The sequence below is a fragment of the Melospiza georgiana genome, chromosome 29 (assembly GCF_028018845.1).
Source record: "Melospiza georgiana isolate bMelGeo1 chromosome 29, bMelGeo1.pri, whole genome shotgun sequence".
NCBI classification, from domain to species: domain Eukaryota; kingdom Metazoa; phylum Chordata; class Aves; order Passeriformes; family Passerellidae; genus Melospiza; species Melospiza georgiana.
This window is the reverse complement of record NC_080458.1, coordinates 5928361-5991647: the sequence shown is the minus strand read 5'-3', so window position 1 is coordinate 5991647 and position 63287 is coordinate 5928361. Positions and strand designations below refer to the sequence as shown.

The window sequence follows — 63287 nt, the reverse complement described above, 5'->3', positions numbered from 1 at the left end:
ATTCTGGAAAACATTCCCAAGAAACAATTCCAGAAAACATCTCGAAAAAAAAAAAAAACAAAACAACAAAAGCAATTCCAGAAAACATTACGGGAAAATGATTCTGGAAAGATTCCCAAGAAGGAATTCCGGAGCTCCCCAGGGGAATTTTGGGGGAATTCTTGGGGAATTCTGCCCTTCCCAAGGCCGGCCCAGCGCCGGGTCTGCGGCTGGAGAGAGGAAAATGAAAATAAAACGGAGCTGGGAAGGAGAAAATGAAAATAAACGGGCGATGGGAAGGGGAAAACGATCCCTGTGATCCCTGAGATCCCTCTAAATTTTTTAATGGGATTTTTTCTCCTTTTTTTCCACCCCTCTTTTCCATTCCCAGATGTTTTATCCCCCCCCTCAGGGAAAAACCTCCCCAAGCCCTGGCCCAGCCCCAAAATTCACCTTTAATCCTTCCCCAGGCCCAAAATCCACCTTTAATCCATGAAAGAAGGGAAAAAACCCAACCTCGACCCCACAGAACCCCCAAGGGCCCACAGAAGCCCCCGGTCCCATCCCAGTCCCGTCCCAGTGCCATCCCAGTGCCCCCAGTTCGGGTGGGCTGCCCAGGGCAGGGCAGGCAGCACCAAAATTCGGATTTTTAAGGGAAAAACCCTGAATTTCTGCCATTCTGGGGCTGCTTTGTGATGTGAAATGGAGGAATTTGAGGGGGAAAGGGGAAAGGGGGCTGGGATTGTGGCTGGGGGCTGGAATTGGGGCCGGGGGGTGTTTGGGGACCCCCGGGAGCGTTTCCCGTTGTGCAAACATCGGGACCCCGCCGGGCAGGGGGAGGAGAAAATTCCCCATTTTCTGTCCGGCCGTAATTCCTGTCAGCCTGTCAGCCAGGAGGGAGGGAGGGAGGGAAGGAGGGAAGGAGCCGCATTCCAGAGCCAAACGCCGGCCTGAAACCCCTCCAAAATCATCCCCCTCCCAAAATAACCCCTCTCCCAAAACAAATCCCTGCCCCAAAATCATTCATTTCCCAAAACCCCCTGCCAAAATAATCCCCCTCTCAAAATAATTCCCTGCCCAAAACCCCCTCTCAAAACCCCCTTCCCAAAATAATCCCCCTGCCAAAATAATTCGTTTCCCAAAATCTCCTGCCCACAACCCCCTTCCCAAAACCACCTCCGAAAATCATTCATTTCCCAAAACCCCCTACCCAAATTCCCCTCCCAAAATAATCCTCCTCCCAAAACAAATCCTCTTCCCAAAATCATTCTGTTCCCAAGTCCCCCTCCCAAAATCTCCTGCCCAAAATCATTCCCTGCGCAAATTCCCCCTCCCAAAACAATTCCCCCTCCAAAATCTCCTGCCCAAATCCCCCTCCCAAACCCATTAATTTCCCAAACTCATTCAATAATTCCCTTCCCAAATTTCCCTCCCCAGCACTTTGGGCTCTGGGCCTTCCCCCCGAGCAGCGGTGACCCAAATCCGCCAGGTTTTGCCCCATTTCCCTGCCAAGAGCAGCAAGCGCGGCCCCGTTCCAGCTGCGGCTTTGGAAACCAGGCCCCATTTCCTTTTTTCTTTTTTTTTTTTTCCCTTTTTTTCCCCTTTTTTTTTTTTTTTTTTTTTTGAGGAATTCTGGAAGAGCAGCAGGAGGGGAGGAAGGGTTTGGAACTTTTTCCTTTTTTTTCTTTTTTTTTTTTTTTTTTTTTTTTTTTAATGTTTTAAATTTATTTTTTAAGGGGAGGCTCTGCTGCCGTTTATTTTAAAAGGGGAAACAAAGGGGTGGAAAATGGGGGTTTTACACCATTTTTGTGGGGTTTTTTTTTGGTGGTTTCACCCCAAACCGTCCAAGCTGGAGGCCTGGGCTAAGAAATGCTGCCCAAACCTCCAACACTTCACGGAATTAGGGAGAAAAAGGAAAGGAAAAGGCCAAAAGGAGCCGGGGAGGTTTTCCCTGGCCCGATTCCCGCGGGATTAACCCCAAATCCGCCGCTGCGTCACCGGCGGCGGCGCCAATTAACGCTCACGCGCTGCCAATTAACGCTTGCGCAAGGGACGCGGTCCCGGCCCCAATACCCAATTACCGATGCGCTTAATTGGGCTGGGCCGGGCCGGGCGTTAATCCCGGCCTCTCCTGCCGTTTGGGGTTTTTGGGATTTTGGGTTTTCCCTTTTTTTGGGGTCTTTTTGGGCCCCCGCTCCGGTTCTGGCGGGTCAGGGATGGGAACGGTGAAAATTTAATTGTGGGTTATGGAAAAGGGCTCTGGAGCCGGGATTTAATTAATCAAGCGGGGTTGTGTTATCTCGGGCCAGCCCTTATCAGTGAGCCTTAAGGGGATCCTTATCAGCGATCCTTATCAGCGATCCTTGTTACTGATTCTTATCAGCGATCCTTGTTACTGATTCTTATCAGCGATCCTTGTCACTGAGCCTTATCGGTGGATGTTTCTGATCCTTGTCACTGATCCGTATCACTGAGCCTTATCAGGATCCTTATCAGTGATCCCAGGCCCGGTTTTAACCCCTTTAGGGCTCGGTTTTACCCCTTAGATCTCACTTTTACCCTTTAGGGCTCGGTTTTACCCCTTAGATCTCACTTTTACCCTTTAGGGCTCGGTTTTACCCTTTCAAGGCTCGGTTTTACCCTTTAGATCCCAGGTTTGTCCTTCAGGGCTCGGTTTTAGCCCCTAAACCCCCGTGCAATGCCCGGTTTGGGGAAAGTTGGGTTTGGGGCCGTCCCAAATCCCCCCTGAGACCCCAAATCCCTCTGTGAGACCCCAAATCCCCCCTTAGACCCCAAATCCCTCTGTGAGACCCCAAATCCCTCCTGAGACCCCTGACCCCCGCCCCATTCCCGGGGGCCTCTCCCGGTTCCTCCTCCAGCAGCCCCGTTCCCTTTTTATCTCCCCTTCCACCGCAACTCCCGCTGGCTCTGGCTGCGGCCGGGGGCGCCCGTTTTGGGGGATTTCGGGGGATTTTGGGCCATTTTGGGGCCATTTTGGGCCATTTTGGGCCGCTCCGCTGCAGCCGCGGCCGCCGCTCGGCGCTGCCATCTCCCCCCCTGGCGGCCGCTCCGCGCATTGCACCCAGCGCGGGCTCGGCCGGTCCCGAACCCTTCCGAACCCTTCCGAACCTTTCCGAACCTTTCCGAACCTTCCCGGACCCTTCCGAACCTCCCGAACCTTTCCGAACCGTCTCGAATCTCCCCGAACCCTGCCGAACCCACCCGAACCTGTTCCCCCTCAAACCCCTCCCAGGTGTTTGGGGTTTTTCCCCGTTCTTTTCCTCCATTTCATCCCCGATCGCCGGTTTCCCCATTAATTGATGGTTTGGCCCCAAAATTCAGCGACCTCCCCCGGCGGGATGGGGAGAAATCCCGCAGAGTTATCCCAAAATTCCCCCATTTTCCCCAAAATTCCCCCATTTTCCCCGAAATTCCCCATTTTCCGTGCTCGATCCGCCTGCGGCTCCCGGCCCTGTTTGCAGCCCGGGGATTTGAGAAACCGGGAAGGGGCAAAAATCCCACAAAAATCCCATAAAATCCCACAAAAATCCCATAAAATCCCACAAAAATCCCATAAAATCCCTCAAAATCCCATAAAATCCCACAGATATCCCTCACAGTCTGGGAGGCTTTTGGGGCTGCCGAGAGCGGAGCTGTGGCCACCAAATTCTCTATTCCTGCAGTGTCCCAGCCAAAATGGGCCAAATTTCCCTCAAAAGGGCCAATTTCCCCCCACCAAAAAGAATTTCCCTCCCCAAAAAGGCCAATTTCCCCACAAAAAATACTAAACTTCCCCAAAAAGAGCGAATTTCCCCCAAAAGGGCACCCCAGTGAGTGGAGGCCGAGCCCATACCATGAATGACCCCAAAAAGGGGCAGAAAATGGGGCAAAATCCCGGGATTTGGGCCAAAAGGACCCAGAGCAGTGCAGGGAGCCAGGGGGGATTTCAGAGAAGGGAAAAAGGGGGGAAATCGGATTTCCCCCCCATTTCTTTTGAATTTTATTGATTTTTTCCCCCCCTATTTCTGTTGAATTTTATTGATTTTTTCCCCCCAATTCTTTTTAATTTTATGGATTTTTTCCCCCCATATTTTTGAATTTTATTGATTCTTTCCCCATTTCTTTTGAACTTTATTTTTTTCCCCTGTTTCTTTTGAATTTTATGGATTTTTCCCTTTTTTTTTTTTTTTTTTAATTTTATTGATTGTTTTCCCTTTTCTTTTGAATTTTATGGATTTTTCCCCCCCCCAAAGCAGCGGATTTGCAGCGCCGGCTCCTCCCGGGAGGGATTAATAAATAAATTGGGCTGGAACCCGGGGGAATGAACATTTCCTGACCTTTTCCAAGACCATTCAAATCCCGCTGGAATTGGGCATTTTCAGCAGAAAAACCCAACCTCTGCACAAGGAAAACAGACGAAAAAATCAGATTTTTAAAGAAAATCACCATTTTTTCCTTTTTTAAGCGCTATTTTGGGGGAATTTAAGGGATTTTGGGGTCTCTGCACCTGCTGGGGGAGGCAGAATTTCCCCCCGGCGATTTTGAGGCAATAAAAGGGGATTTTGGGGCGGGGGAAATTCTGTTTATGGAGCCTCTCTGCGGTGCTCATTACCAGCGCCGAGCTGCTTTCGGGTTGTTTAGCGGGGATTTTTTATTTTATTATTGCCTTTTATGGCTTTTATTTTGGTTTTTTTTTTCTCTTTTCTTTCCGAGGTAGAAACGGGGGGGGGGGGGGAAGGGAAAAAAAGGGGAAAAAAAAGGAAAAAAAATCGCATCCGCAGCCCCCCCGTGCCTGGGTGTAAAATCGGGAGCAATTTGTCACTTGCAGCAGGAAATAAAAATGAAAAACGAGAGGGGTGGGAGGGCCGGGGCTCGGCGGAGGCTTCACCTCCTGAGCTGGGAGAAAAGGAGAGAGAAAAATTCCGGTTTTGGGGGAAAAACGGGATTTTGGGGGGTAAAATTGGGATTTTTGGGGGTAAAATTGGGATTTTGGGGGGTAAAATTGGGATTTTTGGGGGTAAAATTGGGATTTTGGGGGGTAAAATGGGACTTTGGGGGGAAAATTAGGACTTTGGGGGGAAAATTGGGATTCTGGGGGAGAAGGAAGGAAGGAAGGAAGGAAGGAAGGAAGGAAGGAAGGAAGGAAGGAAGGAAGGAAGGAAGGAAGGAAGGAAGGAAGGAAGGAAGGAAGGAAGGAAGGAAGGAAGGAAGGAAGGAAGGAAGGAAGGAAGGAAGGAAGGAAGGAAGGAAGGAAGGAAGGAAGGAAGGAAGGAAGGAAGGAAGGAAGGAAGGAAGGAGAGAAAAAATAAGGAAAAAACGAGAAAAAAAAACGAGAAAAAAAAACGAGAAAAAAAAACGAGAAAAAAAAACGAGAAAAAAAAAACGAGAAAAAAAAAACGAGAAAAAAAAAACGAGAAAAAAAAAGAGAAAAAAAAAGAGAAAAAAATGGAGGAAATAGAGGAAAAACAGGGAAAAAATGGGGGGTAAAGGGGAAAAAGAGGGAAAAACAGGGGGAAAAGGGATTTCTGCCTCTCGGTGTCCCCATCCCCCTGGTTCCCCTCCCCCGCCGTTGAATTTTCCGCAGTTTGGGTTTTTCTCGCTGCATACAAATGGCCCCCAGCCGCTCGCGCCGCCCCTGACGCCGTTTTCCGGATTTTTTTTTTTTTTTCCAATATTCCTGATTTTTTCTTTTTTTTTTTTTTTCCCGCCCGTTGCCATGGAAACCTTGCCGGGCTGCGCTGCCCCCTCCCGGGGGACAAACGGGGGGGATTGGAGAAGTTTGGGGGGATTTGGGGGAAATTTGGGGGGTTTGGGGGCACTGGGGGGAATTTGGGGCTGGGAATTGGGGACTGGGAGTTTGGGGATTCAGGGTTGGCAATTTTGGGGTTGGGAATTGGGAATTTTGGGGTTGGGAATTGGAAATTGGGGATTTAGGGTTGGGAATTCGGGGTTGGGAATTGGGAGTTGGGGATTCAGGGCTGGGAACTGAGAATTCTGGGGTTGGGAATTGGAAGTTGGGGATTTAGGGTTAGGAATTCGGGGTTGGGAATTGGGAATTGGGAGTTGGGGATTCAGGGCTGGGAACTGGGAATTCTGGGGTTGGGAATTGGAAGTTGGGGATTTAGGGTTAGGAATTCGGGGTTGGGAATTGGGGATTGGAGATTCGGGGTTGGGAATTGGGGATTTAGGACTGGGAACTGGGAATTTGGGGTTGGGAACTGGGAATTTAGGGTTGGGAATTTGGGGTTGGGAATTGGGAATTTAGGGTTGGGAATTTGGGGTTGGGAATTGGAAATTGGGGATTCGGGGTTGGGAATTTTTGGGTTGGGAATTGATGATTGGGAATTGGGGATTTGGGGATTCGGGGTGGGGAATTTGGGGTTGGGAATTGGGGATTTAGGGTTGGGGTTTGAGAGTTGGGAATTTGGGGTTGGGGATTTGGGAATTGAGAATTTGGGAATTGGGGATTCGGGGTTGGGAATCAGGAACTGGGAATCAGGAACTGGGAATCAAGCTCGGCGCTGCAGGTTGGTGGCAGTGCCACCAGGGCCCTGCCTGTCCCCAAGGCTCGGGGTGACCTTTCCCTTTCCCGCTGTCCCCGAGCCATTCCCGGGTTTTATTCTCCCAAATAATTCCCGCTGTCCCTGCCCCGCTATCGGCCCAGAATTCCCAAAATCCCAAAATCCTGAATTCCCAAATAATTCCCGCTGTCCCTGCCCCGCTCCCGGCACTGTCGGAGTCAATCTCCAGCCCCAATAAATTTCCCATTAAATTTCCCCATAAATTTCCCCATTTCCCGCCCTCCGTCCTGCAGGGAAGATCTGATCAGCCTTTAAATGTCAGGCGGAAAGGAAAGTTTGTCATAAAAGAGCGTGTAAAAAAAAAAAAAAAAATTTAAAAAATATAAAAAGGGGAAAAAAAAATCCCGGAAAAGCAAATCCCGAACTGGGGCAGGCAGAGCTGAGCGGGGCCAGTGAGCACAGCCCGCCCCAAAAGGGACCCCAGACCGAAATCCTGAGTGAGAAACCCCAATTTTGCGGGAGGAACCTCAAATCCTGGGTGAAAAATCCCAATTCTGAGGGATAAATCCCAAATCCTGGGTGAAAAATCCCAAATCCTGGGGGAGGAGCCCCAAATCCTGAGTGAGAAACCCCAATTCTGGGGGAGGAACCCAAATTTCTGCAGTGAAACCCCCATTCCCAGGATCAGAACCCCAATTCTGAGATCAGAACCCCCATTTTGGGATCAAAGCCCCCATTTTGGGATCAGAACACACATTATTGGATCAGAACCCCCATTATAGGATCAAAACCCTTTTTGGGATAAGAACCCCCATTATTTGGATCAGAACCCCCATTCTGGGATCAGAGCCCCCATTTTGGGATCAGAACCCCCATTTTGGGATCAGAACCCCAATTCTGAGATCAGAACCCCCATTTTGGGATCAAAGCCCCCATTTTGGGATCAGAACCCCCATTATTGGATCAGAGCCCCCATTTTGGGATCAGAACACCCATTATTTGGATCAGAACTCCCATTTTGGGATCAGAACGCCCATTATTGGATCAGAACCCCCATTTTGGGATCAGAACCCCAATTCTGAGATCAAAACCCCCATTTTGGGATCAGAGCCCCCATTTTGGGATCAGAACACCCATTTTGGGATAAGAACCCCCATTATTTGGATCAGAACCCCCATTTTGGGATCAGCGCCCCCATTTTGGGACCGGACTCCCCGTTCCCGGCAGTTCTGACTCCTTTTTGGGGCCGTTTCTGGCCGTTTCCACAGCCCGGCTCCGCTGCTCCTCCCCGAACCCAAAACCCCCGAAATGGCCCCAAAGCGCCGCGGCTCCCCCGGCCCCCGCCGATGTCCCCCCCGGTCCGGTGTCCCCCCGGAGCAGCGTTGGCTCCGATCGCTGCCCGCCGTGCCCGGGCCGGGTCGGGGTTCGGGGTGCCCCCCCGCCGGAGCCGGAGCCCCCCCAGCCGCGGCTCCTCCGCATCGATTTCCCGCTCGTGGCCGTTAATTATCGCCCGCCTTTAATTAACGGCCGTGACGGCAGCAGCGCCACAGAGAGCCGCGGACGGGGGGGGTGGCGGGGTCCCCAAGGAGGGGTGACACAGGACAGGGGGTGACAGTGTCCCCAAGGGGGGGTGAAAGTGTCCTCAAGGCGGAGGGAGGGGGTGCCAGGGTCCCCCAGAAGGGGGTGGCAGTGTCCCCAAGGGGGGGGTGACACAGCACAGGGGGGTGACAGTGTCCCCAAGGCGGGGGACACACCATCTGGGGGGGACATAGACCTGAGGGGGGACACTGCGCCCAGGAGGGGGACGCAGCACCTGGGGGTGACACTGTTCACCTGCCTGTGTCACCCCGGTGACACGGAGGGGACACGGTGTCACACACACACACACACACACACACACACACACAGGTGTCACACACAGCCCCCCACGCTCACGTGTCACGTGTCTCCCCAGGTGCGCACACCTGCGCTCCCCCGTTTTCCCGCCAGAGGGCGCGCGCGGCCTGGCCCCGCCCACCCCGCTCCAGGCCCCGCCTCCCCCGCGCCGCTCCGAGTCCTCCCGTCCGGCAGGGGGCGCCGCACCATACCCCCGGCCGCGCATGCGCACACGGAGAGGCCGCGACATGCCCAGCGGAGCCCGGTGAGAGCGGGGGCGACAGAGAGGGGCGGGGACAGACGGTGAGGGGACACCGAGAGCCCCCGGCACACCGAGAGCCCCCCAGGTGTGCCCGACACCCCCGGGGCCCCTCTCGGCCCGGGAGCTCCGCTGCCCCACCGCGGGTGACACCTTCAGCGGCACTTCCGTCCCTGTGCCCACGGTGCCACCACCGCGGTGCCACCGCCGTGAGGGGACACTTGGTTGACAGCGGCACGCCCTGGCCCTCCCGTGTGTGCCCCGCCCGAGCCGGGGGCACCCGTGCGGCCGCAGGCCCCGAGCCTCGGCCCCGTGGGTGAGGGCGGACGGGGGGTTATGAAGGGGACAAGGGCTCTGGGGGTGACAGGTCCCTGTGAGGTGACAGGGACCGAGGTGGCCGTGCCCCCCAGGAACCCCTCTCTGAAGCAGCAGCTCTTCTCCTGCGCCATCCTGGGCTTCGGCCTGTCCGAGGCCACGGGGCTCTTCTGCCTCACGGTGGCCTTCCTCATCCTCCTCGCCATGTGACAGCGGCACGGACGGCAATAAACACGGTTCGGTGACACTCGGAGCTGCTCGTGTCTCCTTGGTGGCCCTGGCAGTGTCACCTCTCTGCCAGCCCTGTCCTGCCTTTGGGGTGTCCCCGGTGCTGGGGGGACAGTGCCAGCCGGGCATTGGGGTGTGCCAGAGGCCCGGGCCCGGGATTCGGGGGGTGCCTGTGAGCCGGGGTGTCCCGGGCTATCCCGGGCCTGTACCGGGTCTGTCCCAGGCTGTATCCCGGGTCTGCCCCGGCTGTATCCCGGGTCTGTCCCAGGCTATCCCGGGTCTGTCCCAGGCTATCCCGGCTCTGTCCCGGGTCTATCCCGGTCTGTCCCAGGCTATCCCGGCTCTGTCCCGATCTGTCCCGGCTGTATCCCGGGTCTGTCCTGGGTCTATCCCGGTCTGTCCCAGGCTATCCCGGTTCTGTCCCGGGTCTGTCCCCTCTCCCCACGTGTCGCGGTCCCCGCGGGGCCTGCAGGGCGGGGCCTATCGCTGGCCACGCCCACCGTGTGTGAGAACCACGCCCCTTCCCCGCCGAGGCCCCGCCCCCGGCGCGTCCCATTGGCCGCCGCGCCGTTACCCCCGCGCGGGTCTCGCGAGAGCCTGGCGCGCGGGGCGGGGGGAGCCCCAGCGCGAGCGGCGCCAGCGCGAGGACCCGGCCCGGCTCCCTCAGGTAACGGCGGCGCCGGCCCGGCGGGAGCGGGGCCGTCCCGAGCGCTTCCGCGGCGGCGGCGGCGGCGCCGGGGCAGCTCCGGGGGCGGCGGGAGCCCCGGCCGGCCCCTCCCCCCACAACTCTCCCCGAGTTTTCGTGCGGCGGCGGCTCCGCCCGCCCCGCCCCCGCGCTGAGTGGCAGCGCGCCCCGGCCAATCGCAACGCGCGCCGCCCCTGAGCGGCGGGAGCGGCGGCCAATGGCGGGCGAGGGAGGCGCCGCTATGCGGCCAAGCCCCGCCTGTGGGGCGGGGCCGAGGAGCAGCGAGGGGCCCGGGCGGTGCCGGGGGGAGCCCCGGAATGGGGAGGGGGCACAGGGCTGAGAGAATGGGGCAGGGTCTGTGAGGGGCTGAGGGCAGCACCGGGGCTCCATCCTCCCGGGGAATGGGGAGGGGCTGGGCAGTGTTTGGGCAGCTGCGGTCGGTGCCTGCCCTGGCGCTGGGGAAGGGAGCAGCAGCAGCAGGGGCTGGGGGCTCTTCCTCCATATCAGCAATTGGGGGTTGAGGAGCTTGTTCTCCATCGGGGGGATTGAGGGCTGGGCTGGGGGCTCACCTGCACCCCAGTGAACTACAGGTGCAGGGTGGGCAGGGGGCTCAGGGCAGCGGGGTCCCATCCCGGAGGGGGGTCCCATCCCTGCTATCTGAAAAGGGGTCCCATCCCTGAGGAGTGGTCCCATCCCTGAGGAGTGGTCCCATCCCTGAGGAGTGGTCCCTTCCCTGAGGAGGGGTCCCACCCCTGCTATCTGAAGAGGGGGTCCCTTCCCTGAGGAGGGGTCCCTTCCCTGAGGAGGGGTCCCATCCCTGCTATCTGAAGAGGGGGTCCCATCCCTGCTCGTTTCAGCTCCTGGGCCCAGCCCTGCCCCAGCTCCATTCCCAGCGGGCTCAGCACCGCTCAGGGAAGGGTTTTGGTCCTGCTGCCCTGGGTTGGATGGGGTTTCACTGGGCAGGCGCTCTTCCACAGCCCTGCCTGCTTTGGGAACCCAAAACCACCCCTTTTCCTGTGAATTTGGGTGCCCTGAAGGTCCTGAGCTGTGGAGATCCCCAGTGGGTTGTGTCCAGCAGGAATTCCAGCCTTTTCCCGGGATTTGTGTGTGTTTTCCTGCATCCCCGGGCCGTGCCCGGAGACCTGGGGTCTCTGGGAGCAGGAGCAGGCTCTCACAAACTCTGGGAATGCCAGACTCCCTCTGAGATTCCTCTTTCGCTGTGCCCAGGGTCTCTGACGCGCTTTGTTTCTGTTTTGTTTCTGCTTTCTCGGGGTTCCTCATTCCCGGGGCTCTCCCCGTTTCCCGGCAGGTCCCTGTGCCGGGCCTGGGGCACTGAGCACACCTGGGCAGGTGCCCACGTGTGGCTCTGTGTGTCAGGGCAGCAGCTCTGCCTCGCCTCTGGCTGTGGGCTCCTTCCTGCCGCGTCCCACGTGAGGCTGCTGCGCCTGTTTGGGTTTATTTATCCTCGCACTTGCTTGGGGCCTTCTTTCTCCTTCCCTTCTCTTTCCTTCCCTTCTCTTTCCTTCCCTTCTCTTTCCTTCCCTTCTTTTTCTTTCCCTTTCTTTCTCTTTACCCTTCTTTCTCCTTCCCTTCTTTTTCTTTCCCTTTCTTTCTCTTTACCCTTCTTTCTCCTTCCCTTCTCTTTCCTTCCCTTCTCTTTCCCTTTCTTTCTCTTTACCCTTCTCTTTCCTTCCCTTCTCTTTCCTTCCCTTCTCTTTCCTTCCCTTCTTTTTCTTTCCCTTTCTGTTCCTTTCCCCTTCTATTCCCATTCCTGGCGCTGTGCATCGAGGCCAGATTTCCCAAACTGCTTTTCCCCCCTTGTTCAGCACGAGCTGTGCTGCAGCCAGGACAGCTTGGGGGTGCTGAGGGATTCCCAAGGAGTGCTCCCCATCCTTGTCCCTCACCTTTCCTTTATTTTCTCTTTTTTTTTTCTGGCGTCTCCCTGTCCCCAAAACGCTCGGGATCCCTTTAGGGTGCTGGTGCTCCATCCCATAAAGTGCACTTGAGATTCTGTGGGGGAACGGGGGCTTTGCTGCCCACCAGAGCACAGCTCAAGCCATGGATGCAACACCTGGGCTTTCTGCAGACCCCTCTGCAAGCCCCTTTTCTGCAACCCTCTTTTCTGCAACCCCCTTTTCTGCAACCCCCTTTTCTGCAATCCCTTCTGCCTGGAGCTTTTCTGTCTCCCCTCGGATTTTCAGGGCTCGTGCATCAAACATTGGCACCCCGAAAGCCTCCAAAAGCCGAATAGAGGGAAGTGCCCAGGTGGGATGGGATAATAACAGGTGGGACAGAATGTTTTAGTCACTTTGGGGGCTCCCTGTGTGCCCTGGCTCCGTTACTGGGGTTCATGGCAGGGTGGTTTATGTCATTTTGGGCTCCCTGTGTGCCCTGGCTCCATTACTGGAGTTCATGGCAGGGTTTTTGTGTCATTTTGGGCTCCCTGTGTGCCCTGGCTCCGTTACTGGGGTTCATGGCAGGGTTTTTGTGTCATTTTGGGCTCCCTGTGTGCCCTGGCTCCGTTACTGGGGTTCATGGCAGGGTTCTTATCCTGGTGCTCGTTCTCACCAGCCCTGACTTTGCTCTTCCCTTCAAACCATCCCCACATGCGCGTCGGGCAGGGAAAATCTGTTCCAGCTCAGCTCGGGGCTCTCGTGCCTCGTTTGCAGCAGCTTTCATTGAAACAAGGGCTCTGAAGTGGTGAAATAATTTCAGGAAATGGGACTCGGGTTTCTGGGTCACTCAGGCATTTCCGAGGTAAAATACTGCTCGGTGCGAGGCCGCGCTGTAATTGCGGGGCCGGGCGGGAGCCGCGCTCTGCCGGGCCTCCCCTTCCTGCCCTAAAGCTGAATTATTTCCCCGCGCTGCCGTAGATCTCAGCAGCGCCGAGATGGATCGCCCGCGCCGAGGCCACCCCGGATCCTGCCGGGAAACGAATCGCTGCTCGGGGAGGAAACCTTCTCCTGCAGTGTGGGGAGGAAACCTTCCTTCTCCTGTGGCAATTTGGGGAGGAAACCTTCCTTCTCCTGTGGCAATTTGGGGAGGAAACCTTCCTTCTCCTGCAATTTGGGGAGGAAACCTTCCTTCTCCTGCAATTTGGGGAGGAAACCTTCCTTCTCCTGTGGCAATTTGGGGAGGAAACCTTCCTTCTCCTGCAGTTTGGGGAGGAAACCTTCCTTCTCCTGTGGCAATTTGGGGAGGAAACCTTCCTTCTCCTGCAGCAGTCTGGGGAGGAAACCTTCTCCTGCAATTTGGGGAGGAAACCTTCTCCTGTGGCAATTTGGGGAGGAAACCTCCTGCAGCAGTTTGGGGAGGAAACCTTCCTTCTCCTGCAATTTGGGGAGGAAACCTTCCTTCTCCTGTGGCAATTTGGGGAGGAAACCTTCCTTCTCCTGTGGCAATTTGGGGAGGAAACCTTCCTTCTCCTGTGGCAATTTGGGGAGGAAACCTTCCTTCTCCTGCAGCAATCTGGGCTGTGGGTGTGCGTTGTGCCAGGGTCAGGCAGAGGGCATGCCCTGGGGGCAGCCGGAGCTCCGGGTCTGACAGGGCTGGGAGCTCCCGGAGGTGTCTCAGAGCTCCTGGAGGTGTCTCGGAGCTTCTGGAGGTGGTTCAGAGCTCCCAGAGGTGTCTCGGAGCTCCCGGAGGTGTCTCGGAGCTCCTGGAGGTGTCTCAGAGCTCCCAGAGGTGGCTCGGAGCTCCCGGAGGTGGCTCGGAGCTCCTGGCAGACACTCGGAGCTCTGGAAGCCGCTCCAGCCTCAGGGACTCCCTTGGGCTCCGCAGGCCCCAGAGCCACCCGCTGCCCCCAGACAGCGCCCAGACACTCCCTGATCCCTGTCCAGGTGCTCTGGCCGAGGCCAGGTCGGTGTCTGGCGTTGCTTTGGGGTGACAGCATGGTGACAATGCCCCTGTCCCTCCCCACACCAGACCCTCTGCTCCTGGGGAGCTCCAGGACCCTCCATGGGCTCACCTGAGGGCCAGGTGAGCACCTCTGACAGCAATGGGCTGCCCAAAGCTGTCCTGAGGCACTTCCCAGCCAGCAATGAGGGTTTGCACATCTCCAGCACCCTGGGGCAATGGGGTTTTGGCTTTTTGGGGATGCTCTCGGGGCCTGAACACCCAGAAAGGCCCAGCCCGAGGGACCTGGCTGAGGTTTCTGGTTAAACACGCTGTGGCTGGGGGGGATTTGTTTCCAGCGGGTTCCCTGCCAATATTCCAGTTTATACAGTTGGGTTTGCTTTGCTTTGTCAGGCCCGCGAAGCGTGAGGGTGTTGTGCCTCCAGAGCAGGTTTTATGGCCCGGGCTCTTGGCCTGCTTTCCCACACGACAGTTTTAAGCTCTCGCAGCTTTCTGGTTACAAAGCAAACACTCTCCCTCCTTCCCTCACACCCCAAAATAGTTCCAGAGTCGGAGTTTGGGCCCAAGAGCCGCCCTGGGGGGGCCTCTCCCTGCTAAACTGAAAGGGTTTCGCAATTTCCATGGGTGGATCCGGGCGGGGAGAGGCAAGAGAGCTGCGGGCGCCCCGAGGGGCAGGAGCGGCCCTGGGCCCGGTGTGTGGAACTCGGGATTGTTCTGGTTGTTCTGAGGGGCAGGAGCAGCCCTGACCCGGTGTGTGCAACTCGGGATTGTTCTGAGGGGCAGGAGCAGCCCTGGGCTCGGTGTATGGAACTTGGAATTGTTCTGAGGGACAGGAGCAGCCCTGGGCCCGGTGTGTGGAACTTGGAATTGTTCTGAGGGGCAGGAACAGCCCTGACCCGATGTGGGCAGGGACAGGAGCAGGAGCAGCCCTGAGCCTGATTTGTGGAACTCGGGATTGTTCTGATTGTTCTGAGGGATGGGAGCAGCCCTGGGAGCAGCCCTGGCCTGGTGCCCACAGCAGCAGGTATGAGGATGAGGATGGAGGATGAGGATGAGGATGAGGATGAGGATGAGGATGAGGATGAGGATGAGGATGAGGATGAGGATGAGGTGCCAGCCTGGCCCCACAAACCAGGTGGGACCCCACTCCTGCTTTTCCCTTGGTTTTCTGCAGGAGCAGCTGGAGCTGTTGTTGGTCCCTCACATGAGGATGGGTCACGGTGCTCACAGTCACCCTCAGGCTGGCGATGGGGACACCGGGCCCTGTCCCTGCCCTCCCGGGTGGCCCTGCTGACCCCAGCCCGTCCCAGCCTCGGGAAGCTCGGGGCTGGCCACGACTGCCCTCAGGAAAGCCACGGGAGCCTTTCCTGGCCGGCCTCGGAGCACTCTGCTTCCTTCCTCGAGCATTCAGGGGAAACCTCCGAGCTTCTGGAGAGCCGGGGGACAGGGACAGGCCAGGGGCACAGCCTGGGGGCACAGCTTGGGGACAGCGTTGGGGGCAGTCCAGGGGCACAGCTTGGGGACAGCGTTGGGGGCAGTCCAGGGGCACAGCTTGGGGACAGCATTGGGGGCAGTTCAGAGGCACAGACAGGGGGACACAGCCCGAGGGCACAGCTTGGGACACAGCCCTGCGCTTCCTCCTCCGGGCTGTTAATGGCAGCCGGGGCCGCCTCCCCTCGCCGCTGCTCCCCCGGCACCATCCAGGGCTGGCTCTGGGGTTCGTGTGTTCTCCTGGAGGCCGCTCCAGCCCCGAGCCGCAGCCATCCATAATAATCCGGTTTATTGTGGCTCTCCGTGCTCTCCCCCTGGCCGTGCTCGGGGCTGGGCCGGTGCCCGGAGCGCCGTTTGTGTTTGAATGGGTTTGTTTGTGCTGCTGGCACGGCTCCCGGGCTGGCACGGCCGCCCTGAGGAGAGGAGCGGGGCTGGGCCAAGAGTTAACCCCATGGAGCTGGGGGTGAATTAACCCCATGGAGCTGGGCTGCCCTGGCCAAGGGTTAACCCCATGGAACTGGCCTGGCCAAGAGTTAACCCCACCAAGCTGGGCTGGCCTGGCACTGACTGGGCTCCGAGTTCACCCCATGGAGCTGGGCTGGGCTGGCCAAGAGTTAACCCCATGGAGCTGGGCTGGGCTGGCCAGGAGTTAACCCTACAGAGCTGGGCTGGCCTGGCACTGACTGGGCTCCGAGTTAACCCCATGGAGCTGGGCTGGCGCTCCTGGACTCAGAGAATTAACCCAGCCCGTTTTGTGCCTCCTCAGGCCCAGCCAGTTTTTGGGAGGCGGCTCTCACAGCCCTGCTGGGTTTGGTTCATGGTTGGTGCAGCCCTCAGCTTTGATTGTGTGGTCACGTTAATGTGGAGTTTATCCTCGTGGTTTACGGGCATAGCCCAGAGCTGTGCTGGAGAGGGATCCCTGCTGGCTCAGAACAGTGCCTGCATCCCCCCGAGTGTTTTTTGGGGCCTGCAGCATTCCCAGTGCAATTTCTGGTACATTCCCAGCTCATTCCCAGTACAATCCCAGTGCAATTCTGTTGCATTCCTAGTGCAATTCCCAGCTCAATTCCCAGTGCATTTCCTGTACAATTCCCAGTACAATCCCAGTTTATTCCCAGTTCAATCCCAGTTCACTCCCAGTACAATCCCAGTTCATTCCCAGCTCATTCCCAGCTCGTTCCCAGCTCGTTCCCAGCGCGTTCCTGCCCATCCCGCAGTGCCCAGCTGCAATCCCTGGGCACCAGCATTCCCGCAGCGGGAATGTCACGTGCCAGGACAACAATAGAACTTTATTTTTAGAGCATTTCCAGCTCCGTGCCGGCATTCAGCAGGGCCGAGCTCCAGGGAGTTCCTTCTGTCCCCATGCTGAGGGTGAAGGAAAGGTGATTTTCGCTGTTTGGTGGCGTTTCTCACGGGGATCGAGGCGCTGCGGGAGCCACAGCGTGGTTTGCAGTGAAGGAGAAATCCCCAAATCCCTGGGGGAGAAATCCCAAATTCCTGATTGAGAAATCCCCAAATTCCTGGGGAAGAAATCCCCAAATCCCGGGAGAGAAATCCCAAAATCCTGGGGGAGAAAGCCCAAATCCTGGGGGAGAAATCCCCAAATTCCTGGGGAAGAAATCCCCAAATCCCGGGAGAGAAATCCCCAATTTCTTCGGAGAAACCCCAAATCCTTAGGGAGAAAAACATCCCCCTGGAGCTCCCCCAGACTAATCTGCCTTTCCCCGTTCCCAGAGCATGCCAATGCCACCCCAGCAGTGCCAATGCCACCCCAGCAGTGCCAATCCCATGCCAGGGCTGCCAGGAGAGAGCTCCCAGCCCCAGCCAGCTCCTGCCTCGGCCTCTTCGCGAGCACAGGATTTATGGAGGGAATTTATCCCAGCTAAACGTGACATAAATCTGAGCACACGTGTGTGTGTGTGTGTGTGTGTGTGTGTGTGTGTGCGTGCTGCGCAGCCAGGGGCGGCTGGGTCCTGCTTTGGGAACGGGGGGATCAGTTAAATCCTCCTTTGGGAATGGGGGATCCTCCAGGATCAGCTGGATCCTGCTTTGGGAATGGTGGGATCAGTTAAATCCTGCTTTGGGAATGGTGGGATCATTTAAATCCTGCTTTGGGAACAGGAGGGATCCTCCTGAGGCAGTTGGGTCCTGCTTTGGGAATGGGGGATCCTCCAGGATCAGCTGGATCCTGCTTTGGGAATGGTGGGATCATTTAAATCCTGCTTTGGGAATGGTGGCATCATTTAAATCCTGCTTTGGGAATGGTGGCATCATTTGGGAGCGGGGCATCCTCCAGGATCAGCCGGATCCATGCACAGTTCCGCTGTCCCCTCCAGGCCCGGGCAGGGTTTGTCCTTGCTGCTGTCCCTGCTCTGCCATCTCCCGTGTCCCTTTTGGCATTCCTGGGCCCGTTCCTGTGCTTGGGTGCCTTTGTTCCCCCTGGGCCGGGCTCTGGCTGCCAGCCCCCGGTGACAGGGACATTCATCCCCATTGCTGCCGGTGACAGGGACATTCATCCCCATCGCGTCAGTGACAGGGACATTTATCCCCATTGCTGTCCGCACAGCCCCCGGGGTCTGGCTGTGTAAACCCAGCCCAGCACAGGGGCAATCACAGCTCCTGTCCCATCCTGCCGTGTTGGTTTGGGTGTGTAAATCCAGCCCCAAATCCAGCCCCAAACCCAGCCCAGCACAGGGGCAATCACAGCTCCTGTCCCATCCTGCCGTGTTGGTTTGGCTGTGTAAATCCAGCCCCAAACCCAGCCCAGCACAGGGGCAATCACAGCTCCTGTCCCATCCTGCTGTGTTGGTTTGGGTGTGTAAATCCAGCCCCAAACCCAGCCCAGCACAGGGGAATCACAGCTCCTGTTCCATCCTGCTGTGTTGGTTTGGGTGTGTAAATCCAGCCCCAAACCCAGCCCAGCTCTGGGGGAATCACAGCTCCTGTCCCATCCTGCCGTGTTGGTTTGGGTGTGTAAATCCAGCCCCAAACCCAGCCCAAACCCAGCCCCAAACCCAGCCCCAAACCCAGCCCAGCACAGGGGAATCACAGCTCCTGTCCCATCCTGCTGTGTTGGTTTGGGTGTGTAAACCCAGCCCCAAACCCAGCCCCAAACCCAGCCCAGCTCTGGGGCTCTGCCTTGAGGGATCTCAGCTCTGTAAATGCGGCCCCAAACCCAGCCCAGCGTCCCTGCCTGGTGGGGTCACAGCTGCTCTCCTCAACCTGCCGTGTTGGTTTGGGTGTGTAAATGCAGCCCCAAAGCCAGCCCAGCGTCCCTGCCTGGCGGGGTCACAGCTGCTCTCCCCACCGTGCCGTGGCTGTGGGGAGGGATTCCCCTCCTGCAGCAGAGAATCAGCGGCTCTGTTCGTTTCCAGCCCCTCGTTGATCCCTTCCCGCTGTCCCTGCCGCATTCCTGGGGCTCCTTTCTCGCACAGCTCCTAAAAATACCGACCCTGGGGCTTGGCTGTGAGTGCAGGCCCTGCAGCCCCAGCCCAGCCCCGGGCAAACAGCGTTTGCTTTATCGCATCTCTCTGAAATCCTGCTCTGAAATATCCGTGTGTGCAGGAGGGAGCCGTCGTTCCCCAGTTTGACTCTGGGGGGGAGGGTTTTGCTTTATTTACTCTTATTTTTTATTAATGAGAGCAGCTTCACTTGTAGCATAATAGGAGAGAGTGTTTTGTTATCCTTGGCTGTAATCCGTGATAAACTGCCCCTGCCATCAGCCTTGTAGTTTACCCACTGGGGAGCCCGATTATTGCCTTGTAAAACGGAGCACCACTCCTATAATCCCTTAATTAATTAAATGACAAATTTTAGTTCTCTCCCATTGAAAATATAACCGGTGCAGAGAGAGGCCGTGGATTTATTGGACGGCTGCTCGCTCGCACTTTGTTTTCTGTGCATTTTCTCTGTCCCTGCTGGTTTGTTTGTGCTGGGGGGATCCCTGGGCTGGCTCTGAGATTCCATGGGGGTCCCAGGGTGTTCCCTGACCCCAGAACATCCCTTCGCCTTCTGTTTGTGGGGAAAACTCTGCTCCCATCCCCTTCTCCTTCTGTTTGTGGGGAAAACTCTGCTCCCATCCCTTTTTCCTTCTGTTTGTGGGGAAAACTCTGCTCCCATCCCCTTCTCCTTCTGTTTGTGGGGAAAACTCTGCTCCCATCCCTTTGCCTTCTGTTTGTGGGGAAAACTCTGCTCCCATCCCCTTCTCCTTCTGTTTATGGGGAAAACTCTGCTCCCATCCCCTTCTCCTTCTGTTTGTGGGGAAAACTCTGCTCCCATCCCCTTCTCCTTCTGTTTATGGGGAAAACTCTGCTCCCATCCCTTTTTCCTTCTGTTTGTGGGGAAAACTCTGCTCCCATCCCCTTCTCCTTCTGTTTATGGGGAAAACTCTGCTCCCATCCCCTTCTCCTTCTGTTTGTGGGGAAAACTCTGCTCCCATCCCCTTCTCCTTCTGTTTGTGGGGAAAACTCTGCTCCCATCCCTTTCTCCTTCTGTTTGTGGGGGAAACTCTGCTCCCATCCCCTTCTCCTTCTGTTTGTGGGGAAAACTCTGCTCCCATCCCTTTTTCCTTCTGTTTATGGGGAAAACTCTGCTCCCATCCCTTTTTCCTTCTGTTTGTGGGGAAAACTCTGCTCCCATCCCCTTCTCCTTCTGTTTGTGGGGAAAACTCTGCTCTAATCCCCTTCGCCTTCTGTTTGTGGGGAAAACTCTGCTCCCATCCCCTTCTCCTTCTGTTTGTGGGGAAAACTCTGCTCCCATCCCTTTGCCTTCTGTTTGTGGGGAAAACTCTGCTCCCATCCCTTTTTCCTTCTGTTTATGGGGAAAAGGAGCAGGGACAGGTGGGGCCGTGCTGGGGGGGCTGTGCTGCTGTCCCCACCTCGGGAGGTGACACCCATGGGTGCTGCAGGTGACACCTCTGGGTGCTGCAGGTGCCCAGGGAAGCTCCCACACCTTCCCAGGTTCCCTTCCAGCTGTAAAATCCCAAAAACCCACCCAGTCCCTCCCAAATCCTAAACCCAGGCCGGGATGATCCCGTCCCAGCAGAGGGGTGGCTCCCATGGGTGCTGGGGGGGTTTCTGGGGCCATTTAAAGATTTGTGTCCCTTCTCTGCTCCCCAGGCCGTGCAGGATGGGTGACGACCGGCCCTTCGTGTGCAGCGCCCCGGGCTGCGGACAGGTACGGCCCTGGGGGCTGCTGGGTGGGATTTTGGCTGCTTTGGGGTTTGGTCTCATGGGATTTTGGCTGCTTTGGGGTCAGGGTTTGGCGTAGTGTGATTTTGGCTGCTTTTAGCTTTGGGGTTTAATGTGATTTTGGCTGCTTTGGCTTTGGGGTTGAGGTTTGGTCTCATGGGATTTTGGCTGCCTTGGGGTCAGGGTTTGGTCCCGTGGAATTTTGGCTGTTTTGTCTTTGGGGTCAGGGTTTGGTCCCGTGGGATTTTGGCTGTTTTGGCTTTGGGTTTAACGGGACTGTGGCGGGTTCATCCCCGAGCCCAGAGCGCTCCGAGCTGCTGCTCCAGGGCATCCCAGGTGAAAAGCAGCCCCGGGATCTGTGGGGTGCAAACAGGGGGATCCTCCAGGATCAGCTGGATCCTGCTTTGGGAACGGGGGGATCACTTAAATCCTGCTTTGGGAACGGGGGATCACTTAAATCCCGCTTTGGGAACGGGGGGGATCACTTAAATCCTGCTTTGGGAATGGGCAGATCAGTTAAATCCCGCTTTGGGAATGGGGGGATCAGTTAAATCCTGCTTTGGGAACGGGCAGATCAGTTAAATCCTGCTTTGGGAATGGGGGGATCACTTAAATCCTGCTTTGGGAACGGGCAGATCAGTTAAATCCCGCTTTGGGAATGGTGGGATCAGTTAAATCCTGCTTTGGGAACAAGGGGATCACTTAAATCCTGCTTTGGGAATGGGGGGATCACTTAAATCCTGCTTTGGGAATGGGCAGATCAGTTAAATCCCGCTTTGGGAATGGCAGATCACTTAAATCCTGCTTTGGGAATGGTGGGATCAGTTAAATCCCGCTTTGGGAATGGCAGATCACTTAAATCCTGCTTTGGGAATGGGGGGATCACTTAAATCCTGCTTTGGGAATGGTGGGATCAGTTAAATCCCGCTTTGGGAACGGGGGGATCACTTAAATCCTGCTTTGGGAACGGGGGATCAGTTAAATCCTGCTTTGGGAATGGGCAGATCACTTAAATCCTGCTTTGGGAATGGGCAGATCAGTTAAATCCTGCTTTGGGAACGGGGGATCAGTTAAATCCTGCTTTGGGAATGGGCAGATCAGTTAAATCCTGCTTTGGGAACGGGGGATCAGTTAAATCCTGCTTTGGGAATGGGCAGATCAGTTAAATCCTGCTTTGGGAACGGGGGATCAGTTAAATCCCGCTTTGGGAATGGGCAGATCAGTTAAATCCCGCTTTGGGAACGGGGGATCCTCGTGGCTCAGCCGGGGCTGTTGCTGTGGCCCCGTCCTGCTCCCAGGGATAAACCCAGGGCCCTGCAGGGCCGGAGGCTCCTGTTCCCCTCTGGAGCAGCTGGGAATGTGACAGGTGACGGAGACGGTCCCCAAAACGCTATTTTGGGATGGGCTCCTTCCGTGCCCCGCGGGAATTCCTGCTCCTCCTTCGGCCTCTCCTTCCCATCCCCTTTTCCTTCCATGTCTGGGGAAAACTCTGCTCCATCCCCTTTTCCTTCCATGTCTGGGGAAAACTCTGCTCCATCCCCTTTTCCTTTTGTTTCCATGGAAAATGTCCCAAAGCTGAGCTCAGGGGTCCCTGGCAGTTGGTACTGGGGGAACTGGGGGATGATGGAATTGAGATCTGCTGGACACTGGTGGATCGTGAAATTCCTGCTGGTTTAATGGAATTCCTGCTGGATACTGGAGGATCATGGAATTCCTGCTGGTTTAAAATCACATATTTAAGGTTTCCCAGCTTTCTGCTCAATGTGGCACGAGCCTCACCCAGATCCCCCTTGCAGGTGAACTTCCTCCTTTTGCCTTTTCTTTTTTTTTTTTTTTTTTTTTCTTTTTTTCTTTTTTTTTTTCCTTTTTTTTTTTTTTTTTTTTTTTTTTTTTTGGGGAGGCTGCTTTTTATCTGAAACTTCTTTGCCTGTGAAATTGCGCAGGCCATTTATAAAATGTATTAACTGTGTTTGAGCACTTAATGGTGTGAGCCCTTCAATCACACAGCCCTAAAATCGGCTTCAAACAAGCAATTAAGGCAAACAACAATGTATTTAAATTTAATCTCCCACAATCTCCCACAAATGACATATAAAGGTGGCTGCTTCCTCCTCTGGCTGTTCCAGCCTGCTGCTTATGGGTAATTCCGACAATTCCTCATGTTAATATGGAAATGCTGGAATCCTGGCAATTCCGAGCGCGGTGATTCATGGGGATCCAGCCTGACCTCGGGGCTGCTGCTCCCAGGACGTCCTTCAGAGCAGGGCAGGGCTGGGCTGGGCTGGGACTGGGCATCCAGGCATGGCATGGCATGGCATGGCATGGCATGGGACAGCAGCACTGGGGTGGGATCGGGGAATGTTCATGATTTCCCCCCGCAGCTGCTTCCTTCCCTCTGTAGCTGACACCAGCCCCATCTTTTGTGCCCTAAACCCCTTTTTCCTCCATTTTTTCCTAATTTTTTTCCTTTTTTTCTTCCTTTTTTCTTAATTTTTTCTGCCTTTTCCCTCCTTTTTCCTCCTTTTTCCTCCTTTTTTTCCTCATTTTTCCCCCTCTCTTTTCCTCCCTTTTTTCTTCTTTTTTTCCCTTTTCCCTTCTTTTTTCCTTCTCTATTTCCCCCCTTTTTCTCTCCTTTTCCTCCATTTTCCCTCCTTTTTTCTTCTTTTTTTCCTCCTTTTCCCCTACTTTCTTTCCTCCTTTTTCCTTCCCTTTCTTCTCCTTTTTCCCTCCTTTTTTCCTCCTCCTTTTTCCCCCTCCCTTTCCCCCCCATTTTCTCCTCCTTTTCCCCTCCTTTTCTCTTTCCCTTCCCCCCCATTTTTCCTCTTTTTCCCCCCCATTTTTCCCTCCCTTTTCCCTCGTTTTTCCTCTCCTTTTTTCCCCCATTTCCCCCTCCTTTTTCCCTCCTTTTTTCTTTCCCTTTCCCCGCATTTCCCCCTCCTTTTCCCCCCCATTTTCCTCTCCCTTTTCCCCCTCCATTTCCCTCTGCCTTTTCCCTCCTTTTTCCCCCCATTTTTCCCTCCCTTTTCCCCTCCTTTTCTCTTTCCCTTTCCCCCCCCATTTTCCCCTTTTTCTCCCCCATTTTTCCCCTTTTCCCCCCCCATTTTTCCCCTTTCCCCCTCCCCATTTTTCTCCCCCATTTTCGCCCATTTCCTCCCCTTTCCCCCCCCCATTTCCCCCCATTTTTCCCCATTTTTCCCCCCATTTCCCGTTCCCGTTGCCGCGCAGGATCAGCCGCCCGGGCAGGGCAGCCCCTCCATGCCCGGGCAGCTCCGTGTGCGCCGCGGGCTCGGCGGGGCTGTAAACACGTTTGGGTTGCCAGGGCTGCAGGGCGGGGATATTTCTGTATTCTGTCCGGGGATTCTCCCGCTCCGAGCCGGGCTGGCACAGCTGCGGCTCCCGCCGCCCCCAAACCTCTCCATTCCACTCATCACCTCAAATCTCTGAATTCCAAGTGCTGTCACCCCAAAGCTCTCAGTTCTGGGTGCTGCTGATCGCCCCAAAGCTCTCGATTCCAGCCGCTCCAGGGGCTGAGAGCTGGGACTGGGGGTGTTCCACCAGCTCCACCTCGTTAAGTAGAGAATCAAATGTTCAGGTTTGGGGAGATTGGGGAATTAAACCTTGAGGTCTGGGGGAATTAAGCCTTCAGGTTAGGGCGGACTTGTGCTCTGCTGTTGGAATTGGGAGCTCAGAATTAAACCTTCAGCTTAGGGGGAATTGGGAATTAAACCTTCAGCTTAGGGGGAATTGGGGAATTAAACTTTCAGGTTTGGGGGGATTGGGAATTAAACCTTCAGGTTTGGTGGAAATGGGAATTAAACCTTCAGGTTAGGGGGAATTTGGGAATTTAACCCTCAGGTTTGGGGGGATTGGGAATTAAACCTTCAGGTTAGGGGGAATTTGGGAATTGAACCCTCAGGTTTGGGGGAAATGGGAATTAAACCTTCAGGTTAGGGGGAATTGGGAATTTAACCTTCAGGTTTGGGGAAAATTGGGGAATTAAACTTTCAAGTTTGGGGGAATTGGGAATTAAACCTTCAGGTTAGGGGGAATTGGGAATTAAACCCTCAGGTTTGGGGGAGATGGGAATTAAACCTTCAGGTTAGGGGGAACTCGGGCGCTGCTGTTGGCATTGGGAGCCCTTCCCAGCTCTGTGCAGTGGGACAGCTCCACCTCATTAATTAGGACATTAAGCCTCGGTGTGGCTCATTAAGGCACCCGGAGCACAGCTCTGGAGCTGGGGCTGCCTCGGGAGCTTTCCCCACGTCTGGCTCCGTCTCCCCCCTCGTGAAACGGCCCCAGAGCCCCCCGAGAACCCAGCAGGGGCCAGGCTGGGAGCTCCAGGCTCTCCTGGGCGTCCTCCTGCAGGAGTTTCCCTCTTAGTGAGCCTGCGCGGCCACTCCTGCTGCCCGGGGCAGCGCCAGGGCCTGGTACCGAGTGTGCGCAATATACGGAATATACAGAATATACTGAATATATGGAATATACTGAACATGCTGAATATATTCCATATACTGAATATATTCCATATACTGAATATATTCCATATACTGAATATGCTGAATATATGGAATATACTGAATATATTCCATATACTGAATATATTCCATATACTGAATGTACGGAATATACTGAATATATAGAATATACTGAATGTATGGAATATGCTGAATATACATAATACACTGAATATATTGGATATATGGAATATATTGAAAATACTGAATATATTGAATATATTGAATATACAGAATATACTGAATATACTGAATATATTGGATATACTGAATATACTGAATATGCTAAATATATTGAATATATTGTATATACTGAATATATTGAATATACTGTATATACTGAATATATAGAATATACTGAATATACTGAATATATTGAGTATACAGAATATACTGAATATACTAAATATATTGAATATACTGTATATACTGAATATATTGAATATACAGAATATACTGAATATACTGAATATATAGAATATACTGAATATATTGAATATACAGAATATACTGAATATACTAAATATATTGAATATACAGAATATACCGAATATATAGAATATACAGAATATACCGAATATACTGAATATATAGAATATACTGAATATATTGAATATACTGAGTATACAGAATATACTGAATATACTGAATATACGGCATATACTGAATATACAGAATATACTGAATATCCTGAGCAGGGAGCACGGCTTCCCCAGCCCTGCCCTCCACAGCGTTTCCCTTTGCAGGGCACACAAATCATCCTGCAGCCCCAATTGCAGAGCTCCAGTTATCCAGGCCATTTCCTCAGACAGTAGTTTGCTTTTTAAACCCCCCTTAATTTGCCAATTTATTCCCCCAAACCCTTGCTCGAAGGTGCTGCTTTGTGCAGCGTCCAGGAAACGCCGAGCCCAGAACTTTTCACCAGGCCAGAAAACGATTTTTTATTTTTTCCCCCTCTCCCTTCTTGCCGGTTTATTGTATCCTCTTATCTTGTCATATAATAGAAATAATGTTTATGGCGTGGAGCCTCGGCATCACTTGGCATTTAACCAAGCTCAAAAGCAGTTTATTGCTTTGTATACTCTGCTGCCATGGCCATTATCCCTTAAATCTCTATTGCCCGGTAATGGATGGGGCCCGGGCTGCTGCTGCCATTGGCTGGGCTGGGCTGAGGGGCTGCGCTGCCCAAACTGTGAGGGTTATTCCTTTTGTGGGGTCTGGAGAAGGGAGAGCAGCCCAAACTGTGAGGGTTATTCCTTTTGTGGGGTCTGCAGAGGGGAGAGCAGCCCAAACTGTGAGGGTTATTCCCTTTGTGGGGTCTGGAGAGGGGCAGAGGGGCTGCACGGCCCAAACTGTGAGGGTTATTCCCTTTGTGGGGTCTGGAGAGGGGAGAGCAGCCCAGACCGTGAGGGTTATTCCGTTTGTGGGGTCTGGAGAGGGGAGAGCAGCCCAGACCGTGAGGGTTATTCCTTTTGTGGGGTCTGGAGAGGGGAGAGCAGCCCAAACTGTGAGGGTTATTCATTTTGTGGGGTCTGGAGAGGGGAAAGCAGCCCAGAACGTGAGGGTTATTCCTTTGTGGGGTCTGGAGAGGGGAGAGCAGCCCAAACTGTGAGGGTTATTCCTGTTGTGGGGTCTGGAGAGGGGAGAGCAGCCCAAACTGTGAGGGTTATTCCGTTTGTGGGGTCTGGAGAGGGGAGAGCAACCCAAAACATGTGGGTTATTCCTTTTGTGGGGTCTGGAGAAGGGAGAGCAGCCCAAACTGTGAGGGTTATTCCGTTTGTGGGGTCTGGAGAAGGGAGAGCAGCCCAAACTGTGAGGGTTATTCCGTTTGTGGGGTCTGGAGAGGGGAGAGCAGCCCAGACCGTGAGGGTTATTCCGTTTGTGGGGTCTGGAGAGGGGAGAGCAGCCCAGACCGTGAGGGTTATTCCTTTTGTGGGGTCTGGAGAGGGGAGAGCAGCCCAAAACGTGTGGGTCGTTGCCTTTATGGGGTCTGAGAGGGGAGAGCCCAGACCGTGAGCGTTGTCCCCTTTATTCACCCCTGAATTTTGGGGTCTGACAGGGGCGAGCAGCCCTTTCCCCTTTGCCAGGCAGTGGGGAGCTCACCCTGGCACTGCCGTGGGGTGGCACCGTGCCCCCCGGCCTGGGCTGCTGTGGGGTGTCCTGTGTGGGGTGTCCAGTTTGGGGTGTCCTGTGTGGGGTTCCCAGTGTGGGGTTTCCAGTTTGAGGTTCCCAGTGTGGGGTTCCCAGTGTGGGCTTTCCAGTTTGAGGTTTCCAGTGTGGGGTTTCCAGTATGGGGTTTGCAGTGCGGGGTTTGCAGTGTGGGATTCCCAGTTCGGAGTTCCCAGTGTGGGGTTTCCAACTTGGGGTTTCCAGTTTGGTGTTTCCAGTTTGGGATTCCCAGTTTGGGATTCCCAGTGTGGGGTGTCCGGTTTGGGGTTCCCAGTGTGGAGTTTCCAGTTTGGCGTTTCCAGTTTGGCGTTTCCAGTTTGGCGTTTCCAGTTTGGGATTCCCAGTTTGGGGTGTCCGGTTTGGGGTTCCCAGTGTGGAGTTTCCAGTTTGGGATTCCCAGTGTGGAGTTTCCAGTTTGAGAGTTCCAGTGTGGGACCTGCAGCGTGCAGACTGGGAGCAGCTCCTGTGGCAGCAGCTGCGGGCCCTGCATGGTGGCAGCTGCTGCATTGAGCTGCAGGGGTGTGAGCTGCAGGCCCTGCCCGGTGGCAGCTGCTGCATGCCTGCAGGGGTGGGAGCTGCAGGGGCTGCAGGCCCTACACGGTGGCAGCTGCTGCATTGAGCTGCAGGGGTGGGAGCTGCAGGAGCTGCAGGCCCTGCAGGGTGGCAGCTGCTGCATTGAGCTGCAGGGGTGGGAGCTGCAGGGGCTGCAGGCCCTGCACGGTGGCAGGAGAAGCAGAGTTGGCTGAATTTGGGCCGTGTCTCGGGGCTGCCAGCACAGCCCGGCCGGCTCCCCCGCCTCTCGCCCAAGGTGTTTTTGGAGGTGGGCAGGGGGAAGGCTAATTTTGAATAATAATAAGCTTGGGAAGGCATCTGAAACCAGTAAACGTTTATTTTTTACACTCCTATAACTTAAAAACGGCCAAACCAATTTAAACCAAATTGGATAATAAAAAATATTGCTCCTAGGCTGAGCCCCTGTTTGCCAAGTTCCAGCCTAGAATGAATTTTTATGGCCAAATTATAAACCCCCTAGAAATGAAGGTTTAAAATGGAAATGTTGACAGACCTTTAACTACAAAAGCACCGTAATAGAACTTCTTTTTTTCTAAAATGGCCGGTTTAAAATATAATTAAGACTTAAATATTATTTAATAGCAGCATTTCCTGTAAGTTAAAGTCTTTATCATTCCTCTGGCCGGGATTCCTTGGCAGTTCTTGGAAGCGTTTCTGTGGCGGGAGCGCGGGCGGGACACGGCCCCGGGTGGCACGAGGAGGGCTGGGGCTGGCCATGGGGCTGGGCATGGGGCTGGGCACAACAGTGGGGCTGGCCATGGGGCTGGGGCTGGCCATGGGGCTGGGCATGGAGCTGGGCACAACAGTGGGGCTGGCCATGGGGCTGGGCAATGGGGCTGGGCACAACAGTGGGGCTGGGCATGGGGCTGGGGCTGGGCATGGGGCTGGGCATGGGGCTGGGCATGGGGCTGGGTAGTGGGGCTGGGGCTGGGCATGGGGCTGGGGCTGGGCATGGGGCTGGGCACAACAGTGGGGCTGGGCATGGGGCTGGGCACAACAGTGGGGCTGGGCATGGGGCTGGGGCTGGGCAATGGGGCTGGGCACAACAGTGGGGCTGGGCATGGGGCTGGGCATAGGGCTGGGCACAACAGTGGGGCTGGGGCTGGGCATGGGGCTGGGGCTGGGCATGGGGCTGGGGCTGGGCATGGGGCTGGGTAGTGGGGCTGGGGCTGGGCATGGGGCTGGGCACAACAGTGGGGCTGGGCAATGGGGCTGGGCATGGGGCTGAGCATGGGGCTGGGCATGGGGCTGGGTAGTGGGGCTGGGCATGGGGCTGGGCACAACAGAGGGGCTGGGGCTGGGCATGGGGCTGGGCACAACAGTGGGGCTGGGCAATGGGGCTGGGCACAACAGTGGGGCTGGGCAATGGGGCTGGGTAGTGGGGCTGGGCACAACAATGGGGCTGGGCACAACAGTGGGGCTGGGCAATGTGGCTGGGCAATGGGGCTGGGCACAACAGTGGGGCTGGGCATGGGGCTGGGCATGGGGCTGGGGCTGGGCAGTGGGGCTGGGCAGTGGGGCCGGGCAGTGTCCCGAATTCCGTCCCGGAGCCGGGGCCAGCCCTGGTTTCCCGAGGCTCCGAGGGGCACCAGCCCCGGATCGTGCCCTGGGAGAGTCCCCAGCCCTGCCGGGCTCCTGGGGACACCGGGATGGGCTGGGGATGTGCTGGGAACGAGCTGGGAATGTGCGGGGTGTGAGTTTGGGAATGTGCTGGGAACGAGCCGGGAATGTGCTGGGAATGGGTTTGGGAATGTGCTGGGAACGAGCCGGGAATGTGCTGGGAATGGGTTTGGGAATGTGCTGGGAGTGAGTTTGGGAATGTGCTGGGAACGAGCCGGGAATGTGCTGGGAATGGGTTTGGGAATGTGCTGGGAACGAGCCGGGAATGAGTTTGGGAAGGAGCCGGGATGAGGCTGGAGCTCGCTGCGGTGCCGCAGTGTCCTTGCAGGGAAGGATTTCTGCTGCAGAGCCCGGCCAGGCTTCTGCCTGCTCCCTTCCGAGGGGTGCACGGGCCGGGGTGGCACTGGGTTCAAGGTGACACTGACCCAGGGTGGCACGGGCCCGGGGTGGCACTGGGTTCAGGGTGACATTGAGCAGGTTGGCACTGGGTTCAGGGTGGCACTGGCCCCAGGTGACACTGACCCAGGGTGGCGCTGGGTTCAGGGTGACACTGGCCCCAGATGACACTGACCCAGGTGACACTGACCCAGGTGACACTGACCCAGGGTGGCACTGGGCACTGGCCCAGGGTGACACTGACCCAGGGTGACACTGACCCAGGGTGACACTGACCCAGGTGACACTGACCCAGGTGACACTGACCCAGGTGGCTCAGCCAGGTTTGGGCTGAGCCCGGCTCAGCATTGCTGGTGCTCCTGGGCTCAGGGGGAGCACAAAGCTGCTCTGAGCCAAAGCCGGAGCCTGCGCCCGGCTCAGAGCCGGGCCCGGGCTGGGTTTCTCTCGGGAGCTGCAAATCCTGCGTGCTGTTTGTCCCCAAACCCCTCGGAAATGGGGCTGTGGCTGCCTGGCCGGGCAGAGAAGCTCTCGGAGCGCAGCCGGAGCTGCCGAACCCTCGGCTCTGAGCTTTTCCCCCCCCTCGCCAGCCCTGGGTGTTTTCCTGGCAAGTGCAATATTTCCCGGCGTTAAACCCAGCGTTTTGGAGTCAAGGCTGTTTGGTTTCGAAGCCTGCTGCTCTGAGACAACCGTAAATCCTTTTTATTTTACTGTGAGAACAAATCACCGATTGCTGGGAGCAGCAGCAGCGCTGACAAAGAGCTCGTTATCGGCATCGCGGATATCCCGGCATCAGCAGGGCTGGCGCTGGGGGGGACAGGATTTATCCAGCCTCAAAAACCTGCCGGGTTCGCAGGATTTTCTGTAAACTCCGTGTCCAAAGCCCAGCCAAGCTGTCACTGCGCGGTTTAAAGCCCAGTCTGAGGGAGGAATGGGGAATTTGCCGGGGCTCTGTCCCCTCCCCGGGGCTCGGTTCCCTTTCCGCGGCTGCAGGAGGGAGCGGCGGCTTTTCCCGTGCCCTGCTGTTACTGAAACACCCCAACGACGGGCGCTGGGCTCCCGAGCCGCTGCCCCGCTCGCCGCCAGCCCCAAATCCGCTCTTTTTTCTCCCAAGGACGCTTTGTTGGCTGCGGAGGCCGCTCCGCCCCTCTGCGGCAGCCGCGGGATCCCTGCGGCAGCGGGAGTGCTGGGAGCGCGGGGGATACGGGGGACACTGGGGATACTGGGGGGCACTGGGACCACTGGGGAAACTGGGGGACACTGGGGATACTGGGGATACTGGGACCACTGGGGATACTGGGGATACTGGGAGCACTGGGGGACACTGGGGAAACTGGGAGCACTGGGGGACACTGGGGAAACTGGGAGCACTGGGGGACACTGGGGATACTGGGGATACTGGGGGACACTGAGGAAACTGGGGATACTGGGGACACTGGGAGCACTGGGGATACTGGGGGACACTGGGGATACTGGGGATACTGGGAGCACTGGGAGACACTGGGAGCACTGGGGGATACTGGGAGCACTGGCAGTCCTGGGAGCACTGGGAATACTGGGGACACTGGGGATGCTGGGCATACTGGGGATACTGGGAGCACTGGGATTACTGGGAGCACTGGGGGACACTGGGAGCACTGGGAGCACTGGGGGACACTGGGGATACTGGGAGCACTGGGATTACTGGTAGCACTGGGAATACTGGGAGCACTGGGGGACACTGGGAGCACTGGGGAACACTGGGAGCACTGGGGGACACGGGGAGCACTGGGGGACACTGGGGATACTGGGAGCACTGGGAGACACTGGGAGCACTGGCAGTACTGGGAGCACTGGGAATACTGGGGACACTGGGGATGCTGGGCATACTGGGGATACTGGGAGCACTGGGATTACTGGGAGCACTGGGGATACTGGGAACACTGGGGGACACGGGGAGCACTGGGGGACACTGGGAGCACTGGGGATACTGGGAGCACTGGGAGTACTGGGAACACAGGGATTACTGGGAGCACTGGGAATACTGGGAGCACTGGGGGACACTGGGAGCACTGGGGGACACTGGGAGCACTGGGATTACTGGGAGCACTGGGAGCACTGGGAATACTGGGGACACTGGGGATGCTGGGCATACTGGGGATACTGGGAGCACTGGGATTACTGGTAGCACTGGGAATACTGGGAGCACTGGGAGCACTGGGGGACACTGGGGATACTGGGAGCACTGGGAATACTGGGGACACTGGGGATGCTGGGCATACTGGGGATACTGGGAGCACTGGGATACACTGGGAGCACTGGGGGATACTGGGAGCACTGGGGGACACTGGGAGCACTGAGGGACACTGGGAGCACTGGGGGACACTGGGAGCACTGGGGATACTGGGGATACTGGGGATACTGGGAGCACTGGGATTACTGGGAGCACTGAGGGACACTGGGAGCACTGGGGGACACTGGGAGCACTGGGGGACACTGGGAGCACTGGGGATACTGGGGACACTGGGGATACTGGGGATACTGGGAGCACTGGGGGACACTGGGAGCACTGGGGATACTGGGGATACTGGGGGACACTGGGGATACTGGGAACACTGGGAGCACTGGGGGACACGGGGAGCACTGGGGGACACTGGGGATACTGGGAACACTGGGGATACTGGGGATACTGGGAGCACTGGGATTACTGGTAGCACTGGGAATACTGGGAGCACTGGGGGACACTGGGAGCACTGGGGGATACTGGGAGCACTGGCAGTACTGGGAGCACTGGGAATACTGGGGACACTGGGGATGCTGGGCATACTGGGGATACTGGGAGCACTGGGATTACTGGGAGCACCGGGGGACACTGGGAGCACTGGGAGCACTGGGGGACACTGGGGATACTGGGAGCACTGGGGGACACTGGGAGCACTGGGGATACTGGGGATACTGGGGGACACTGGGGATACTGGGAACACTGGGAGCACTGGGGGACACTGGGAGCACTGGGAATACTGGGAGTACTGGGAGCACCGGAGGGCAGGCAGACAGGACACGGCGTGTGCTGAGCACCAGGGTGCAGAGCTGTCGGCACAGGGTGAAGAAGCCCCTTGAATTCCTGTGTTTCTACAGAAGCACGTGGGGCTTTCGCTCGGGTGGTTTTTACTTTCTGGGGTTTTTATTGCTGACGTTGTCGCCCTCGGTTTCTCGCTGCTGTGTGTGAGAGCTTTTCTTGGGGTCAGGTTTGGGGTCAGTAAAGGAGATGCGGGGTCCGTAAAGGGGTTCAGGGTCCTTAAAGGGGGTTCGAGGTCCAAGAAGGGGGTTTGGGGTCAGTAAAGGGCTCACCTGCTCGATGCCAGAGCCCCGATCCTGCCCAAAGCCCGAGCCCCAGCGCCACTTTAGCCCCGACACCTGCTCGATGCTGCAGCACCCGGCTGCCCTGCCCGCGCCCGGCCCAGCTGCTCCGCTCGAGCGGTTTTCTTTTTTTTTAATTTTTATATGCCGGATTAAAACAATAAAAACATTACAGTCCTAAAATCCCCGCAGGGAATAGAGATGCAGACAATGAAGATTTGTGCGAGAGGAGCTGGGCTGGTTTAGTGGCAGTGCACAAGGAGCCGGGAGGGGATTGGGGTGTTTGTCCTGGGGCTGTTTGTAAAAGGGAATGTCTGCAAGGGTTTGGGGATTGGGGTGTTTGTCCTGGGGGTGTTTGTAAAAGGGAATGTCTGCAAGGGTTTGGGGTTTGGGGTGTTTGTCCTGGGGGTGTTTGTAAAAGGGAATGTCTGCAAGGGTTTGGGGTTTGGGGTGTTTGTCCTGGGGGTGTTTGTAAAAGGGAATGTCTGCAAGGGTTTGGGGTTTGGGGTGTTTGTCCTGGGGGTGTTTGTAAAGGGGAATGTCTGCAGGGGTTTGGGGATTGGGGTGTTTGTCCTGGGGGTGTTTGTGAACCGGAATGTCTGCAGGCAGGGAGGGTTTGGCGGTCACCAGAGCATCCCCCGGCTACAGACAAGGGGACAGAGCCAGGTCTCAACCCCCTCGTTTGGGGAATGAAGCCCCAGCCAGGCTTGGTTGGAGGGCATGAGGAGGGAATGAGGCCCCAGCCAGGCTTGGTTGGAGGGCATGAGGAGGGAATGAGGCCCCAGCCAGGCTTGGTTTGGAGGGCATGAGGAGGGAATGAGGCCCCAGCCAGGCTTGGTTGGAGGGCAGCGCTGCTGCGGTGGCTCCGCCAGCGCTTTTCCCTCCCCGTCCCTTTTGTTGTGCGGCTCCGGCCCTTCCAGAGAGCCTGCGGAGTCACCCGGAGGTGATCCCGGTCCCGGCAATTCGGGGTGAGCCTTTCCCTGCAGTGCTGGGAATTCAGGGTGAGCCTTTCCCTGCAGTGCTGGGAATTCAGGAATGAGCCTTTCCCTGCAGTGCTGGGAATTCAGGGTGAGCCTTTCCCTGTGTCCCGCAGTGCCGGGAATTTGGTAATTCGGTTTATCCCAGTGCCCTGCAGTGCTCAGAATTCAGGAACGAGCCTTTCCCGATGCCCTGCAGTGCCCAGGGCTCAGCCCGGAGCTCTCCCTGCCCTGCAGCACCTCTGCAGTTCCTCCTGCCCAGCCTGGGTGTCAGAGCTCCCATCTGCCGAGCTCCAGAGCACAATTCCAGCGCTCCCTGCCCAGCCTGGGTGTGCAGCTCCCATCCCAGCACAATTCCAGCGCTCCCTGCCCAGCCTGGGTGTCAGAGCTCCCATCCCAGCGCAGTTCCAGCGCTCCTGCGGGGTTTCGCTGCCTGCAGCCCGAGCGGGGGCAGCGGGAGCGGCTCGGGCTCCCCAGGGATGGCTCTGCTGACCTTGGCTTTGTGTTTCCGCACGGCTGCACCGGCAGCTCCTCGCCGTGGCTGCGGGGGAAGCTGCGGGCAGGGTTCAGGGCTGTGTCTGCTGCAGGAGGGAGGGTTTGGGGCGGCCGGAACGTGACTGGGGAGCCGAGAGCCGCCGGGAGGGAATGGGAATGGTGTGGGATCGGGTCGGGGATTGCTGAGACGAACAATTGTGGGCTCAACCCTCCTGGTGGGGGAATGGAGAAAGGCAGGGGAAGCCGGGAACACCCAGCACCTCCTGGAAACAGACAGTTTTGGGGAATAAAGAGGGGTCGGGGAGCTGCAGGATGGAGCAGTGTGCCAGGATAAACTGCGGGGAGAGGAGGTCACCGAGAGCCCCGAAAGGCAAGAAAAACCTGAAGCACCCAGCGCCTCCTGAGCACAGACGGTTTTGGGGAATAAAGAGGGATCGGGGAGCTGAACCGTAAATCTGTGGGGAGAGGAGGGCACTGAGAGCCTGGAAAGGCGAGGAAAACGTGAGCCCTGGCTGGGAACACCCAGCACCTCCTGGAAACAGGCAGTTTTGGGGAATAAAGAGGGGTCGGGGAGCTGCAGGATGGAGCAGTGCGCTGCCGGGATAAACCGTAAATCTGCGGGGAGAGGAGGTCACCGAGAGCCTCATCAGGGAGGCAGCAGCAGCTCCGCGGTAATGGCCCATAAATCCCCGCTCCGCAGAACAGGTGGCTCCTCCGAGAGGCAGAGGAGCGAACGCGGGGGTTTGATGCTTCTGCTGCTGCTTCTGCTGCTGCGCTGCTGCTGCGCTGGTGCTGCTCTGGTGCTGCTGCCCATCTCCTTTGTAAAGCTTCAATTACCGCAGCGCTGAGGCTCCGGGCCGGGAATGCGGCGGGATGGGAACAGCACCAGAACAGCCAGGAAAAGGCACAAAAACCAGGGTTTGTACAGGAACGGAGGCACAAAAATGAGATTTTATACAAGAATGGAGGCACAACATGGGTTTTCATACAGGAATGGAGGCACAAAAGTGAAGTTTATACAGGAATGGAGGCACAAAAATGAGGTTATATACAGGAATGGAGGCACAAAAACGAGGGTTTATACAGGAATGGAGGCACAAAAATGAGGTTATATACAGGAATTGAGGCACAAAAACGAGGGTTTATACAGGAATGGAGGCACAAAAATGAGGTTATATACAGGAATTGAGGCGCAAAAACGAGGGTTTATACAGGAATGGAGGCACAAAAGTGAGGTTTATACAGGAATGGAGGCACAAAAGTGAGGTTTGTACAGGAATGGAAACTCCTTTAGAGGGGACAAACCCCAAAGCCCTGAGTGGCTGGAATTCTCTTTGTGTCTGACCCGCTGCCCTTCCCAGGCAGCTGCTGCTGTGCTGCAGCTTCCCCAGGAGATAAATCCCCACACAAACCCTTTCCAGGCCATAAAGCCATCAGCAGCGGCGGCTGCGCGCCGTGAATGGGTGGGCGCATTCCCAGTGTCGCTCTCAATTGAAGGAAATGGCCATCGCAGGGCCCTGGAAAGCCGAACGGGGCCGGGGCTGCTCCGGGTGCTCGGGGAGAGTCCCAGGGTCGGGGCTGAGCCGCGGCGGTGCTCGGGCACGGCCGGGCCCTCGGAGCCCGCCTTTGGGTCAGGGGCTCCTTTGGGGTTCCGGAGCCCGGTTTGGGTTAGGGGTTGGTTTGGGGTCATGGAGCCCACGTTTGGGTTAGGGGCTCGTTTGGGGTCGCAGAGCCCACGTTTGGGTTAGGGTTTGTCTGGCTTAGGGTTTGTTTGGCTTAGGGTTTGTTTTGGCGTCGTCATTTGGGTTAAAATTTATTTCGGGGTCGTGGAGCCGACGCTTGGGGAAGGGCCCGCGAGTGCCTTTGTTACCGGGCCGTGACAGAGTTCCCTTTGTTCCCCGCCTGGTTCCGTGCGCGGCCCCGCGGCCGCCGGGGCTCTGGGGGTCCGGAGCCCCCTCCCCGGTGCCCTCCGCACCCACCCGCGGATCCACGGCTCCCCCGAGGTCGCCCGGGGCCTCCCCGGTGCCGGCGCTCGCCGCGATTCACACCCGAGCGGCTCCCGGGGGACGCGAGCCCGGCTCCAGCCCGGCTCAGCCCGGTGCGCACCGCTCCCCTCGGCTCAGGGCTGCCGTAATTAACAGCCGGCTGTTAATCTGTTAATCTGTTAATCACCGCGCTCGGGCGGACGGGAGAGCGGCGCCTCAGAGCGCTCCGCCGGGCCCGGGCAGCGCGGCGTGCCCGCGCGGTTTGGGGTACAAAAAAACCCCCAATCCTGAAGGGCTTTGGGGATTTAAAAAATCCCATCCCGCGGGGTTTGGGGTACAAAAAAACCCCAATCCTGAAGGGGTTTGGGGATTTAAAAAATCCCATCCCGCGGGGTTTGGGGTACAAAAAAACCCCAATCCTGAAGGGGTTTGGGGATTTAAAAAATCCCATCGCGCGGGGTTTTGGGGTACAAAAAAACCCCAATCCTGAAGGGGTTTGGGGATTTAAAAAATCCCATCCCGCGCGGTTTGGGATACAAAAAAACCCAATCCGTGAGGTTTGGGGGATTTAAAAACCCCAATGCGTGAGGTTTTAGGAATCCAAAAATCCCCATCCCGCGGGGATTTGGGGATTTAAAAAAACCCATCCAGTGGGGTTTTGGGGATCCGCTCCGTGGGGCCAGCTGTGCCCAGGTGTGCCCAGCTGTGCCCAGCTGTGCGAACCACGGCGCTGCTCCTGCCCAGGTGCTCCCAGCCCAGCCCGCCCATCCGCTCCTTCCCAAAGCCCGGAGGTTCCCTGGGTTTGGTGTGAGGGTCCCTCGGCATCGCCCCGTGCCCCATCCCGGCTCCGCTCCCTGTGCCCGCCTCTGCCCGGGGCGATCCCGCTGAAGTTCAGGGGGAAGATGAGAAGGGAGAAGGGCGCGGGGTGCGGAGCGGGCGGAGGATTTCGCCCCCGCCGTCCTTGGCTCCTCACGCACCGCGCCAGATGCTTCCTCCCCCTGCCCAACACCTGCATCCAGGAGGGGGCCGTGCCGGAGGAGCCCTTGGGGATGAGCGAAGCCATAGAAATGTAAATTAAATTATTTACCTCCTCCCCGCTAAACGCTCTGCCCTTCTGGCCAAGGAGGATGGCGGTGGGATGGGGTGGGCTCCGGAACCCGCTCGGCTCTTTGTGTGAAATTGCAGGGAACTTTGGGCAGTAACCTACCGAAAAAAAGGAAAAAAAAATATTTGAACAAACAGGGGAAAAAAGGGGAAAAATCTCAATTGTGGTGCTTTGCACAATGCTCCGTGGGGCTGCTGGGCCGGGGATTCCTCACCCAGCGCTGCCCACAGTGTGATTATTATTGTTATTCCTCTCTTTTTTTTTCCCCGCACAAGGAAGGACCCGGCATCAATCACGGGGCAGGAGGGAGCAGCGTTTTAAAGGGAAAGGCAGAGACACAGCAGCGTCCCTGGAGCCGCCAGAGCCAAAATCGCCATTTCAGGGTTTAAATCTCGCTGCGGTTTTAGCTGGGGGCAGCTGCAGGGTGGGAATGGCTCCAAATGCACCCCGGGAGCTGCTGGAGCCTTCCCGCTCTCCATGGACCCGGCTCTTCCTCCCTTCCCGCTCCCCATGGACCCGGCTCTTCCTCCCGCTCCCCATGGACCCGGCTCTTCCTCCCTTCCCGCTCCCCATGGACCCGGCTCTTCCTCCCTTCCCGCTCTCCATGGCCCCGGCTCTTCCTCCCCTCCCGCTCTCCATGGACCCGGCTCTTCCTCCCTTCCCGCTCTCCATGGACCCGGCTCTTCCTCCCTTCCCGCTCTCCGCAGACCCGGCTCTTCCTCCCTTCCCGCTCTCCATGGACCCGGCTCTTCCTCCCGCTCTCCATGGACCCGGCTCTTCCTCCCTTCCCGCTCTCCATGGACCCGGCTCTTCCTCCCTTCCCGCTCTCCATGGACCCGGCTCTTTCTCCCCTCCCTCTTTTCCCTGGAAAAACGCGGCCCCGCTGTGGAGCCCGAGCTCTCCCCGCGCCTTTCCCGGCCTGGTTTTCCTTCCTGAGCTGCTCCTCCCTCCTCCTCCTCCTCCTGCTCCTCCATCCCCCGGCAGCACCGGGATCGGAGCCGCTCCCCGTCCCTGCTCCGGCCGTGGGGAGCGGCCCCGAGCACCCCCGGCCCCCAAAATCGGAGCCTCTGTGGGCGCTGGCACGGGTCCGGTTGGAAAAGGCAGACGGACAGACGGCTCCGTTTGTCCATGTGGGGTTGGGTCCGGTTGGAAAAGGCAGACGGACAGACGGCTCCGTTTGTCCGTGCGGGGCTGGACTGTGCCGTGCCGAGCGTGTGCGCAGCGCTGGCCCCGCACCGACACCTCCTTCCCTCCGGTGGAACGGGGCTCGGTCATTGCCGCGCTTCCCTGCCGGTGGAACGGGGCTCGGTGACTGCCGAGCTCCTTCCCTCCGGTGGAACGGGGCTCGGGGATTGCCGCTGTCCCCCCTGCCGTGAATCACCGCGATCGGGGCACTTGGGGCACATTAGCGAATTAATTCATTAATCCGAGCGGCCGGGGAGGAGGGAATTAACGGGCATTGCTCAGATGGGAGATGGGAGATGGAGCCGGGGTCACGGCACACCCGGGACAGCCACAGAGGCCGCAGCACACCCGGGACAGCCACGCGGGGCCCCCTTGCCCGTGGGGTCACCCTGACCCCTCCGTGCACCCGGAATGGCAATGAGCAGGGAGCGTCTGCAGCCTGGCAGTGAGCAGGGAGCGTCTGTGCAGCCCCAAGCGCAGAGGGTGGCGGCGTTTCCAGGCGGTGACTTTGAGCTCAGCCCACGCTCCTCGCCCTGCATCGTTTCCCTCCCGCTCCGCAGTGCAGCCTCCGCTGCCGCTGCTGCCCGCCGTCCCTCCGTGCTCGGGTGGCTCAGGGCCGTGTCCCCAGGGGCTCGGCGGCCCCAGCGCTGTCACCAGGGTGGCCCCAGGGCTGTGATCACAGTGGCTTCAGCCCTGTCACCGCGGTAGTGACCTCAGCCCTGTCACCAGGGTGGCCTCAGCCCTATGGCCGCGGTGGCTCCAGTGCTGTCTCCACAGTGGCCCCAGCGCTGTCACCAGGGTGGTGGCCCCAGCCGTGTCACCATGGCAGCCCCATCCGCGTGGCCAGGGTGGCTCCGGTGTTGTCACCAGGGTGGCCCCAGTGCTGTCACCGTGGCAGTGTCACCCTGTCACCCATCCCCGTGGCCAGGGCGGCTCCGGTGCCGAGTCACGCTCGGAGCAGGGCTCGGCCTCCCCGTGCCGCTGACAGCTCGTTAATTAATCCCGTTAATTCCGCCCTGAGCGGCCCCGCAGCTCCCCAGCCCTGCCGAGCCCGGTACCGCCGGGTTCCACCAGGAACTGCAGCCCGGTACCGTCGGGTTCCACCAGGAACTGCAGCCCGGTACCGCCAGGTTCCACTGGGAACTGCGGCCCGGTACCGTCGGGTTACACTGGGAACTGCGGCCCGGTACCGCCGGGTTCCACTGGGAATTGCGGCCCGGTACTGCCGGGTTCCACTGGGAATTGCAGCCCGGTACTGCCGGGGTTACACCGGGAACTGCGGCCCGGTACTGCCGGGGTTACACCGGGAACTGCGGCCCGGTACCGCCGGGTTACACCGGGAACTGCGGCCCGGTACTGCCGGGTTCCACTGGGAATTGCAGCCCGGTACTGCCGGGGTTACACCGGGAACTGCGGCCCGGTACTGCCGGGGTTACACCGGGAACTGCGGCCCGGTACCGCCGGGTTACACCGGGAACTGCGGCCCGGTACTGCCGGGTTCCACTGGGAATTGCAGCCCGGTACTGCCGGGGTTACACTGGGAACTGCGGCCCGGTACTGCCGGGGTTACACCGGGAACTGCGGCCCGGTACTGCCGGGTTCCACTGGGAATTGCAGCCCGGTACCGTCGGGTTCCACCGGGAACTGCGGCCCGGTACCGCCGGGGTTCCACCGGGAACTGCAGCCCGGTACCGTCGGGTTCCACCGGGAACTGCAGCCCGGTACCGCCGGGGTTACACCGGGAACTGCGGCCCGGTACCGCCGGGTTACACCGGGAATTGCGGCCCTGGATCCGCTCGGAGCGGGCCCGGCGAGGCCAAGCCCTGCCCCGGCTCCCCCATGCCCCGGTGCCCCGCACAGCCCCGGCTCTCGGGAGGCAGGAGGGCCCCGAGCAGCCGAGCCAGCCCTTGTCGCTGGTGTCGCGCTCGTTAAACGGCGGCACAAATCCCTCCCGCATTGTGTGTGCGCTACACACGGCTCGGAACGGCTCGGAACGGCTCGGAACGGCTCAGCCCGGCTCGGAGCCAGCGCGTCCATCCCGGAGCTGTCACAGCCCGGGGGCGCCGCGGGTTCGTCCCGCCCGGCCCGGCCCGGTTCCGTCCATTTTCCATGCGGAAAACGCCGAATTTGGGGCTGCGGGGAAGCCCGAGGGCCGCTGGCAGCGCTCGCCCTGTGCTGTCCCTCGCCCCAAAGACTTTACAGCCAACATCTTCTTTTTAATTCCGACACCCGCAAAATAGCAGCTGAAATAACCCTGCTGCATGTCAGCTGCTGATGGAAGGAGATTAAATATTAAAGCCAGCGCTGTGGCTTTAACTCATTCCATTTTTTTCCCCTCGTTCCCCCCCTGCTCTCCCCCTCTCTGTGTAAAATGACATGATTTAGAGCCCGAGCGCCAGACTCAGCCTCTGGCTTTCGGCGTTTGGAAATGCGTGCGGGAAGATATATTGTGTCTGTGAGCATTTCTGCGCAGGGAAGGAGAGAGCTCCCGAGCTGCGAGCCCACATAAAGATGTTAAATAGAGCTGTAACGCGCGCCCGGCGCACCCAAAGTGCCGGGGAAAAAAAAAAAAAAAATTAGGGAAAAAAAAAAAATCCGGCAATGAAGGAAAATGAAAGATTAAAATAAACCTGGCGTTGGCGAGGCCGGGCTGGGGCTGCTGGGGGAGACACGACCCCGCGCTGCGCCTCCTGGCCCAAAAATCACATTTATTCAGCGCAAAGCGGAGCGGCAGAATTGGGGATTTTCTTCTTTTTCATTTCCCCCCACCCCCGACTCAGGTGCTCGGGTTTCCGAGGCCGCCCGCCTGCTCAGTATTCAAATATTCATCCCAGCCCTGCACAAAAGCCGGGGTCGTTTCCCTCCCTTCGCCCCATCCCCGCCGAATTCCATAAAACCGGGGGATTTTGGGGCCAAAACCACGGAGAAACGTGGGTGTCCCTTCCCCGCAAAACCACGGAGAAACGTGGGCGTCCCTTCCCCTGCAGGGCCCCTCGGCAGGGCGATTCCCGAATTCCCGAATTACTGAATTCTGGAATAATTCCCGGATCCCCCCTCTCCCGCTCCTTTGTTCGGAGGTTTCGGGGATCTGCGAAAGCTCCTCGGACAAAAAGCGTTTGTGGGAGGCTGGGGCAGAGCAGCGGGGAGGGAAAGCAAGCCCAGATCAGGCAGATTTTGGCCGAGCTGCCGAGAATTTGATTCGGGGTTTATTTAGGGTTGGGTTACGGAACAGAGCCGGGGGAGATGGAGGGGCTCTGCGCCTGGCAAAACCCTCCTGGCGCTTCTGCCGCCAGCTCCGATTTCTCTGAATCTGAGCCCAAACCGCGGGCGGCCGTCAGAGCACCTGGAGAGCTGCGGAGGACGCGCGGTGTGCGAGTGTGTGACCCCTTGTCCTTGAGCTCGGGGACAGGGGCTGGGTGTCCCCAGGGCTGGGTGTCCCCAGGTATGGGTGTCCCCAAGGTCTGGGTGTCCCCAGCTATGGGTGTCCCCAGGTCTGGGTGTCCCCAGCTATGGGTGTCCCCAGCTATGGGTGTCCCCAAGGTCTGGGTGTCCCATGCCATCGAGGGATTGTCCCCTGCCATCGAGGGGCAGAATTGTCCCGTGCCACCAATGGATTGTCCCCTGCCACCAAGGGATTGTCCCCCCTGCGCTCAGCTCAAAACCCAGATTTATTTGCTCAGAGCCATAAATAAAGCCCTGGACAGGCCCGCGGTGGGTGTCCCCGTGGGGCAGCCCCCCAGGAGCAGGTGGCTCTGGGTGGGACTGGGGTGCCTGCGAGGGAGGGAAGGGGAAAGGGAGGAATGTGCTGCTGCTTTGCTGCTGCTTTGCTGCTGCTGCCCTGCTGCTGCTCTGCTGCTGCTGCCCTGCTGCTGCTCTGCTGCTGCTGCAGCGTTTGTTGCCGTGCACAGGGCGCTGCGTTGCCTTTGTCGCAGTCTGTTAGGAGAGCTGCAATCCATCCTGCGCCTTACGGGGCTGTGCTGTAACCCCGTCCGTGCCGAGCTCCCCCTGCTCGGCCTTTGTCTGCCTCTGCAGCCCCACAGCCGGCCCCACAGCCAGACCCACAGCCGGCCCCACAGCCGGCCCCACAGCCAGACCCACAGCCGGCCCCACAGCCTGCCCCAGAGCCAGACCCACAGCCGGCCCCACAGCCGGCCCCACAGCCAGCCCCAGAGGCAGACCCACAGCCGGCCCACAGCCAGCCCCACAGCCGGCCCCAGAGGCAGACCCACAGCCGGCCCCAGAGCCGGCCCCACAGCCAGCCCCAGAGCCAGCCCCACAGCCGGCCCCACAGCCGGCCCCAGAGCCTGCCCCAGAGCCAGCCCCACAGCCGGCCCCACAGCCAGACCCACAGCCAGACCCACAGCCAGACCCACAGCCAGCCCCACAGCCGGCCCCAGAGCCAGCCCCACAGCCGGCCCCACAGCCGGCCCCACAGCCAGCCCCAGAGCCTGCCCCAGAGCCAGCCCCACAGCCGGCCCCACAGCCAGACCCACAGCCAGACCCACAGCCAGCCCCACAGCCAGCCCCACAGCCAGACCCACAGCCAGCCCACAGCCAGACCCACAGCCGGCCCCACAGCCAGACCCACAGCCAGACCCACAGCCGGCCCCACAGCCGGCCCCACACCCAGCCCCACAGGCAGACCCACAGCCGGCCCCACAGCCGGCCCCACACCCAGCCCCACAGGCAGACCCACAGCCGGCCCCACAGCCGGCCCACAGCCGGCCCCACAGCCTGCCCACAGCCTGCCCACAGCTGGCCCCACAGCCAGACCCACAGGCAGACCCACAGCCAGCCCCACAGCGCTCCATGGGGTTTTACCCTCCCTGGAGATGGGGTCCATCCTGCAGCTCCCCCCGGGGCTGGGGTTGGGGTGGGGGCGCATGCTGCCCCGCCCTCATCCATAAAACCTCAGGAGCTGAACCTGCCGGCAGGGGCCGGCTCTGCCCTCGCCCCATGCAGGAAGAGTTGCCCAAATTGCGCCAAATTCGCCTCTTCCTCAGCCAGCAACAGAGTGGGAATTTTGGGGTTCAGAATTTGCTTGCATTTACCCCTAACCCTGCTCCCACAGCCCTGTCCCCTTCTGTCCCCTTGTCCCACAGCCTGGCCCCTTGTCCCACCCCCTGTCCCCCTCTGTCCCTTCTCCCACAGCCCCAGATCCCCCCTCCATTGTCTCCAGCCCCTCTCCCCTCCATAGGACGAGCCCATGACCCCGAGCATTGATTGCCCGTTCTGTGCCCGTTCTGTGCCCATGACCCTGAGCATTGATTGCCCGTTCTGTGCCCGTTCTGTGCCCGTTCTGTTCCCATACCCCGAGTGCTGATTGCCCGTTCTGTGCCTGTCCCGTGCCCATGACCCTGAGTGCTGATTGCCCATTCTGTGCCCATGAACCCGAGCATTGATTGCCCATTCTGTGCCCGTTCTGTGCCCATACACCGAGCGCTGATTGCCCGTTCTGTGCCCGTTCTGTGCCCATACCCCGAGTGTTTATCGCCCGTTCTGTGCCCATGACCCCGAGCGCTGATTGCCCATTTTGTGCCCATAACCCCAAGCATTTATCGCCCGGTCTGTGCCCGTTCTGTGCCCATAACCCCGAGCGTTTATCACCGTCCTGTGCCCGTCCTGTGCCCATACCCCGAGCGTTTATCACCGTCCTGTGCCCGTCCTGTGCCCATACCCCGAGCGTTTATCACCGTCCTGTGCCCGTTCTGTGCCCATAACTCCAAGCGTTTATCGCCCGTCCTGTGCCCGTTCTGTGCCCATACCCCGAGCGTTTATCACTGTCCTGTGCCCGTTCTGTGCCCATACCCCGAGCATTCATTGCCCGTTCTGTGCCCGTCCTGTGCCCATACCCCGAGCATTGATTGCCCGTCCTGTGCCCGTCCTGTGCCCATTCTGTGCCCATACCCCGAGCGTTTATCACCATCCTGTGCCCGTTCTGTGCCCGTTCTGTGCCCATACCCCGAGCATTGATCGCCCATCCTGTGCCCGTTCTGTGCCCGTTCTGTGCCCATACCCCGAGCATTTATCACCGTCCCGTGCCCGTTGCCTTGCAGAGGTTCACCAACGAGGACCACCTGGCCGTGCACAAGCACAAGCACGAGCTGACGCTCAAGTTCGGCCCCGCTCGCACCGACTCCGTCATCATCGCAGGTACGGCGGGCTGGGCGCCAGGCACAGCTGCGCCCCATAAACCCCTGATCTGCATTTCATCAGCCTTCCACGTTTTTCCTTTATTTTTTATGGTGGTATCAGGTTTTGTGGGGTTTGGGTTGTTTTTTTTTTTTTTTTAAATTTCTTTTTTTTTTTAAAGCTCTCGCCGTTTTTTATTAAAGGCTGGAGGATTTATGGCCAGAAGGGCTTTCACGTCTCTGCGTGTGCTTTGAGCACGATGAGCCAGCCCTGACAGAGCAGCTTCCCCTCTCAGCCCAGGTGTCAGTTTTCCCCGAGCTTTTAGGAAGCTGCAGTTAATAAATTAAATAAATAAAATAAATTAAAGCCCCACGAGCTCTGCAGAGCCCCAGCCAGAGCTCCCACAGCCTCTGTAAAATGGGGGAACCCAAACCCCACAAATCTCAGAGCAGAGAGACCCCAGGGTCCCTCCTGTGCCTCTGTGTCCCTGCTGGGTGACAGAGGGGACGACACCCTGGAGGGGTTTTGGGGAAAACAAAACAAAATTAACTAAACAGCAGAGAAACAAACCCAGCTCACAGTGACTGTCCCCGTTCCAGAGTGTCACTGGCTGTCCCCAGGGTGACACCCACGCTCCCGGGGCTCCCACTGAGGGACTGGGGTGGTAAAATGGGGATTTTTGGTTTTGCTCTCCCTGACCAATTCCCGGTGTTCCGACCCAGATCAGACCCCGACCCCGACGCGGTTCCTGAAGAACTGTGAGGAGGTGGGGCTGTTCAACGAGCTGGCCAGCTCCTTGGAGCACGAGTTCAAGAAAGCGGCCGAGGATGACGAGAAAAAGGCAAGAGGGGCACTGGGGGCACTGGGAGGGACTGGGAGCACTGGGAGGGACTGGGAGGGACTGGGGTGGCTCCTGTGCGAGGCACGGCCCTGGCGGGATCTGCTGCCGTGTGGGGCCTTGTTGGTGTCACTCGGGTGACTTTGGCGCTGTTCCCACCCATCCTGGCCTGCCGAGAGCTGATTTAATGGTTTATTATTCCTTTGGCTTTGCACTTCGGAAAAAGGGGGGAAATAGAGAGGGGGAGAGCCCAAAACACCTGACAGGGAAGGAACTGCAGAAACAGAGAGAGGGGAATATCCATAATAATGGCAGGGAAGGAACTGCAGAAACGTAGAGGGGGAATATCCAAAGTAATGGCAGGGAAGGAGCTGCAGAAATGGAGAGGGGGAATATCCAAAATAATGGCAGGGAAGGAGCTGCAGAAATGGAGAGGGGGAATATCCAAAATAATGACAGGGAAGGAGCTGCAGAAATGGAGAGGGGGAATATCCAAAATAATGACAGGGAAGGAGCTGCAGAAATGGAGAGGGGGAGTACCCATAATAACGACAGGGAAGGAGCTGCAGAAATGGAGAGGGGGAGAACCCATAATAACGACAGGGAAGGAGCTGCAGGGCCCGGGTTGGGAGCAGAACCCCCCGGACCCGGGAGGGAGCAGAACCCCTCGGGGCCGAGGCCCGGCGGGATGGCGCCTTGGAGGGGCAGGCACGGATGGGATGGGGGGCACCGGGGCTCCGTCGCAGCTCGGTGGGAAGGAGCAGATTCGCTAACAAAGAGCTCCGCGCTCCGCCAGCGCCATCGATGGCGGCTGCCCCCGCAGCCCGGCGAGCGCCGGCGGCTGAAGGACGCGGGGATCTCATCAGAAAGCAGCTAATTAAGGACATTTGCAGCCCCCGCCCCGCCCGCCGGCCGGGCGGGAGCGGCAGCAGATGCGTGCCGGGCGCGCAGCCTGGCACATACATTTACTAAATTGATGTATGGCCGCGCATACGCTCGCAGTCAGCGGCGCTGCTCGGAAATAAACTGCGGGAGCCGAGCCGCGTAAATCTTGCCGAGATGGGGAACGGAGGAATTCAGAATTAAAACTGAAACCTGCCTTCCCAGCCGCTCCCCCCCCCCGCTCGCCAATAACAGGCTCTTTAAACCGAAATTGATCTCTCTCATTGGTATGCGGCTGCGGCAAAGGCTCCTGCCCTTTGTTCTGGAGCGGGGAAGGGAGGCAGGAACAGGCAGGGAATGGGGACAGGGATGGGGGGCAGGAACAGGCAGAGATGGGGGGCAGGAACACCTGGGGATGGGGGGCAGGAACACCTGGGGATGGGGGGCAGGAACAGGCAGGGAATGGGGACAGGGATGGGGGGCAGGAACGGGCAGAGATGGGGGACAGGAATGGGCAGAGATGGGGGGCAGGAACACCTGGGGATGGGGGGCAGGAACAGGCAGGGAATGGGGACAGGGATGGGGGGCAGGAACGGGCAGGGATGGGGGGCAGGAACAGGCAGAGATGGGGGGCAGGAACACCTGGGGATGGGGGGCAGGAATGGGCTGAGATGGGGGGCAGGAACGGGCAGAGATGGGGGGCAGGAACACCTGGGGATGGGGGGCAGGAACACCTGGGGATGGGGGGCAGGAACAGGCAGGGAATGGGGACAGGGATGGGGGGCAGGAACAGGCGGGGATGGGGGGCAGGAATGGGCAGAGATGGGGGGCAGGGACAGGCAGAGATGGGGGGCAGGAATGGGCTGAGATGGGGGGCAGGGACAGGCAGGGATGGGGGGCAGGAACACCTGGAGATGGGGGGCAGGAACAGGCAGAGATGGGGGGCAGGAACAGCCCAGGATGGGGGGCAGGAACACCTGGGGATGGGGGGCAGGAATGGGCAGAGATGGGGGGCAGGAATGGGCAGAGATGGGGGGCAGGAACAGGCGGGGATGGGGGGCAGGAACAGGCGGGGATGGGGGGCAGGGACACCTGGGGATGTGGGGCAGGAATGGGCAGAGATGGGGGGCAGGAACACCTGGGGATGGGGGGCAGGAACAGCCCAGGATGGGGGGCAGGAACACCTAGGGATGAGGGGCAGGAACAGGTGGGGATGGGGGGCAGGAACAGGCAGGGATGGGGGGCAGGAACAGGCGGGGATGGGGGGCAGGAACAGGCAGGGATGGGGGGCAGGCACAGCCCAGGATGGGGGGCAGGAGCAGGCAGGGATGGGGGGCAGGAACAGGCAGGGATGGGGGGCAGGAACAGCCCAGGATGGGGGGCAGGAACAGGCAGGGATGGGGGGCAGGAACAGCCCAGGATGGGGGGCAGGAGCAGGCAGGGATCAACCTAAATACTCGTGAGAAACGATTCCGGAATATTCCCCGCACGGAGCTGGGGTTTTAGGGAGGGGTAGTCCCTGCTCAGGCCCTGTCCGGCCAGGCCAGCGGTCGCTCCGGGGCCGGGCCGCGCTCCCCGCGTCCGTCCCGGTTCGTGCTTGCCCTCGCCTTGCGCGGTGGCGCCGCTCCAGCGCCGCTGATCGAACCGCGGGCGCGTCCCCGGGGGCGCCGTGAGCGGCTCCAGCGAGGCTGGGCTCAATCCCGGCTCTGTGTGATCCCCGGGCGGGCCGGGAAACGGGAACGGGGCCGGGAAACGGGAACGGGGGCAGGGAAACGGGGACAGGGGCAGGGAAACGGGAACGGGGCAGGGAAACGGGAACGGGGCCGGGAAACGGGAACAGGGACAGGGAAACGGGAATGGGGCAGGGAAATGGGAACGGGGCAGGGAAACGGGGACAGGGGCAGGGAAACGGGAATGGGGCAGGGAAACGGGAACAGGGACAGGGAAACGGGAATGGGGCAGGGAAACGGGAACGGGGCAGGGAAACGGGAACGGGGCAGGGAAACGGGAACGGGGCAGGGAAACGGGGACAGGGGCTGGGAAACGGGGACAGGGGCAGGGAAACAGGAACAGGGGCAGGGAAATGGGAACGGGGGCAGGGAAACGGGAATAAGGGCAGGGAAATGGGAACAGGGGCCGGGAAACGGGAACAGGGGCAAGAAAATGGGAACAGGGGCAGGGAAAAGGGAACAGGGGCAGGGAAACGGGGACAGGGGCAGGGAAATGGGAATGGGGCAGGGAAATGGGAATGGGGCAGGGAAATGGGAATAAGGGCAGGGAAACGGGAGCAGGGGCAGGGAAACGGGAACGGGGGCAGGGAAACGGGAACGGGGGCAGGGAAACGGGAACGGGGGCAGGGAAATGGGAACAGGGGCAGGAAAATGGGAATGGGGCAGGGAAATGGGAATAAGGGCAAGGAAATGGGAATAAGGGCAGGGAAACGGGAATAAGGGCAGGGAAATGGGAATAAGGGCAGGGAAATGGGAATAAGGGCAGGGAAACGGGGACAGGGACAGGGAAACGGGAACGGGGGCAGGGAAACGGGAACGGGGGCCGGGAAACGGGAACAGGGGCCGGGAAACGGGAACAGGGGCAGGGAAATGGGAACGGGGCAGGGAAACGGGAATAAGGGCAGGGAAATGGGAATAAGGGCAGGGAAACGGGAACGGGGGCAGGGAAACGGGAATAAGGGCAGGGAAATGGGAATAAGGGCAGGGAAACGGGGACAGGGGCAGGGAAACGGGAACAGGGGCAGGGAAACGGGAACGGGGCAGGGAAACGGGAACGGGGCAGGGAAACGGGAACGGGGCAGGGAAATGGGAATAAGGGCAGGAAAATGGGAATAAGGGCAGGAAAATGGTAATTGCTGCACCTACGGCGGGGCTGGGCTCTGAAAGGGCAGGAAAAAAATGTTTGTAAGGGCAGGTAAGTGGGTATAAGGGCAGGTGAATGCGTATAAGGGCAGGTAAATGTGTATAAGGGCAGGTGAATGTGTATAAGGGCAGGTGAATGCGTATAAGGGCAGGTAGTTTGGTTATTGCTGCACCTACCGCAGGCAGAACCGCCCAGGGGAGCTGCCCAGGGGGCTGGAGCTGTGTCCTCTGTGAAATGCCCCAAAAGGAGGGGCTGGAGCTCTAAAATAGCCCAAACCAAGGGGCTGGAGCTGTGTCCCCCCCTAAAGCACCCCAAAATGAGGGGATGGATGGATGGATGGATGGATGGATGGATGGATGGATGGACAGATGGAGCAGGGATGGATGGATGGATGGATGGATGGACGGACGGATGGATGGATGGATGGATGGATGGATGGATGGACGGATGGATGGAGCAGGGATGGAGGGATGGATGGACGGACGGGTGGTTGGACAGATGGAGCAGGGATGGATGGATGGATGGATGGATGGATGGATGGATGGATGGACAGATGGAGCAGGGATGGATGGATGGATGGATGGATGGATGGATGGATGGAGCAGGGATGGATGGACGGATGGATGGACGGATGGATGGACAGATGGAACAGGGATGGATGGATGGATGGATGGATGGATGGATGGATGGATGGATGGACGGACGGATGGACAGACAGACGGACGGACAGGGAGCAGGCAGGGACGGAGCACAGGCTGTCCAAAGCCAGGGCTGCTTTAGGGACAGTTTCCCTGCCCGGGCAGGAGCAGGGCCCGGGTGATTTGCCAGCCCTGGAGCAGCATCCCTGCCCTGCCACGGCCTCCCTGCAGGTCTGGGAGCCCGAATTCAGCTGAGCCCCGGCCCTGGTGTCCCCTGCACGTCCCTGGCTGGTTCCTCCAGGCCACGTGGCTCTGCTGGATCCCAGGGTGGTGGCAAGGGGCCAACTCCAGGCATATGGTTGGGTTTTATTTTAATGGGGCGCTCATAGATATTTAATAACTTGCATGGCCCTTTGTTTGCTTTTGATAATCGGGTAATAAAATAATTCAGGCTGATTTATACAATGTTTTACAGCTCTTGTGTGAGTGAAAGTGCCTCCTGTAACTCGCAGGCGTTTGGCTGGGGAGCCTGTTCTCCTTCGCAGGGCCCTTTTCATGCTGAAAATCCCCAAACAGCCCGTGGGGCAGTGCTGTCTGTCACTGGGCCCCACACGGTGCTGCCATCGGGGCTGCGGGGGCTGCAGCTCCCTCTGGGCCGGGCTGGAGCCGCCCCACGCGCTCACAGGGGCTGCTGCAGTGCAAATAAATAACAATTGTAGTGATAATAATGATAATAATAATGATAATAAATGGGCAAGGCTGGGGGCAGAGAGCAGAGAGAGAGCAGAGAGCGTTTCGCAGGCAGCGCGAGATGGGGGCTCCTTCCTGGGTGTCTGTCTGTCCTCCCAGAGCTGTCTGTCCATCCCAGAGCTGTCTGTCCTTCCAGGGTGTCTGTCTGTCCTCCCAGAGCTGTCTGTCCATCCCAGAGCTGTCTGTCCATCCCAGAGCTGTCTGTCCTTCCAGGGTGTCTGTCTGTCCTCCCAGAGCTGTCTGTCCTTCCAGGGTGTCTGTCTGTCCATCCCAGAGCTGTCTGTCCTTACAGAGCTGTCTGTCCTTACAGAGCTGTCTGTCCATCCCAGAGCTGTCTGTCCTTCCAGGGTTGTCTGTCCCTGCCAAGCTGTCCCTCCCCAGGCTGTCTGCCCTAGGTCTGTCTGTCTGTCGCTCCCAGTCTGTCTGTCTGCCCTAGATCCGTCTGTCTGTCGCTGCCAGTCTGTCTGTCTGCCCTAGATCTGTCTGTCGCTGCCAGTCTGTCTGTCTGCCCTAGATCCGTCTGTCTGTCTGTCTGTCTGTCGCTGCCAGTCTGACCGTCCCTGCTCCCCGCAGGGCTCGGGCGCCCTGGACATGTCGCTGCCCTCCACGCCGGACGTGCGGGTCAAGGAGGAGGAGCCGCTGGACGTGGACTCGTCGCCGCCCGAGAGCCCCGCGGCAGCGCGGCCGCGCTCGCCCCAGCGGGACCGGGACCGGGACCGGGACAGGGACAGGGACAGGGACCGGGACAAGGTGCGGCTGTGCCCTGGGGACCCGGCTGGGCTCCTCAGAGCCTGATTTGGGCTTTTCTGGGGCCGGATTTGGGCCTCTGAAGGGACAGAGCAGCTGGAGATTCACCCCTTCCTAAAGCACCCCAAATGGAGGGGCTGGAGCTCCTAAAACGTCGTGAATAGTGAGGGGCTGGAACTTCTAAAACATCCTGAATAGTGGGGGGCTGAAACTTCATCTCCATCCCAAACACCCCAGATGGAGGGGCTTGAGCTTCTAAAACATCCTGGATAGAAGGGCTGGAGTTTCAGCTCCCTCCCAAACACCCCGAGTCCAGTGAGGGTGGAATCGGGGTGTTTGGGAGGGAGCTGAAACTCCCTTTGCGCCCCTCACCGTGTGGGTGATGCATTCCCCTGGGTTTCTGTGATGGGGGTTTCTGGAGGCTGAGCATGTGGCATTGAGCAGCCCCTGTTTGTGCTCTCTGCCCCCCAGGAGGGCCCCCCCAAGGCCGTGGTCCTGTCCACCCCCACGCCCACCATCGTGCGGCCGGGCTCGCTGCCGCTGCACCTGGGCTACGACAGCCTGCACGCCGCGGCCACGCTGCCGTCGCCAACCTCGGTCATCACCCAGGCACCGCCCGCCAGCCGCCACCTCGGGTGAGTGTCCAGGGGATTCTGACAGACTGACAGACTGACAGACAGACTGACTGACAGACAGACTGACTGACTGACAGACTGACTGACTGACAGACTGACTGACTGACTGACAGACAGCTGGGTGAGCACGGGCACCGCCCGCCAGCCGCCACCTCGGGTGAGTGTCCAGGGGATTCTGACAGACTGACAGACTGACAGACAGACTGACTGACAGACTGACTGACTGACAGACAGACTGACACAGCTGGGTGAGTACGGGCACCGCCCGCCAGGCGCCACCTGGGGTGAGTATGGGCAGGGATTGTGACTGACAGACTGACAGACAGACTGACAGACAGACTGACAGACTGACAGACAGACTGACAGACAGCTGGGTGAGCACGGGCACCGCCCGCCAGCCGCCACCTCGGGTGAGTGTGGGCTGGGATTGTGACTGACAGACAGACTGACTGACAGACAGACTGACAGACTGACTGACTGACACAGCTGGGTGAGCACGGGCAGGGAGAGCTCCAGGGGCAGGAATTCCATCCAGGAATTCCCTGGGAGCCAGGGGGAGCTGCCACAGTGGGGCTGCTGGGCTGGCACAGCTGGCACAGCTGGCACGGCTGGCGCTGCCATGGCCCAGGCAGTGGTGCAGAGCTGCTGTTGTGTTTCGCAGCTCTCCCAGGGCAGTTTTGCAGAGCTGCTGCTGTTGTGTTTTGCAGTGGTGCAGAGCTGCTGCTGTTGTGTTTTGCAGCTCTCATAGGGCAGTGGTGCAGTGGTGCAGTGGTGCAGTGGTGCAGTGGTGCAGGGTTATTTTGCGGCTCTCCCAGGGCGGTTTTGCAGGGCTGTTGTTGTGTTTTGCAGTTTTGCAGGGCTGCTGTCATTGTGTTTTTCAGCTCTCCCAGCTCCTCCCTCCCTCTCGTCGTGCAGCTCGCCAACGGCCAGACCGTGCCCGTGCTGCCCGGGCCCCCCGTGCAGATGCCATCTGTCATCTCGGTGAGAGAACCTTCCAGAACCTGCCCTGTGCTCCGTGCTGGGGGATGGTGGCACTCGGGGTGGCATCCCTGCCCTGTGCTCCGTGCTGGGGGATTGTGGCACTCGGGTGGCAGGGGCTGAGCAGGACTGGCAGCTCTGCCCTGTGCTCCGTGCTGGGTGATTGTGGCACTCAGGGTTGGCAGCCCTGCCCTGTCGGGAGCTGCTCCGGTGCCAACGCCTCTGTCCCGCTGCCCGCAGCTGGCCCGGCCCGTGGCCATGGTGCCCAACATCCCTGGCATCCCCGGGCCCCCCGGCAGCAGCAGCAGCAGCAGCAGCAGCGGGTCCCTGTCGCCCTCAGCACTCCCCGTGCACTCGGAAGCCAAACTGGTGAGTGGTGGCACTGTCAGGGGGTCCCCAGGCTCCAGCAGCTCCTGGCTGGGGCAGCTCCCCTGCCCAGGGAGGGCACTGGGCACCATTGTCACCGGGCACCCCTGGGCCGCTCTGCACCCTCAGATCCCGCTGTGGGCACTCGGGGACACCTGGGCAGGGCTGGGCTGGGCACTGCCCGCTGGGCTGGACTGGACGCAGCTGGTGGCCGTGTCCAGCGGGGTGGCTGCAGGGTGGCTGCAGGGTGGCTGCAGGGGCTGCCGGGGCCCTGGCAGCCCCTCTGATGCCCCTTTTCGCCCCTCCCAGAGGCTGAAGGCCAGCCTGGCAGCCTCCTCCTCGCTGAACGGCAGCAGCCTGGCCGTGGGCTCGGCCAGCACCCTGGTGACGGCGCGGCCGGAGCAGAGCCAGGGGGGACAGCACCCCGACACGCCGTCCCCGGCCCAGCCACAGGTGTGTGTGTGTGTGTGTGTGTGTGTGCTGCTGCGGCTGCTGGTAATGCTGATAATGCTGGGGCTGCTGATAATGCTGATAATGCTGGGGCTGCCCTGGAGCTGCAGCTGGGGCTGCCCTGGCGCTGCTCCTGCTGCACTGGGGCTCCCAGGCCTTGGCAAGGAGCACAAACCCTCCCAGCGCCCTCCCCACACTGCAGAAGGGGTTAAACCCTGTCCATTCCAGGGCTGCTCAGCACTGAGGCAGCACCAGGCAGGGGCTCCAGCCCTGCCTCACCTGCATGGCAGCCCCGGCGTTGGTTGGGAAGGGGCATTTCCCCTCCTGTCCCTGCCCAATGTGGGTTAAACACTCCCCGCTCGGGCAATCAGCCGGGCTGGCTCTGCAGCAGCCGAGTGCCAGCAGCTCCATCAGCGTGGCCACCTGCTCGCTCGGCTGGCTGTGCGGGGTTTGGTCTCCAAATGCTGCTCTGGGGCTGGGCCGGGCCCTCATTGTGTGGGGCTGGGCCGGGCCCTCATTGTGTGGGGCTGGGCCGGGCCCTCATTGTGTGGGGCTGATGAACCGGCCCCTCATTGTGTGGGGCTGATGAACCGGCCCCTCATTGTGTGGGGCTGGGCTGGCCCCTCATTGTGTGGGGCTGGGCCGGCCCCTCATGGTGTGGGGCTGGGCTGGCCCCTCATTGTGTGGGGCTGGGCCCTCTCTCCATGGGGCTGGGCCGGCCCCTCATGGTGTGGGGCTGGGCTGGCCCCTCATTGTGTGGGGCTGGGCCGGCCCCTCATTGTGTGGGGCTGGGCCGGCCCCTCATTGTGTGGGGCTGGGCCCTCTCTCCATGGGGCTGGAGCTGCTCTGCTGCCAGCCCTGGCTGCTCTCCCTTTGTTCTCCCCAATAAAACCAAGGCCCTACAAACCCTCCTGTTCCCCGTCGCCTCCCAGGCCTTGTTTGGCTGCAGGTTTTGAGGGGAAAATTAATTTTTAAAGCAAATTGCATTCTTGAAAGCCGGGATTATCTGCTGCCCTGAGCAGTGGCTGTGCCTGGCAGTGGCAGCAGGACCGAGCTCTGTTCACTCTGCAGTGCCAGCGCTGTGTCCTGCCTGTCCCAGAGCCGCTGCTGAGCCTGTCCCTGTCCCTGTCCCTGTCCCCTCTCCCTGTCCCCTCTCCCTCTCCCTGTCCCTGTCCCTGTCCCCTCTCCCTGTCCCTGTCCCTGTCCCTATCCCTGTCCCTGCCCCGCAGGTGTCCCCAGCGCAGCCCACACCCATCTCTCCCTGTCGCTGTCCCCAGGTGTGCCCATGCCCATCTCTCCCTGTCCCCAGGTGTGCCCAGCCCAGCCCATCTCTCCCCATCTCTCCCTGTCCCGCAGGTGTCCCCAGCCCATCTCTCCCTGTCCCTGTCCCCGCAGGTGTCCCCGGCGCAGCCCACACCCAGCTCTCCCTGTCCCTGTCCCCAGGTGTGCCCATTCCCTGTCGCTGTCCCCAGGTGTGCCCATCTCTCGCCGTCCCCAGGTGTGCCCATGCCCATCTCTCGCTGCCCCCAGGTGTGCCCGTGCCCATGTCTCGCTGTCCCCAGGTGTGCCCATGCCCATCTCTCGCTGCCCCCAGGTGTGCCCATGCCCATGTCTCGCTGTCCCCGCAGGTGTCCCCAGCGCAGCCCACACCCAGCTCTCCCTGCCCCTGTCCCCAGGTGTGCCCATGTCCCTGTCCCCAGGTGTGCCCATGCCCATCTCTCGCTGTCCCCAGGTGTGCCCATGCCCATGTCTCGCTGTCCCCAGGTGTGCCCATGCCCATCTCTCCCTGTCCCCAGGTGTGCCCATCTCTCCCTGTCCCTGTCCCCAGGTGTGCCCATGCCCATGTCTCGCTGTCCCCAGATGTGCCCATCTCTCCCTGTCCCTGTCCCCAGGTGTGCCCATGTCCCTGTCGCTGTCCCCAGGTGTGCCCATCTCTCGCTGTCCCCAGGTGTGCCCATCTCTCGCTGTCCCCAGGTGTGCCCATGCCCATGTCTCGCTGTCCCCAGGTGTGCCCATCTCTCGCTGTCCCCAGGTGTGCCCATGCCCATCTCTCCCTGTCCCCAGGTGTGCCCATGCCCATGTCTCGCTGTCCCCAGGTGTGCCCGTGCCCATGTCTCGCTGTCCCCGCAGGTGTCCCCGGCGCAGCCCACGCCCAGCTCCGGGGGCCGGCGCCGGCGCGCGGCTGACGAGGACCCGGACGAGCGCCGGCAGCGCTTCCTGGAGCGGAACCGCGCGGCCGCCTCGCGCTGCCGGCAGAAACGCAAGCTCTGGGTGTCCTCGCTGGAGAAGAAGGCCGAGGAGCTCACCAGCCAGAACATCCAGCTGAGCGTGAGTGGGGCACAGGCTGGGCATGGGCTGGGCACGGGGCTGGGCACGGGGCTGGGCACGGGGCTGGCACGGCCAGAACATCCAGCTGAGCGTGAGTGGGGCACGGGCTGGGCACAGGCTGGCACAGGGGCTGGCACAGGGCTGGCACGGCCAGAACATCCAGCTGAGCGTGAGTGGGGCACGGGCTGGGCACGGGGCTGGGCACGGGGCTGGCACAGCCAGAACATCCAGCTGAGTGTGAGTGGGGCACAGGGTGGCACAGCCCTGGCATGGCCCTGGCACAGCCCTGGTGCAGCCCTGGTGTGGCCCTGGCATGGCCACGGGTTCTTTGGGAAGCTCCAAGGAGTTTTTGGGACGCTCTGAGGGTTTTTGGGACACTGAGGGTTTTGGGGAAGCTCTGAAGGTTTTTAGGAAGCTCCGAGGAGTTTTTAGGAAGCTCTGAGGGTTTTTGGGACGCTCTGAGGAGTTTTTAGGAAGCTCCAAGGGGTTTTTGGGATGCTCTGAGGGGTTTTTGGGATGCTCTGAAGGTTTTTAGGAAGCTCTGAGGGGTTTTTGGGACGCTCTGAGGGTTTTTGTGACCCCGAGGGTTTTGGGGAAGCTCTGAAGGTTTTTAGGAAGCTCTGAGGGGTTTTTGGGGAAGCTCTGAAGGTTTTTTGGAAGCTCTGAGGGGTTTTTGGGACACTCTGAGGGTTTTTGGGACACTGAGGGTTTTTGGGACGCTCTGAAGGTTTTTAGGAAGCTCTGAGGGTTTTTGTGACACGGAGGGTTTTTGGGACGCTCTGAGGTGTTTTTAGGAAGCTCTGAGGGGTTTTTGGGACGCTCTGAAGGTTTTTAGGAAGCTCTGAGGGTTTTTGGGACACTGAGGGTTTTGGGGAAGCTCTGAAGGTTTTTAGGAAGCTCTGAGGGGTTTTTGGGACGCTCTGGGGGTTTTTGTGACCCCGAGGGTTTTGGGCCGCTCTGCGGAGTGGCTCAGGTGTGTCTGTGTCCCCTCAGAACGAGGTGACGCTGCTCAGGAACGAGGTGGCGCAGCTGAAGCAGCTGCTGCTGGCCCACAAGGACTGTCCCGTCACGGCGCTGCAGAAGAAGAGCCAGGGCTACCTGGGTGAGTGATGGCACCCCGGGGCCGGGCGGGGCTGCGAGGGAGGGCACTGTCCCCTCAGGCCGTGCCTGTCACCCCCTGGCTGTCACCGCTGTCCCTCGGGGTCCCGGCAGGGCAGGGCAGAGCGCCCGGGCTGGCACAGGACACCCCAGAATCCCCTCGGAGCCCCCCAGGCCATTCCTGCCCATCCCACTGAGGGGCATCCCCAGAGTGTCCCTGTGACCTTGGGGTGGCACCTGCTGGCACGAGGGCAGTGCCAGGGCAGGGTGGGTGTCCCCGTGCCCCCCTGTGCCCCCCATGTCCCTTGGACATTCCAAATTTGCTGCCCCACACCAAGGCCAGACATCCTGGAGCTCCATTGCTCATTCTCTGCCATTCCCTCGGCTTGGCAGTTAAACCAAAAAAAAAAAAAAAGGAAAAGGAAAAGGCTGGTTTTTATCTCCTTTTCTTCCCATAATTTTCTCTTTTTAATGCTGGCTGTTTCATTATCACCGAGCCGGGAGCTGGCGGGATCTGGGTCCTGCTGCCCTGCCTGCAGTGCAGCTCAGGCTGCTGAGAGGCTTTGGGAGGACGCTGGAGTCCTCTAGTGTTCCTTGGAAAAACGGGAGCACGGGCTGAGAGAGCAGGAGCACGGGCAGGAAAAGGGGAAAAAATACCTAAAAATGAAAATTCGGTGTTCAGGGCTGTGCCTTGTGCCTTGTCAGGGTCTGTGGGGTTCTGCCGTGCCTGGTGGGGCACAGGGGTCCTGGCACCCCTGGAAAAAAATAACTAAAAAATGAAAATTCAGTGTTCAAGGCTGTGCCTTTCCCCCTGTCTGGGTTCTCTGCCCTCCCTGGTGGGGCACAGGGATCCTGGCACAGCCACTGTCACCCCTGGAAAAAAATACCTAAAAAATGAAAATTCAATGTTCAGGATTCTGCCCTGCCTGCTGGGGCACAGGGATCCTGGCACCCCTGGAAAAAAATACCTAAAAAATGAAAATTCAATGTTCAGGATTCTGCCCTGCCTGCTGGGGCACAGGGATCCTGGCACCCCTGGGAAAAAAATACCTAAAAAATGAAAATTCAATGTTCAGGATTCTGCCCTGCCTGCTGGGGCACAGGGATCCTGGCACCCCTGGAAAAAAATACCTAAAAAACGAAAATTCAGTGTTGAGGGCTGCACCTTGCCCCCTTGTCAGGGTCCGTGGGGTTCTGCCCTGCCTGGTGGGGCACAGGGCTGAGCTCGTGGGGCCTGGCACAGCCGCTGTCACCCCTGGGTGGCCCCGAGCCCCTCAGATGTCCCCAAATCCCCGCTCGTCCCTGCTCATCCCAATCCCCCGCAGCAGCAGCAGCAGGAATTCATTTTTTATTATTAGGGTTTTTATTGGGGTTTCCTGTGCCACAAACATCCCAGCTGTGCCCTTGTTTGAACCTTGAAAGGGAGATGGAGAGCTCTGGGTGCTGGGGTTCTGGGTTTTTATTGGGGTTTCCTGTGCCACAAACATCCCAGCTGTGCCCTTGTTTGATCCTGCAAAGGGAGAGCTCTGGGCGCTGGGGTTCTGGGTTTTTATTGGGGTTTCCTGTGCCCAGCTGTGCCCTTGTTTGATCCTGCAAAGGGAGATGGAATTTCCTGCTGGGTTCTGGGTTTTTATTGGGGTTTCCTGTGCCCAGCTGTGCCCTTGTTTGATCCTTGAAAGGGAGATGGAGAGCTCTGGGCGCTGGGGTTCTGGGTTTTTGTTGGGATTTCCTGTGCCCAGCTGTGCCCTTGTTTGCCCCTGCAAAGGGAGATGGAATCTCCTGCCAGCACCTCTGGGGTATCTGAGGGCTCCCAGGTGATCCCCGGGCTCAGGAGCTCTGAGCTCTGCCGAATTCCCCAAATTCCCGAGGAACGAAGGGAAGGAGGCTCTGCCTTTGTCTGGGGCTGCAAATTCCCCAAACCCCGAGCAGGCAGAGCCTCGTGATGGGCTCTGATTGATTTCAATGGCGGGGGAGCAGTAAAGAGCAGAGCAGGTGATTTAGGGATAAAACCCCCCCAAATGGCAGCTCCAGGGCGGCTGCTCCCGCTGGCAGGTGGGGAAGGGGCTGCTCAGCCTCGGCTGCAGGACCTGGGGGAAATTCATTAACTCGTGCTAATGAGGGATGGGTGGGCTGGGAGTGAGCGTGGGAGGGAGGCTGTGCCGGTGCTGCCCTCCTCGGGAAGCTGCGCTGGAACCGGGCAGGATCGGCAGGGTCTGCTGCTCTGGGGAGGGGGCAGCGGTGCCAGCGGGCCGTGGGGAGGGTCCCCGTGTCCTGCCCAAGGGGAGGGGGTTCCACATTCCCCGGGCTTGGCTCCTCGCTGCTGCAGGCCGAGTGCCCAGCCCGTTCCTGCTGCTCCCCGATCCCCCTCGGGGCCAGCAGCGTTCCCAAACCCAAACCCAAACCAGCCCTGTTCCCACCGAAACCAGCCCCGTTCCCAAACGCAAACCAGCCCCGTTCCCAAACCCAAACCAGCCCCATTCCCCCCCAAACCCAAACCAGCCCCGTTCCCAAACCCAAACCAGCCCCATTCCCCCCCAAACCCAAACCAGCCCCGTTCCCAAACCCAAACCAGCCCCATTCCCCCCAAACCAGCCCCGTTCCCAAACCAGCCCCATTCCCCCCAAACCAGCCCCATTCCCCCCCAAACCAGCCCCATTCCCCCCAAACCAGCCCCATTCCCAAACCAGCCCCGTTCAACCCCAAACCAGCCCCATTCCCCCCCAAACCCAAACCAGCCCCATTCACCCCCAAACCCAAACCAGCCCCATTCCCCCCCAAACCAGCCCCATTCCCAAACCAGCCCCATTCACCCCCAAACCCAAACCAGCCCCATTCACCCCCAAACCCAAACCAGCCCCATTGCCCCCCAAGCCAGCCCCATTCCCAAACCCAAACTAGCCCCATTCCCCCCAAACCAGCCCCATTCCCAAACCAGCCCCGTTCCCCCCAAACCAGCCCCATTCCCCTCCAAACCAGCCCCATTCCCAAACCAGCCCCATTCCCCTCCAAACCAGCCCTGTTCCCAAACCCAAACCAGCCCCATTCCCAAACCAGCCCCATTCCCAAACCAGCCCCGTTCCCAAACCCAAACCAGCCCCATTCCCAAACCAGCCCCATTCCCAAACCCAAACCAGCCCCATTCCCAAACCAGCCCCGTTCCCAAACCCAAACCAGCCCCATTTCCCCCCCAAACCAGCCCCATTCCCAAACCAGCCCCATTCCCAAACCAGCCCCATTCCCAAACCAGCCCCATTCCCCCCCAAACCAGCCCCATTCACCCCCAAACCAGCCCCATTCACCCCCAAACCAGCCCTGTTCCCAAACCAGCCCCGTTCCCAAACCAGCCCCATTCCCAAACCAGCCCCTTTCCCCCCTAAACCAGCCCCGTTCCCAAACCAGCCCCGTTCCCAAACCAGCCCCATCTCCCCCCAGCCCACCCCGTTCCCCCCGGTGCTGCCCCCGTCCCTGACCCGCCGTGTCGCGCTCCTGTCCCGCAGAGAGCCCCAAGGAGAGCTCGGAGCCCTCGGGCTCGCCCGCGCCCGTCATCCAGCACAGCTCGGCCCCGGCCGCCCCCAACGGGCTCCGCTCGGCCGCCGAGGCCGTGGCCAGCTCGGTGCTGGCCCACATGGCCGGGCAAAGGACAGAGCTGGCCGTGCCCGCGGCCGCGCCCGTCATCATGGCCCCACAGGGACACTCTGCGGGCAGATGATGGCCCCGGGCCGGGGCACTGCATGGACTGAGCACAGCGCGCCCGGCCGCGGGGCGCCGGGCCCTCCCTGTCCCTTCTGGAGCGTGTCCACGGGGCACAGGACCCTCCCTGTCCCTTCTGGAGCGTGTTCTGAGCACCACCAGGACCTTCCCTCCTGCCTGGGGTCTGATCTTGGGGCACAGGACCCTCCCTGTCCCTTCTGGATCGTGTTCTGAGCACCACCAGGACCTTCCCTCCTGCCTGGGGTCTGATCTTGGGGCACAGGACCCTCCCTGTCCCTTCTGGAGCGTGTTCTGAGCACCACCAGGACCTTCCCTCCTGCCTGGGGTCTGTTCATGGGGCACAGGACCCTCCCTGTCCCTTCTGGAGCGTGCTCTGAGCACCACCAGGACCTTCCCTCCTGCCTGGGGTCTGTTCACGGGGCACAGGACCCTCCCTGTCCTGCCTGGGGTCTGTTCACGGGGCACAGGACCCTCCCTGTCCCTTCTGGAGCGTGTTCTGAGCACCACCAGGACCTTCCCTCCTGCCTGGGGTCTGATCTTGGGGCACAGGACCCTCCCTGTCCCTTCTGGAGCGAGCTCTGAGCACCACCAGGACCTTCCCTCCTGCCTGGGGTCTGATCTTGGGGCACAGGACCCTCCCTGTCCCTTCTGGAGCATGTTCTGAGCACCACCAGGACCTTCCCTCCTGCCTGGGGTCTGTTCATGGGGCACAGGACCCTCCCTGTCCCTTCTGGGGTCTGTTCTGGGGGGTGTGGGACCCTCCCTGTCCCTTCTGGAGCGTGTTCTGAGCACCACCAGGACCTTCCCTCCTGCCTGGGGTCTGTTCACGGGGCACAGGACCCTCCCTGTCCCTTCTGGAGCGTGCTCTGAGCACCACCAGGACCTTCCCTCCTGCCTGGGGTCTGTTCACGGGGCACAGGACCCTCCCTGTCCCGTCTGGGGTCTGTTCTGGGGGGTGTGGGACCCTCCCTGTCCCTTCTGGGGTTTCGTTCTTCTTGTTCTGGTTTGGTTCAAGGGCGGCTCTGGCGCTTTCCCCTCGATGGAGCCCCCAGGGAGAGCGGGTTCAGGGGCTCCTGTGGCAAACACTAAATCTGGGGAGCCCCAGTGGTGGCCCTGTGCCCGGGCTGGGGGCTGTGACCCTCCCTGCTGTCCCCGTGCTGCTCCCAGGTTTGTTCCCACTCCCCAAATCGTTGCACCTTCACCAGGAGCCTCCCGGAGCTCTGAGCTCTGGCACCGAGGGCTCCTCCCTGGGCAAACCCAGCCCTGGGCAAACCCAGCCCCAGCCCCGGGAGCAGCTGCCCCTCAGGGACCCCGATGCCCTCAGAAATGGCCTTAAATGATGGCATTGTCCCGAGGATGGGAGCAGAACGGGGCCCGAGCCTCCGTCGCTGCCCGGCCGGAGCAGACAGAGCAGGGGCTGGGGTCGGGTCCCTGCCCTGCTGGGTGGGCACGGGGCTCTGTCCCGTGTGTGCCTGGGGGCTCTGGAGCTTCTGCAGTGCTGCAGATGGAGCTGGGAATGGGGAATAGCGGGGAATGGGAGATGGGAATGGGAAATGGGGAATGGGGAATAACGAGGAATGGGGAATAATGGGGAATGGGAAATGGGGATGGGGAATGGGGAATGGGAGATGGGGATGGGGAATGGGAATGGGGAATGGGGAATAACGAGGAATGGGGAATGGGAATGGGAAATGGGGACTGGGGAATGGGAATAATGAGGAATGGGGAATGGGAATGGGGACTGGGGAATGGGAAATAATGAGGAATGGGGAATGGGAATGGGAAGGGCTGCCGTGCGTTTTTGGGGTGTGGAAGGAACCTTGTCCCGGTCCCTGACCCTGCTCCAGCCCCTGGAATTGCTGCCCCTCAGTCCCTCCTCAGCCAAGCCCCCCTCAGGTCGCACTCGCCACTTTGGAGCCAGGTTGGTTGGTTGGTCCAGGTGATTTTGGTCGGTTCATCCGCCCTTGGAAGGTTCCCAGGGACAGCGAAACCCAAAGCCAGGGCTGAGCAGGGATCTCGGCACTGATGGGAAGTGCTGAGGTTTGGGGTTTTCCCAGCCATGGAATTCACCTTCTCCCCTCCCTCGCTCCCTCCCCGTTGTGCAGCTC

At 59.2% G+C, this 63287-nt stretch overlaps 1 protein-coding gene across 1 annotated transcript; it reads left to right on the top strand.

The window, feature by feature from the left end:
* Positions 1 to 9786: 9786 nt before the first annotated feature.
* On the top strand, positions 9787 to 61258 carry LOC131094497 (cyclic AMP-dependent transcription factor ATF-7-like). Its single transcript, XM_058042128.1, has 12 exons — positions 9787 to 9844; positions 20326 to 20383; positions 44809 to 44905; positions 45607 to 45725; positions 51440 to 51616; positions 52085 to 52248; positions 53130 to 53229; positions 53467 to 53595; positions 53902 to 54045; positions 56173 to 56370; positions 57364 to 57472; positions 60966 to 61258. Exons 2-12 carry the CDS (start codon positions 20336 to 20338, stop codon positions 61175 to 61177), a joined length of 1497 nt encoding a protein of 498 aa, XP_057898111.1. The 5' UTR covers positions 9787 to 9844; positions 20326 to 20335; the 3' UTR covers positions 61178 to 61258.
* The last annotated feature ends 2029 nt before the right edge of the window (positions 61259 to 63287 follow it).

Coding starts and splice junctions, on each gene's coding strand:
- LOC131094497 (XM_058042128.1), top strand. CDS start 20,336: ATGGGTGACGACCGGCCCTTCGTGTGCAGCGCCCCGGGCTGCGGACAG. Junction 44,906..45,606: donor CGACTCCGTCATCATCGCAG/GTACGGCGGGCT, acceptor GTTCCGACCCAG/ATCAGACCCCGACCCCGACG. Junction 45,726..51,439: donor CCGAGGATGACGAGAAAAAG/GCAAGAGGGGCA, acceptor TGCTCCCCGCAG/GGCTCGGGCGCCCTGGACAT.